This window comes from Chrysemys picta, chromosome 6 (genome assembly GCF_011386835.1).
Source record: "Chrysemys picta bellii isolate R12L10 chromosome 6, ASM1138683v2, whole genome shotgun sequence".
NCBI lineage: Eukaryota > Metazoa > Chordata > Testudines > Emydidae > Chrysemys > Chrysemys picta.
In genome coordinates this window covers 132,882,290-132,953,935 of record NC_088796.1, presented here as the reverse complement: position 1 = coordinate 132,953,935, position 71,646 = coordinate 132,882,290, and the positions used below count along the sequence as shown (strand labels likewise).

The window sequence follows — 71,646 nt, the reverse complement described above, 5'->3', positions numbered from 1 at the left end:
TTGCATTGGGCTCTGCTCAAACTTGTTTTCTTTGAATGGGTCCAGCTGGCCGAATGAGCCAGATCGCTGTGTATCACTGCCCTCTCGCCATCAGGAATTACCACTCTGCCTGTATTTTGTCACCCCCCAATCTTATCCGCAGTGATTGTATGTTTTCTCCCAATTCATTGATAACAATTATTTTAAAAAATTAGTCCTTGAGAGCTTCTTCAGACCCTTAGTACCCAGGACCTGCTCCCCACAGCACAGTGAGAAAGGCCATCCAGCCCTGCTGGTACATACGGGATAAGCACAGAACAAACACACTTTAGGAGCTGTGTTGTCCATAGGCTCTGAACAACATGTGGGGGTCAGCAGATTACAAATGCACGACAGACCTGTAGTGTAGACAGGTCCCAACTGTGTCTCGGTTTCCCACCCTGCTCTAAGTTTAGTCACAGCTTCCGCCATGTCCCTTAACCCCACGTCACTGCAGAAGAGAGATTTTCTGGTAGCCAGCTGGCTCTCCTGCATGTGGATGTCGTTCCAAAAGACGTGCTCTGGCTCAGTCCCATGCTATGGTTGGCTGAAGGAACCACTTGGTCACATTCTAGCCCTGAGTTATACAGGAGGGGCGACTAGATGCACATAATGGTCCTTTCTGACCTGAACCTCTATCAATCGCTACATTTTCTGCTGCTAGGAAGAGAACTCTGAACCTATTTTCTCTCATTCACTTTCAGTCGGAATAATTTCAATCCAGGCCAAAGGATTTCCTCTTCCATTGTGTCTTCAGCACCTTTGGGAGCAACCAGTTACTGTTACCCACAGGTTTCCAGTTTCAACCTGTCCCAGGGTGAGACGGCCAGGAAAGGGGTTGGAGCTCAACTGCACCTGGCCCAGGTGATGCAGCTCCCTAGGGTGAAGGGAATAAGTGTGGGGGTCACGTGACAAGACGCAGCCTGTGACTAGGACCCAGGCCTGCTGAGAGATAGAAGGGCAGCCTGTGCTCAGCCAGGAGAGAGACCCCAAGGGAAGCAGGCATGGGAGGGGCTTGGAGAGTCCTTTAAAGGTCAGGGACAAGCTGGGAAGGGGCCAGGCTGAGCACTAAGGAAAAGGCGCTAGGAGGGAAAGACAGGGCAGTTTAGGAGATGGGGCAGATAGTCCAGTTGGTTTCGGCTCCCAGGACCAGACACCCAGAGGTGAAGGTGATTGTCGGGGCTTCTGTCCTTCTTCCCCAGTGTAGATTTGATAGTGGAGAAGACTGATGCTGTAAGGGGGAAGTGAGTTACCCCAAGGTCACCCAGTGAGTTTAGATCACAAATGCATTTCTCGGAAGGATCCAATAGAAACAGCTCCAGCTACCGAAGGGAGCACGAACCAGAGGCCTTCCTGCTCCTGGGACAGAGGAGTAGGTTGATGATCTACCTGGATGTGAGCGTTGGCCTTCCCCATGCGCAGGATCTAGACTCCATTCAGGGCAGCGCATAGGAACTGCGATTCCTATTCTGGATCTAGTGGCAGCTTCAGTTTGCTGGCAGGGGACTGTACATGAGACCTTGCAGTTGCAGGGGTGACACAGGCACTAACATGTGCATGGGAGTTTGAGCAACAGGGCTGACGCCTGTGTGGGGCAAGGAGGGCAGGGATTTGGGAAGCAAGAGCAGAGGATCAAACCCTTTCTTAATGTGGGTCGGGATGATCCCCATTTCAATGATGGAGAAAGTGAGGCACCAGGTGGGAGAGTGACGTGGCCAGGATCACGTTACCGCTCAGTGGCAGGACTGCAAACAACCCGTTCCCTGATCTCCTCACTGGACGCTGCTGCCCCTCCTGTATGACCCCTCCAGCCATCCTCTCCCACAGGCCATCCCCACCACTCTCCAATACCAGGCTGTTTTCACAATGGAAGCAGGCTTGTAACAGAGTTCACTCACCGATAGGTGCCCCTTCCTTCAAGGCCTGGGGTCACAGATTTCTTGGGCTAGCACGCCCGCCAGCAGGTTTTTGCCTGGGAACTCAGCCCTTCGGCCAGGCGACCATCTTTTAGTCCCACTCCTTCCTGGGTCGCGCTCATCCCAAACTAAAAGTCAAAAAATGTCTTTAACTGAAACAAGATCCTCTGTCCCTTGGGGGCTTTTCCTCAGCCTGACTTTGGCTCGGCCTGCCCTTGCTGGCCTTGGTAGCCCTTTCTATGGCCCTGTACATCCCCTTCCTTAGAGACCGTGGGAGAACCAGTCCTACCCTGGATTCTAGGGTCTGCCCCAAGGCCCTGTACCGAACAGCTAGGCCTGCTCCTGTACCTTTGTTGCGGTTTCCCCTGGTTTCCCCTCAGCTGGAGCTCACTCTGTAATCCATTTGGCCTAGCTCCAGGCTTTATAGCCCACAGGCAAAGCCCCCCGTTATATACCCTCCTCCTTAGAACCTGGCCCACGTGGGGGCAAGTTCTATTCTTCTCCAAGCTTCATCCCTCGTCATCTCATCGCTGTCACCGGCTGCGCGCTTGTACAGCCTGTGCGCAGTGTCTGCAGCTCCACTGCCAGCTCGCTCGGGGCCAAACCTTCTCTTCTGCAGTATCCCCATGCTCTTCCTGCAGCCACTCAGTCTCATGAACAGCTGCTTGCAGAGCCTCTTCTGAAGCCTTTAGCGTCTTCTGTTGCCTTTTTGCTACTGCCGCTGCATATGCCAAAACCTTTTCGTTCAGGGTCTGAGAACCCACCATGGACTGCTCCACCCTTGTGTTTGTCCCTCCTCCAGTCTGCTTCATCTCTGGGCCAATCATTTCGTCCTTCATCTCCCTGCAGCACCCGACAGGGTGTGTTGGTGGAGGGTCTGCAAGGTCCATGGCCACCCCAGCCACCTCCACCTTGTCTGCCTCATGGGGGTTTGTGTCAGAGGACACCTTCTCCTTTCTTTCTAACTTCTTAGGGCCTTGGCCCCTCGTTCAGCCACTCAGCAATTTCCTAAGCAGGCCGTGTCTTTTGATATGGCCTGCTTCTCTGCCCCCAAAACAAAGAACTCTTGCTCCCATCTTGGCATTAGGCCACGCTTGTACACTTTCTCATGCCCTTCAGCCTGGGCTAACCTTCTCAGCACAGCCCAGGCATGCTCTCCTTCTCTGCTCTTTTTGTCCATGGGCGTAGCAGACCCTGGGTTGATTTCCCTTTGCAGGATCTCTCACAGGTATTGCTGCTGCTGTGTCTGTAGCTCCACCTGCACTTCCTTCTGCTTCTGTTGGTTTTCTAGGAGCTGCTGGAGAAACCCCTAGATCTCCTTAGCCAGTCCCTGGAACTGAAGTGGGAAATCCAGCGACCAGCTTGGTCCCTTGATACACCTGCTGGGGGGAGGGATAGATCAGTGGTTTGACCATTGGCCTGCTAAACCCGGGGTTGTGAGCTCAATCCTTGAGGGGGCCACTTAGGGATCGGGGCAAAAAACTGTCTGGGGATTGGTCCTGCTTTGAGCAGGGGGTTGGACTAGATGACCTCCGGAGGTCCCTTCCAACCCTGATATTCTATGATTCCTTCAGCAACCAAGACTTCCCCCACGGATCACAGGGGGAACTCAATCCTGCCAACTATGCCAATCATAAATGAATCTACTCATCGTTAGGTGCCCCCCGGCGGCCAGGCATGGCATCACAGCCCTCTCGCTGGGCTAGCGTCCCCCATCCATGGTCGCTCCAGCACCACGGCAGTTTCTCTGCCTGGTAACTCCGGCCAGGTCACCACCTTTAGTCCACCCTTCTGGGGCCCAGCTTGCCTCACACTAAAAGTCCAAAGAGGTCTTTCCACAGACAGAAGTCCTTCTGCCATCGCTGGGGCACTTGCTCAGCCTCTAGCCCCCTTGCTGGGCTTGAGAACCCTCTCCAGGTGCGTGTACGCCGCCTCCTCTGGGGCCGGTAGGGGAACCCAGTCCCACCCTGATAGCAGCCCAGGGCCTTGGACCCAACAGCTAGGTCTGCACCTTTCTCTTTGCTGCACTTTTCCAACCTCTCTTCTCAAGTTCCCCTCCAGGCTTTCCTTGCTGCTCTGAACTTCCTACCTCATTCTCAATCCTGTTGCTGCCCCAGCTGGGGTGTATCACCACTGAAGTCTGGCTCTTTACGGGGGCGGATATGGTGCCTCTCAGTTCAGGCTCATTCTGTAATCAGCTTGGCTAAGCCCCAGGCTGTGCAGCCCAGGGGAAAGCACCCTGTTACAGGTCTGCTCTGCCCACTCCTCCTGTTACTGGGCTGGGGTCCTTGCTCCCCATTTCACACCTGGATTCCAGAGGGGCTGAGTACGAACAGGCTCCTCTGCCTGGAACTGGAGTTTGCTCGTTCTGGTGACTCTGACATTCAGGCCCTTCATCATCAGAGGCTGACAGGTGTGGTGAGGGAGCTGGAGAAACCCCACTGCTGAGCGGAAGGGGGTCAAAGAGTTGGGATTCTGGGAGCTGATGGCTTCGTTTGCCCTGCTGCGGGAAGTGGGGCTGGAGACCGGAGATGCCATGTGAACGAGACTACCTGATGCTCTCTTTATGCCCGAGGGGCCGGAGCCTCCTACTGGAAACGCTCTCAGGAGTCCAGGTTCCAGGACGTCTCTGGGGAGCCTCTTCTTAGGAACAAAACCAGGGTGGCACGATGATGGAGGCGTCGCTCTCCCAGAGCTGGGAGCCAGGGACAGGGGAAGCTCCCAGCCAGGCTGTGCATCGAGGATCCCATTTCTCCCCCAAGAGACCCACACGCCCCAAGGAGTAAGTGGCTCTTACCTCCATGAGAGAGCAGGGTCTCCCATCTAAGCCTCTCTGACCCCCAGCATTGCTTGCTTGGATGGGACGAGGTGACCTGTCCCCACTGCTCCCTGACGGGGCTCAGCTGCAGGCTGCGCCCGTCTGGGAGGCTGTGCCAGATCCCAGGGCCTGGCAGACAGCTGGGAATGAGGCTCCGATTCATTTCACACCCAGAGACCCCATAGAAGGGCCAAGGGGAGAATAAAGGACAGGAGGTAAAGCTAGCCCTGTCCCACCCCCACCTCCTCAAAAGTGGAGCTTTCCGAGCTTCAGTGGGGCTAGGGGTGGGGCCCTGACACAACGGCCTTTCTGCACCATATGGGGCAGGCAGAGCTCTGCCTAGGCGCAGGGGGAATGGGATGGGGGGTAGATCAAGGAAAGGGGGGAGGGGAATGAGTGTGAGGGAAAGAGCTCCTGTCCCAGATGAAGGAATTTGGGGGCAGAGGAAAGGACCCTGCTCCACAGAGAGGGGAGAGGGTTTCTGTGAGTGCCAGGGGGCTCCATTTCCCCTTCCACTAGCTCCCCATTTACAGAGAGCCAGAGCAGTACCTGCAGCAGGGAGCGGGAGTTGCTGGTGGCCTCAGAGGCACAGGACCTGCAGCGCCTCGGGCACCTGGCGCAAGTGCCGCATGATACGGAGCTGGTGCATCACATTGGCCGTGACGTCCTCATGCTGCAAGGGAACGAGAACCTGTCTGAGACTCAGACGCCTCCGAGGAATCAGGGGGGATTAACGGCCCCTGGAACCAGCAGCATTTCCACCCAGCCCCTGCCCACCTCTGAGGGATGGATTCCCCCTCCTGACCCCCAGGAAGGAGTCTTGTTGTCCTTCCTAGTGACCTCCAGTGGCAACCCCCCTCCTTGTACGGCGAGCTCCTGCCACTTCCCCCTCAGTGCCCCTGACAGCTGTTCCACCTCCAATCCACAGCTCAAGTTCTCAGACCCCTCTCCTCCAGCCCCACCCAGGTTGGGTAGGGAGGGGACTGTAGCGGGGGGGCAGGAGGGATTCTGGCAGCAGTGAAGTGGGATGTGGGGAGGTTGAGACCTTTCCCCAAGTCACCCCAGCCACTAATGCTGAAGCCGCAGGATGGCAGCCCTGGTGAATGGGACGGATCGGCAGCCCCTGCTGACTGAATCCTCCCGTTCTCTCCAGCAGGGCTGGCTTTAGGAAGGGCGGGGCCCAATTCGAACATTTTTGGCGGGGCCCCGGCAGGGATGACTAACAAAAAAAAATGTAAAAAAAAGCCTTTCATTTCTTCCATGTATTATTTACTTTCCATAACTATATAAATAATAAAATTATATATTATGTACATTGCATCATATATGCTGTTGATCGGTTATTAATGAGCTCCGTTTCATGTGTGTGGGTCGCCGCCACTCCCTGGGGGTGTGCTAGGGTGACCAGATGTCCTGATTTTATAGGGACAGTCCCGATTTTTGGGTCTTTTTCTTATAGGATCCTATTATCCCCCACCCCCTGTCCCGATTTTTCACACTTGCTGTCTGGTCAACCTAGTGGTGTACACATGTGTGGGTCCCAGCTGCTCCCTGCCCCCCTCATTGAAGCAGGTGTGCAGGGTTACTGCCCTGGGAACTGCAGGGCACCAGTGGACATGGGGCTGGCTGGAGGCAGGACAGGATCTCACTGGAGGTAGGGTCTGGCTGCAGGCAGGGCAAGGGGCGCGGGGCTGGCTGGAGACAGGGGTGTGTGGGGCTGGCTGGCTTTCGGCAGGGCCACAGGGGGGTGCGGCAGGGGTTGCCTGGAGACAGGGCAGAGGGTGCGGCAGAGGCTGGCTGTGGGCAGGGGGTGCAGGGCTGGCTGCATGCAGGGCAGGGGGCGGGCTCCAGCAGTGGGGGTCTGGTAGCAATTTAAAGGGCCTGGGGCTCCGGCCCCTGATGGGAGCCCTAGGTCCTTTAAATTGCCCCCTGGGGAAGCCGGGCCACCCTGGTACAGCGCACCGGCTCTTGCCGGTACACCGTACCGGGGCTTGGGCCCGGGGCCCGATTCAGGGGAATTGGTTGAATTGGCCTAAAGCCGGCCCTGGTCGGGGTATGGCCACAGAGCCGCAGGGAGGGGAACCCTGAGGTGTGGGGGCTGGGTGGGTACTGGGAGTTCCTCCTGAAGGGACGGGGGTTGGCCAAGGTCACTCAGCACCGGAGTATGGGAGGGGGACTGACTGAGGGCACTCAGAGCCCCAGGAAGTGCGGGGGGCTGAGGGGAGGGACTGGCCAGGGGCACTCAGAGCTCGGGGGGGGGGCTGTCCGGGGGGGCACTCACAGCCCCAGGACGTTGGTGGGGGAGGGGCACACAGGATTTCAGGAATTCCCTGGCAGTGAAGAGCTGCTGGTGGCAGGGAGGAGCCAGCCGTGACAATCCCCACTTGGGATCCCTGGCTGGGCTAGTGGCTATGGGGGCCCGTGGCCAAGCTGCAGCGGAAGGTGACCTGAAGAAAATGCCTCGGCCTCCTGCTAGGAAGGGCCTGGGCCAGACAATGACCCACTGCGCAGTGTCCCAGCTCCCTGCCCCACACCTGCGGGGCACGGCCCCTCCTCTGTAGGGAGGTTGGCATGTACCTTAGTGCTGCTTCCTCAATCCCCAAAGGCCTCTCCTAGCCAGTCTCTGGCAACCCCTGCCGTTCAGTACGCACATTACCCTGCTGTGACATACGGGGGGGGGGAACCCCTCGGGGATGGGGGGGTTGTCACACAGCTGGGCAATTTAACCCGGCTGGGCAGGTGTGACTGTCTCCCTGGAGCTGGGGTCTCAGCCCAGGTGTCTCTCTGCCCTTCCCCCCAGTCACCCCCGGGCGAGGTGGGAGCGCCCCACATTGCGTTCCAGCCCCACATTCGCACCCACAAGTGCTGGTGGGTTCCAATCCCAGCTGAACACGCCCACCCGGCCCTAGTGCGGAGCAGAAGGGCCCAGCGCTGCCCCACAGACCCTCTGGCTCTCCGAGCCCGCTCTTACCCATCATCGCAGCACGTCTGGCCCAGGATGAACGCTGCTGCTCTGTGCAGAGAGGCTGGCACTTCTCGCTCCTGCCGTACGAGGGGCAGGTGCTGCTACCGACTGCTCCCCCTAACCCCCGCCCTGCTGCGCTCTGGAGATGCTGCCCTGCTGTGGAGCTCTCAGGTGTCTTGAACTGGAATTTGTTTGGAGAGAAACTGCTAAGGAGCCTTATCAGCCCCGAGCAGAGAGTACCTGGGAGCCTGCCTGGGTCGGGCGGGTCTGGTACAGCCTCCCCCCAGATAAGGCTCTTCCCTGGACCTGCCACCCATTGGAATCTGGAACGATTCCCTCCGAGGTAACACCCGGGGCAGCCAGGGCAGGGCAGGGCACCGCCTGCTCCCCTGGAGCATTAGGGCTTTCAGGAGTCAGAGGTGTCAGCGGAGCAGGTTGTGATTGTACGTTAAAGCAGCGAAGAAAGTTGGGGGGGCAGAGGAATTGGGTGCTGTGGCCCCCCCATGCCTGGGGCCTATTTGAAAGGCAGCTGTCACACTGTCCCCTTTATCGGGAGTGCCCACTACACCCATCTCATGTAGTCCTCGGCACGAGAAGGGGGAGCATGTTCCCAGCTGAACGGCATTCGTCCAGGACTCACCGACCCCTATTCCAGGATGGGGGAGTGACCTGAGAGAGAGGTCACCATGTAGCCTGCCATTATCAGTGGCTTCTGGATTCCTCTGGGAAAGGATTAACCAGGGGCTTAGTTTAGTCCACACTTGGCTTTCTCGGCAGTGCTGGACTCTGGTGGCAGGGAGGGGTCCAGCTCGCACCCTTTCACCTGGCAGGGAGAGTGACCTAAAGGTTAGGATGTTCTCACAGGCTATCGTAGTTACTGGGACCTTGGCAGGGAGGATTGGTGGCTTGTGGGGCATCGGATACCTCCCCTCCTCCTAGAGCTGTGCAGTAACCAGAACATTACCCCCGCGAGGAGAGGGTTTCGGGGACCCTGGGATCTTGGGAGCCAGGGCTTCTCTCGGCAGCCTGGAAGCCCAGGCCCCCCATCAGCCTGTCAAGCAGGTGTGCAGGCAGGCGAGCTGGCAGGGAGCCAAGCAGCTTTCCATGCGAAACCTGCCTGCTTTCTGTCTGAAGGTTTGTCCAAATCGACGTGTTCCCACGAAACGTTTGGATTTTGACAAGCTGGCAATTTCTGATGGAAAAACAGTTCCACTGGCAAATTCTGACCAGCGCCTCTCCTGACCGCACAGCTCCCTGCATGTTTGCTGAGCGTGGAATCCGAATGGACTTGACACAGGTGGTTGTGCCCTGGGATGCCATCTCAGCCCAGCTCCCCCAGTGCTCCGGCGCTCACATTCTCCTAGTGGTGACGTCTGACCCTGGGGAGATGAAAGGCCTCTGCAGGTTGTTTCCTGCAGTGTGAGCTTTGGCTGCAGGCTTCTGTCCCCAGCCATGGCACGAAGGAATCTGTCTAGCCAGGCTGGGCGTCCTCCCTCATCTGTGGTCAGAGGTCACATGGGCCCTTCCAGTGACCAGGTGGCAGCATCTGGCCCTGGGAAAACAGACATTTGCTGTGTGCTCACCCCAGAGATTTCTTTCTTTCTGCAAACTGAAGAGACCTCTCTCCTGTAGCCTCAGCAGAGGCTGCGAGGAGGCCAGCAGGCCCTGTGGCCCCCCGCAGACTGGGGGAGGCCCTGACCAGTAGCTCTAAAGGCCAGAAGACCCCACAGGACAGGTGGGGAACGGGACTGTGACATTATGTTGCTGTTCCATGGTTCCTTTCTCCTCAGCTGAAGAAGAAACTGAGCCCTGAAGCAAGGCAGCAGACTGGCTTGTCCGTGCGGCTGACCCAGTATTCACCAGAGGGGGGAGAAGGAACAGTGAGGCTGGTGGGTTCCTTCTTCTAAAAAGAAAACAAATCAGAGCATGTTTTTACATCCGGCTTTTGACTCCCCGGCCAACGGGTGTGATCGTCCCAGGTAGAAAAGTCAGCCTGTAATGCCCGGCTCCTGCTGGCTGCCCCGATGGAGACTCCACTTCCCCTCTCCTCCCCGTAAGGCAGGGGAACTGCCAGCCACTGCCTGGTACTGTCTGCACCCAGCAGCAACACTCCTCTGCCTCCCGCCGCCCTCTCCTCTGCTGAGGTCCCCCGTGCCCTGCCCTGGCACCCTCTCTGCTATGGGGTCAGACACGCGGGGAGAGCAGGGCAGGTCTGTGCCCTCAGCCCCGGGGCTCTCGCACAGAGCTCTGCCCGCAGGCCCAGCCCTGAACATCACGGCGTCAGAGGAGCTTCTCCCACTATCACGGCAGCTCCTCCTGTTGGTGCCCAAAGCCCAGGACTCGCACTCAGCCCCTGAAAGCAGGGCCGGCTCCAGGCACCAGCCGACCAAGCACGTGGTTGGGGCGGCATCTGGTAAGGGGCGGCCAATCTTGGCGTGGTGTGGTTTTTTTGGATGGGGGGAGTTTGGTCGCTGGGGGTGGGGTGGGTTGTTTTTGTTTCATAGGCTGGGCGCATGGGGGACACTGGGGGGTGGGATTTGGCAGCAGTGCTCCGGGGGGGGGGGGGTGTGGCGGCACGGCGGGGCGCTCCACGGGGCAGGGGCGCTGTTTGGCAGCGTGGCTCGGCGGTGGGGTGTTTGGCGGCGCGGCGCTCGGCGGGAGATGTGTGTGGCGGTGGGAGGGTTTAGCAGCACGGCGCGGGGCTCCGTGGTGGGGGGGTGTTCGGCGGCGCTCGTTTGGGGGGTTCGACGGCACGGCATTTGGCGGCACTCCGCGGGGGTGTGTGTTCGGCTACACGGCGCTCCGCGGGGGGCTACGGGGGTCGGCGGCGCTCCGCGGGGGGTGTGTGTTTGGCGGCGCTCTGCGGGGGGGTGTTTGGATATGCGGCGCTCCGCGGGGGGTGGGGGATTCGGCGGTGTGGCATTCCGCGGGAGGGGGTTGTGTTCGGCGGCGCTTCGTGGGGGGGCGGGGTGTTCGGCTACACAGCACTCCGCGGGGGTAGGGTGGCGTCGCGGTGCTGAGGGCGTGTTTTATGGCGGCACTATGGAGGGCGGCACTCTTTTTTTTTCCTTGGGGCGGCAAAAAAATTAGAGCCAGCCCTGCCTGAGAGTTGGGATCGTTGCAGCACGGCCCAGCCCCGGCTGCTGGGAGAGGAAAGTCACCCCACCTCCCTGGCTGGGAGAGCTGCCATGATCCCCCCATCTGCCAGCCCCAGCACTGTCCTCTGCGCACAAACCCTAGCCTCTCCCCTGCCCCCCACATCTCCCTGAGCCTCCCTCCTGCCTCCCTTAGCCTCCTTCCTGTCCCCATCCCCCTGTACCCCCCTCAGCCTCCCTCGGCTCCCCACACCCCGGCCCCCTTAACCTTCCCCCACATTCTTCTACCCCCTGCCCCCACATGCCCCTGCACCTCCCTCAGCCGCTCTTATATCCCACATGATCACCTCCAACCCCCTCAGCCTCCCCTCAGCCCCATCCCCATGCCCCCCTCAGCCTTCCCCCTGCCTCCCACACTCCCTGGCCCCCTCAGCCTTCTCCCTGCCCCCCACACCCACTACCCCTGTCAGCGTTCCCCCTGCACACTCTGTCTCCCTCATGCCCATATCCCTCTGTCCCCCTCAGCCTGCCCCCTATCCCTGCCCCCACATCCCCCTGCAACCCGCTCAGCCTTCCCCCCACATCCCCTCACAGTCCCCATGCGCTGTCCAGGCCCTGAACCATGGCCTCAGCCAGTCTGCCTGTGGGCTCGGCTTCAGCCTCCGGGAGCCCAGCGGGAGGTGGCAGCCAGCGTCAGGAGGGCAGCCTGCCTGCCACATGCAGACAGAGCGTGGGGACGGGGCGGCCCTCACGCAGGCCTCAGCCCCACTGGCAGCAGTGGGAGATGGCGCCATTTTGATGAAGGGACAATTGGCGCCTTTGGCCACGTTTCCATGGGACAGGTGAGAAGCTCCCACAATCCCGAGTCACAATCAGAGCGTGAGGGCGGCCGCGCTGCTGCCCCTGTTGTGTAGGGTTACCATACGTCCTCTTTTTCCCAGACATGTCCGGCTTTTCGGCAGTCAAACCCCCATCCGGGGGGAATTGCCAAAAAGCCGAACATGTCCGGGAAAATGGCGGCTCTGTTTAAGAGCCGGGCTGCCTGAACGCTACCGGCTTCGGGCAGCCCCGTGCCTCCAGACCCTGCGCTGCCGGAGCCCGGGAGGGGAAGTGCCCGGCTGGGGGCGCAGGGTCTGGAGGCAGGGGGGCTGCCCGAAGCCGGTAGCACTCGGGCAGCCCGGTTCTTAAACAGAGCCTCCAGCGGCTGCGGCTCTGTGTAACTGACACTATGTCAGTTACACACAGCCCCGGCGGCTGGAGGCTCCAGCCGCCCCCGCTCTGTTTAAGAGCCGGGCTGCCGGAGCGCTACCGGCTTCGGGCAGCCCCGTGCCTCCAGATCCTGCGCCCCCAGCCGGGCACTTCCCCTCCCGGGCTCCGGCGGCGCAGGGTCTCCAGGCACGGGGCTGCCCGAAGCTGGTAGCGCTCGGGCAGCCCGGCTCCTAAATAGAGCGGGGGCGGCTGGAGCCTCCAGCCGCCGGGGCTGTGTGTAACTGACACAGTGTCAGTTACACAGAGCCAGCCCCAGCCGCTGGAGGCTCTGTTTAAGAGCCGGGCTGCCCCAGAGCTACCTGTGGGACAGATGCAGCAGCAGCGCAGTCTCGATCCAGCCCATCCCACTCAGGGATCTCCTTACCCGGCCCTGACCTGTCGGGACAATGGCGGGAGGAGGGGGGGTTCAGTCTCTGTAACCCCACGTGCTAAGCAGAGGTTAGTGATACCAAATGGAACTGAAAGTCCGAGGGTGGTGGGGAGAGGGGTTCCCACCGGTGTGTGGGTTTGGTGAAAGGCGCCTACAAAACGTTGGGTCTGCCCAGTGCTTAAAGACAGAGCTGACTGGACTCAGCTGGAAGTCCTGGTTTCTTCTCAGTGATCCCTAGAGCTGAAAACACTGTGAAGCCGGTTTGCCTGGGCACCATAGAGCCGGTGCTGTGGTGAAAGACAGTACAGGGGGGAGCAGCAGCGAGGTTCCCCCTAGCCAGGGAAGTCACTAAGAGCTGGACTCACTCCGGGCTGGAGGCCCCTCACAGCATGGCATCGCAGCTCCAGGCAGAGACGGCAGCATGGAGCAGCAGCGGTGCAGAGCAGAGGCAAAGGCATCCCTGGCCCACCCCTTCTCTCCCTGGGGCAGGAGGCGAAACCCCCCCCCCCCCGAATACCCTCTGAACTCTCAAACTCTGCTGAGCTGGGCCCATAAACCGGGTGAGGGGATAGCAGAGGAGGGTGTGCCAAAGGGACATTTGTCCATTGGACTCTCTCACCCCAAGCTGGGAAACTGAGGCAAGGGGCTGCTGCCCAATGGATTGTAGGGCGGGCGTTTCACTCTCAGTTCATATACTGCTGAGTCACTCTTGTGGTGGTTTCCCCAGTTCATGCTGCGTTTCTTTCTCCTCTAAATAAAAGTTCTCGTGTGTTAGACACAGACTCAGCACTCGCGACGGGGGAACAGCTGCCTGTTAGGGGCGTGCTGGTCAGTTTCCCAGATTTCTGGGAGGGACGCTCCAGCTGGTTCTGCTTTGCAATGCTAAGAGGAACCCTGAGATCCTGATTCTCGTCCTTGTCGCTGCCAATACCACCTGGCACAAGCGTTACACCCCCATCACGTTCTGCACAACCCCCGTTCCTGCCATCTCCTCTGGCTTGATCCTCTCCATTTAGTGCGTCCTTCGTCTGGAAGGCCGATGATACGGTAATGCCGCAGAGTTCCACTGAGAAATTAAATCCCTGGCTCACACCTGCCCGGCTTCAGAAACGTTGGCATTCTCGGGGAGGAGGGAGGGAGCCCAAGAAATCTGGTATCTGCGGTAAATAAAGGCTGGGCAGACGTTCCGGAGGGGGCTCCCTCCCTGCCCACAGGCCAGGCTTGAGGCCAGCGGTTGAAAAAGCAAGATAAGCTGGGTGTGGAGTGGCGCTTTCCCCATAAAGGCATGGAGTCCCGGCTCTGGTTTCTGATGTGGAAGTGGGACGCTTCAGGTTGCTAACTTGCCCGCTAAGCTGCAGCCTCGGGATGGGTGAGTTTTATTGAAATGCCCAGTATTTCACACAGCCTGGAGATGTAGGGCCAGAGCCTGGTGGTGGGCACCAGAGCCCCAGGTGGTGTGGGCACGTGCGGGAGGTGCAGTGGCAGGGCATGCTATGTGGCCCCTGTGGGACACCATGTGCCCTGAGTGCCCGGGCACAGGAAGGAACGTGCCCAGACAGACTCAGTAACTACCGCATAGAGAGGGGCAGCCTGCACTGCTCTCAGTGCCGTCCCTCAGCCCGGGCAGGTGCACAAGGGGGAGGGGAGCCCTGGTGCATCCTCTGCTTTCCCGACCCTGCCTGGCCGAGGCACAAGGGCCGGGGGCGCATTGAGGTACATGCTGCTTTTCCTTTGAAACGGAGCAGCATTTCCCCCAGCAAGTGCATGCTGCAGCATGAGCCTGCCTAGCTAGGAGTCTGGCAGTGTCTCCTGGTGGGTAAAGAGTGCCCCCGGGGCCATGGGGTACCAGGAGCCTGGCGGGGATCCCCTGCCCAGCGCTCTGCTGGACCCTAGGCAGGAATCCTCCCGCCCTGCCCCAGGTACCTTTGGGCATTGGGGCCAAAGTACTTTAGAACACAAAGGGACTAGCATAAACCATGTTTTAAAAATGGGGAAACTGAGGTATGGTGCAGTGTAATGAGTTTTCCAAGGTCACAGGTCGAACTCAGGCCCTCTGTGTCTTAGACTATTAGAGTGTGTGAACGGCTGCTAGCTGGCAGCGTCCCCGCTCCTCTGGGGCGTCAGGAGAAGGGGAGGCGTGTTTTCAAGGATGAGTGACTCCAGATTGTTATTTCACTTCAGTTCCAAACATGGTAGTTCTGGCTTGTCAGACTCACTGAAATCCTTCTCCTTTAAAGCTTTAACCCTTTGCCTGCCATGGGGTTACGCCTCTCTCCTCCCTCTCACAAGGATACCTGAGATTGCTGGCAGCGTGTCACAGTTACTTGGGCTGTGACATTGTCTGAAGAATTTGGGGTCCAGGCAGCTCCAAAAAGAAGGTGTTTCCAATGAAATCTGTCTGGGGATCATGTCTGGGCAAAGTGTTTCCATTGCAACAGTGTGTTTCGGTGTGTCGTTTACACGGTGTTCTCTCTCTCTCTCTCTCCAATTCATTTGCACGTTTGTATCACGGTCACTTTTGGGGTTAGTTGTGGACTTTCTAACTTTGCAACACCACATGGATACAATGATGGCTGACAGAAAGCATGGTGCCAGACTCCAGTGTGGCTTTAGCCTGTTCTAGTTTGACACACACACACACACACACCCTGCCCACCCCACCCCACCCCGCCTCACCCCACAAAAAGCTGCCATTTTGCAACTGTCATGGGCCGGCAGCAGCTATAATCAAACTTGGGACCTCTGGAGCTTCACACGTGAGCCTCTGCTGTAGGGTTCTCAACCTATTTACCATTGGGGGCTGCATATGCCGCGCTCTGCGTTATGTGGGCTGTAGCTACACAAGATGTAATACCAGGGCCGGGATAGATATACCTGCGGGGGGGCGGGGGTGAATGAGCCGGTTTCTGTCCAAGAATCTGGATTGCTCTGGGCTGCTGATCCCGGCAAGGTCATTGTGAATCCCTGCGCTGAGTGCTGAAGGTGGCCTGGGAAAAGCATGTGTGGGGAGGGGTGTCTATGTTAATCCCGGCCGAAATAAATGGCCATGCTCTTGCTAGGGCAGCGCTTACAGTGCACCCCTCAGGGACCCGGCTCCATTTTGAACTCTTTTTGGCCAAGACTGTGGCCCCTGGCGACTCTGCCCACTTTAAGCCTGGCCTGAGCTGGGCCCACAGAACAGCTGCAGTGTCAGCAGCGTGTCCCCCTCTGGGCTGCAGTGCAGGGGGCAGCATGCCTGGCGTGGGGCACACAGCAGCTCTGTGCCCTGGGCCCCTCTCACCTGGCACTCATCTGAGGGGGGCAGAGCCCTGCCGGAGGCTGCCCAGCTGCTGTCTCTGTGTGGGTGAGCGGGCACTGCCCTCCGGCTGGTGGTAGTGACTGTGGACGGGGGGAGCTGGGACAGAGGGGGTTGCTCCGAGCAGCACTCCCCTTGCAGCGGTGCAGCGCGGGGAGAGAGGCAGCAGCTCCTTCCCCACCACAGGGAGCGCTCCAGCCGGCCCTGACCCGCCCGGGACCCGGGAGCCAGGCAATCGGAGCCGCAATCTTTGAATGGTTTTTACCATGCAGCTGGGTCCCAGCTGTGTGCTAATGGGGCCGGCTGTAGAGACGGAGACAGTGGCCGGGCCGGGGGAGAGGTGAATGGTGGGCTTCACCCCGTCTCCAGAGACTTGGGCCCACCCCCCCATGCTGAGCCCCTTTGAACATCCAGCCATGTCCTGCGGTGCCTACCTGGGAGCTGAGCTCTTCTGAAAATCTGGCCCAGTAGTTGAGCCCTCTGAAAACTCTGGCCCCTCTGGCTTGGGTAACAAATGAAGTAGCAGCCCATTGGTTCTCAGACAACCAATCAGAAAGTATGTTTTCTCTGTCTGCACTGAGCTTATAAAAGGCTGCAGGCTGAGACAGGGTCAGCATACCACTGCGGTGATTTCAAGAGGTGGCTTAGCCAAGCCACACTTTGTCAGGCCAGTCATAGTCAGGCCAGAACAGGAAGAAATCAAAGAAGGCAAAATAAGAGAGAAAACCAAGTGAGCAGAGCCAGGAACAGAAGGAAAGAGAGTCAGGCAAGCCAAGCAAAGAAAGACACAGGCAAGTGGAGCCAAGCAAGGAAACATCCACTGAAGCCAAGCAAGTCAAGAAAAAAGCTAGGCAGGCCCATTCCTGAGTAAACTCTCAGGTAAACCAAGCAAAGAAAACAAAAGAAAGCCAAGAAAGTCAAGCCAAGTGTTGCTGGAACACTAGAAGTCTGCAACATGTCTGAGACTGAGTCTGAGCACTCTGGTGAGACCTCAACTGCAAAAGACCCTAAGGCCAAAATCACCCGTTCTTCCTGGGCTGGGCTGCAGTTCTCTGTCAGTCGCATAGACAGATTGCTCCGCAAAGGACAATTTGCAGACCGTATTGGAGCTGGAGCCCCAGTATATATGGCCGCGGTGCTTCAATAAGTGACTCACGAGATTGTGGATATTGCTGGGGAAGTCGCTGCACGCAGCAAGAAGCGTCGGATTTCCCCACGGCACTTGCAGCTGGCCATTCACAGCGACTCAGAGCCCAAGAAACTGCTGGGAGGTGTCAGCATCTCTCAGGGCGGAGTCCTGCCCTTAAATCAGCCTGTGGTTTTACCTTCCAAGAAGAGGAATGGCAGGAGAGCCATCAAGAGAAGGATTGCCCCTGCTCCTGTCCCTGTTAAGTGAGAACAGAGCAAAGGGGAGCCTGCCACCCCAGATTTGGGAGAAATGACATTCCCGTGATTGCAAGGCTCTTTTCACATGCATCAGTCTGGTCTAATAAAAGCAGTTAAAATGCCTGGTCTTCTTTTGTGAATTAATTTCCTCTTTTACTATCCTACAATTTTAAGGGATCATTCAGTTGGTCAGGTAGCTGCATTGATAATATGGTATAAAAGCCTAGAAAGATAGAACTCAATCATTTCATTAAGAAATTTACATCAGAAATTGTCTAAATGGTGTCAAGTATCAGAGGGGTAGCCGTCTTAGTCTGGATCTGTAAAAAGCGAGAGCACAGATCACAGCCCTCTAGGGGGCAGGGAACCCCCAAAAGGGAGCTGGATTTTCTGTATATACACGGTCCTGGGGTTGGGAGACTGCTCCCCAAAGGGCCAGTCAATGTGCAGGCTCCCCCTGGACCCTTACCTTGCCAGACCCTGCGATATCAAAATGCCAGAAATATGAATAAATGAAGAGCCCACACAGAAGGGAACATTGGAGGGAAAGAAAAGCCAGTGACTGGTTACATGGGAAAGTATTGAAGGACACCCTGGGTAATGAACAAAATAGCCTCAAACTACATTATCTGAACAGAGGGCGTGGCATCATAAAGATGATTGTAAATACCCATCTGTGATAAAAATTTTGGTATTAATGTTAAGTTCTGGGGATAAGAATTTTGACATGGATGTTAAACCTTATGCTAATGCTACTTTTCAATTAATATCTGTAAACAGGCTTAAAGCTTATCACAGCAGAGAAACCATTAAAAATCTGACTTGCTGTGTGTGAATGGGGAAACTGAGGCATGCTGTCTCATGGCCTTGATGGCTGGGTGCCAAGAGAACTGTAACATAAACTGCCTTCAAGCTAGTCAGTGACTAACCCTCTTGCAGTAAACAAAGTGGGGAGGTCTGACACTCTGTACCTCAGGGGAAAACCCGACACCCCCATGTTCATCCTTGTAAAATGATTGTGTGGTATCCAATGCAAAGTGTGTCATGTCAGGTGTCTTTGGAAGACTCATGATGCACTGAGCATTGTTGTTACAGTGATGTTACAGGTTGTAATTTCATATATATAGTTATGAGGCTGAAAATGTGTCTTCATGGCTTAAAATCAGCCCAGGTAAAAACTCTCCAAGAGCAGAGGGGCAGTTCACACCTCATCAGGGCAAGCATGGGACAAACCCAGCCCAGCCTCACAGGAACAAAGGATGCTGGCCTAGGCAGCAACAAAAGGATCTGTTGGACTCTCAAGTGAGTCACCCCCCTTCTTTTGGTCAGTCAGGGACTGCAATGAGGTAATGCTCACCTGACCCTGAAGGGGCGGGGAGGGGGGTGCAAAGCCAAGAGGGAAGAAAGGACACGGTAAAAGGGAGGGATGTTTGCCATGCTCTCTCTCTCCCACCTACATCTACAGACACCCCCACCCAGGACCGGCTCCAGGGTTTTGGCCGCCCCAAGCAGCCAAAAAAAAAAAAAAGCTGCGATCGCGATCTGCGGCGGCAATTCAGCGGGAGGTCCTTTGCTCCCAGCGGGAGTGAGGGACCGTCCGCCGAATTGCTGCCGAATACCTGGACGTGCCGCCCCTCTCCGGAGCAGCCGCCCCAAGCACCTGCTTGCCAGGCTGGTGCCTGGAGCCGGCCCTGCCCCCACCAAGAGCTGATCAATGGGGGTCTCCCAGCTGCAGAGCAACCAGCCAGCCTGGGGTGAGAAGCAGCTAAGTTTGTAAGGGCATTGAAAGTATTAAGAGCAGCTTAGAAAGTGGTTTGCTTTTATTTCAGTTGACCAAATCCAACTTCTTGTACTTTGACTTATAATCACTTAAAATCTCTTTATAGCTAATAAATCTGTTTGTTCTACCTGAAGCAGTGCGTTTGGTTTAAAGCGTGTCAGAGACTCCCCTTGGGATAACAAGCCTGGTACATATACATTTCTTTGGTAAATTGATGAACTCCTATAAGCTTGCAGTGTCCAGCAGGGATAACTGGACACTGCAAGACGGAGGTTCCTAGGGTTGTGTCTGGGACCGGAGATATTGGCTGGTGTCATTCGGTTGCACAATCCAAGGAGCAGTTACATGCCAGAGGCTGTGTGTGACCAGCCCAGGAGTGGGGTTCTCACAGCAGAGCAGGGTAAGGCTGGCTCCCAGAGTCAAGGAGTGGAGTGACCTAGCAGATCACTGGATAACACCAGAGGGGAACGTCACCCTTCTATGGATCTTTCACCTGCAGCCTGAATTTCCTTTCCAGCACTCATTGCAAAGCACCCCTCCAACTGCTTGTCAGCTACTGCAGTAATCCAAAGGGGCTGTGGCAGTAGCTGGCACAAGATTCAGCTACAGGCACAGCCAGTAAAGGCAGGACCACTGAGCCACTTGGAGATCAAGCATCCGTCTGTACCAAAGAACTCAATGACTTCTTCAAGTTGATGGTTTCACAAACCCAGATTTTTCTTATTACATGGCCATCAAGACAAGCTCTGGGGAGAACCACTATCCTGATCATTCTTGCCTCCTCTCTCATCACTCCTCTAATTCTGCAATACCCTTTTTGACAGGTGGTGACCAGATGCACTTTGGACTTCTGCTGTCTGCGTGACAAGAACCAGGGGAGGGGTGAAGAGAAAGAGCACTTTACACTTCTCCAAAAAGAAGGCTAAGGGCTTGCAGGTCCCTGTGTTAAAGCATAGTAAGGACACATGAGGTACAGATGATCCTTCTTAAATATTTTCATTTTCAGCTCCATGACTGGCTGATGTAAAAGAGCATAAATATCCCCAGAAACGTCTAAATTACCAATTATAGAGGTAGGAAAGTAACCACTCTGCTCTCTAAAATATTGCTATGTCTGATGAAGTAAAAACTATACAACCATACAAACTAACAGGAACTGAACACTACAGTTTTAATGAACAGGGCCTATTCCAACTGGGATAGTTTCTTTATGATGAAGTACTTCTGGTGCATCTTCTCGTAGCTCAGTATGAACCAAAAGACAAAGCTGCTGGGGATGTAACAACTCAAAGGGGTCCATCACAAGTTGATAATTCAGTTGCCTTCTTAAGAATACCACCTAGCAGATGACAGTCTGAACTGGACCTACTGTCTATTAGTTATAGGGAAGTTATCGTGGTTCCAAAGACTCCTTTAGGAATAAAGCATTCAATACAAAGATGAAGACAGGAAATAGTGCACTAGAGATCCAAGCAAATGTTTTTGTGTGAAAACAAAATTAAATCTGTATTTTGGAACAAGTGCATAGAAATAAGACTGTACCATGAAAACAAAGAACTGTAGACAGCTTTTAAAGACATTGGTGATTGTTTGCGGGAAACTGCGTTATCTCAAATGAAAACAGCGCACAGTTTGTTACATTGGCCTGGTCTACACTGGGTGGCGGGGGGGAGCGTCGATGTAAGATACACAAATTCAGCTACGGGAATAATGTAGCTGAAGTCAACTTATCTTATTTTGACTTCCCTCCTGTCCTCATGGCGCGGGATCGACGGCTGCGGCTCCCCCGTCGACTCCGCTACTGCCGCTCGCCCTGGTGGAGTTCCAGAGTCGATGGGAGCGTGTTCGGGGATCAATATATCACATCGACGAGACGCGATATATCGATCGCTACCCGCCAATCCAGCGGATAGTCTGGACGTACCCATTGACAGGTCTAAAGGCTTGTTTTCACTGCAGTGTTAGCTTGAAGTAGATCTTGAATGTTGCCCCAACCTGAATCCTATCCCATACACAAATATCTAGTTTGAATTAAGTGGTGCTTTAAGCTCAAACTAGCTAGCTTGGGGAGGTAGGAGGGTGAGAGAAGAGAAAAGGAGGGGGGTGTGAAGCTGGAGTGCTGCTGCTGCTAGACCTAGTAATACAGAGGGGGGACAGCTGGAAGTAATTTATTAAAGATGCACACAGAAGCCTGTATTGATCCTTTCTTCAGGGTGGCTTCAACCTGTTTTCTAAGGTAGTCAGAATGCAGTTATGCACCTCTCTGCTGGGAGCAAAACCCACATGTGCAGCTTCTTGTCATGTAAGCTGTCTGTGGGTGGTTCTGCTGCATAGAAGCCAGAAGGATACTTTGTTAAATGAGGATCAAAGTTAGATAGTTAGTATAATATAAAGGCAGCAGAAAACCCCACTGTATTAGATCAATAGAATCCATCTTTGCTAAGGTGGAGACTCTCTCCTCCTGTTTATTCCATTCTCATTCCCTGAAAGAAAGAAATGAGCCATCTGCTACACATTTTAGAAAGTCAATCATTTATAAATTGATGGTTGTTTTTCCATCTATAAAACAGCACAAAGGAAAGGTACAGACTTCACAAGACAGAATAATCACTTCTACAGCAATTAAACTGCTTTAACTACCCAGATACAGGGTTAATGAAAGTGTTCTATCCACTGACATTGTACTGCTAATTTAGACCAAGTACTGAAAAACAGTTCTGGGCTCCTGAACTGAAAATTATACTCAGCATATTTGGACTCATAAAATCACGAACAAACACATTCAGCCCTTCATTTAAGAAGCATGCTCCAAAGCTAGTTAAAAACAGTTATGGTTTCCAAAGTTTCAAGAGGCCGTCTTCACTGTAGGTAGCGATCAAGTTCTGATGGGGATGGTGAGCGATGCCAATTACATCCTTTTCATGAACCTACAGGATAAACAGAAAAAAAATTGATGCAAGTCTTCTCTACACATCACCTCAAACCAAATAATATTCTCAGGCAAAAGCAACAGTAAGATGAGTAAAGGTTCAGAGTGCATGTCAGTAATTTAGGGCCAAGCGACGCAGGAAGTGTGGCTATGCCAACGAGACCTCACCCCACATCTTGTGTAGCTGCAGCCCCATTCCAGACCGATGACAGGCAGCTGTGACAACGCCATCCAAGACTGCCTAGTTAGAGTCATCCCACCACCTCTGGGGAAGGTGGCTGTGAACTCAGCCATCCCTGGAATGGACAGCCAACTGCGACCAGATCGTCATGGTGTGAACATCACCGTGGCCATTGAGAACAGGACCCTGGCCTTCTGCAACGCCCGAGCTCGAAAGGTGGAGAAATACACCACTCTTGCCAACATCTTTAGAGCTAGGGGTTACAAGGTTCAAACACACACAATGACTGTCGCAGCCCTGGGCGCATGGGACCCCAGTAATGAGCGAGTGTTGCGGAAATGCAGAATCTGTCAGCGCTACGCTTGGCTGATGTGGCAACTCATGGTATTGGATGCCATCAGGTAGTCGAGGGACATGTATTTAGAACACATCACTGGACATTGGCAATACCAGGAGAGAGGAGCTGGAGTGTCGTGGAGAAGCAAAGTCAGGAAAGTAACTGGAATACTTCTCTAAATGCTCGATTACTGAGGGACAATCTACTATATTTGCTTTCCACAACCAACTCCTAGTATAAACATTTATGAGTGATGTACCTGAACATTTGGATATTAATATCTAAACTGTATCATTAAATTTATTAGCCTAAATTTGGGTTATTGCAGATTATGTACAACATGTATTTTATGAGTTTTAAACCAAACTTTGTACTTTTGGATAATTTATGCACTATACCCAGATGTACAGACACTCTTTCCTTAACCTGTGTATTATATGATTTAACCGTTAGCTTTAATAATAATCTTTAAATCTGTTCTTCTGTTGGTGTGCTTATAACTATTCATAGCTGTAATGTGCTTATAGCAACTATCATTTATTAATCCTTTATAAACTATTTATAAATTGAACCTTAATATAAATTGTAACCTCTGGGTTTATAAGGCTTGTCTGGAGACCATTACACCATTCGTATAATGTATTTTACACTACATTACATGTACTCTCAACCTTAAGTCCATTTTACTGTATTTGTCTGGAAATTAAAAAAAAAAAAGTTACTATTCATCCAAAAATAGTTTCTTAAAATGCACAATATTTCAGTGTCTCTGGAAAGTCTGAGGAGTCCAAATCATTCCATTATTAAGATCAAGATCATTCTGGGCAAAAATGGTCTGACATTTAAGTAGCTCAATTTCTTTCGCTCATCCAACAGAAGGTTATGAGATAACTTGATCATGGTAGAGAACAGGGTGGGTAAACTTTCTGACAGTAGAGGAATAACACTGCAGACGGGAAGCTGAAGCAGGACACATTCAAACAGGAAGTGAAGCACAATTTGTTTTGGAGGGTAACTAACCAGTGGAGCAGTTTAGCTGGGTGTGAGGGACTCTCCAAATCAAGACTGGATCTTTTTAAGAGAGCTACTCTAGATCGACCAGCAATGAAAGGCTTGGTACAGGAATCACTTGGTACAATTCTCTGGCCTATGTTATGCAGGTGAGCAAACTGGCGGATCTTAATGGCCCCTTCTGACTTTAGACTCTGACTGATTGTTTTTCCAGAGCTATCCCAAACTACTCTTAGGGTATGGTGGGGAAGGGTCCTGCTCTGTTCTGCCACAGCTTGTGCCCTGTGCCTAGTCTCCAGCCCAGTCAAGGACCTTGTTTGGCCCGATTCCCCTCTCCACTCCAGGTGTGGCTCTAGAGCAGCTAGCGCTCTCCGGGTTACATCTGAGTGCCCACCCACAACAAGAGCCATTCTATGGAACCCAGCCACTAAGAATACAAAGTGGAAGAGTCACACCCCTAATGTGGGTGCAAACACAAACTGTAATAGAAGTGTGTGCACTTTCACTCCCACTAGCTTGTGGAAAGCGCAGGGTTAAATCACAGTATATAATCACAACTACTTCAAAAATCTTTTAAGGAGTTTGTGGCTACATTCTAGCTAAAACTATCTATTTTTATTTTTAAACGCATTTTTCTCTATGGAGCAGGGAGACACCCTGACATTAGCACCCCTCTTCCCCGCCCTCTGCACAGCAAGCAGGAGGCTCCCGGGAGCACCTCCAAGGCAGAGGGCAGGAGCGACAGCTGAACTGCCCAGCAATTGATAGCCTGCTGGGTGTCTGCCACACAGGGAACTTAGGGGAGCTGATGGGGGGCTGCCGGTCCACCCTGGTTCCAAGCCCCCACCAGCTAGCTCCAACAGGCTGCTCTTTCTGCAAGCTGTGGACAAAGCAGGCGGCTGCCAAACGACGTTATAAGGGAGCATTGCGCAACTTTAAACAAGCATGTTCCCTAATTGATCAGCAACATAACGAAACAAAGTTAACCGGGATGACGTTAAGTGAGGAGTTACTGTAAGTGGTCACTATGGAATTTATGTTTGCATGAATATTCTAGAACTGATAAGAACACAGATTCTACTTCATGTTTACTTTCAAATAGCTTGTGCCAAGTACTCACTGTCAGAGTTCTCTCCAGCTTGCCAGTCACTGTGCTAAAACAGTACAGCACAAAGTCTTCACCCACACAGTAGATCCATTCGCCACGTGGTGAAAGAGCACAGCAAACAAAGTCACCTCCTTCTCTCTTACCAGAGCTGAAGCTTCTTACAATCTATAAAACCCAAAGAAAGGTTAACTGGATTCACATGTGACAGCAACAGCGCTACTCTAAAAAAGTTAGCTTCGATTAGATACTGGGGTCATGAATTTAGTTGCCTAAATAATCAGCCTGATTTTCAGAAGGGCAGAGTACCCAGCAGTTACCACTGAAAGGCGAGATCAGGATTTCACCCACTACACTCCTTGGAAGGGTCACAAATCTTTTCCTGATTCTAATACTTGTTAAGCTCTTTCCTAGCTGCTTCAAAGGGACATGCCTGGGGTCACATACTTGTCCTTGCATGTTCATGATGACCACTGTGTTTGATCTGTTGCAAACAACGAAGTGTTCTGGATTTTTAGGCAGCAGAACCACGCTATTCACGGTGATGTCTGTTCCTGCAGTGCTGCCAAGAGATTTGAAAGTGTTGGAGCACTCGGTTGTCTTCATATTCCAAATCTATTGAGCAGAATACAAAATGAAAGCACTTTATGATCAGGCACATTTCTGCATTTTAATTAAAACGACACCACGCTTTTGGAGGAGATACTATGGACGCAGCTTTCAGCATTTAAAAATTGTCTATTGAAACTAGAGGGAAAAGACGAACACCAAAAACAGTAATTCAATAGGTTCAAAGATTTTTAGGCCAGAAAAGACCATTATGCTCATCTAGGCCAATTGCCTGTATAGCACTGGCCTGAAAATTTTATCCAGCAATTCCTGAATCAAGCCTAGTAACTACGGGGTGAACAAGAACAGGTTTATTTAGAAAGATATCCAAATATGAAGGTTACTTACCTGTAGCTGAGGTTCTTTGAGATGGACTCTGAACAGTTCCACTCAGGGGGTGCTTTGACCAGTGCAGGCTGAATGGTAAAATTCTACTCATGGTAGCAGTTGGCACATCCACATACCTCCCTTCACTGAACTCCAGACATTCTAGGGCCAGGGTTTAAAAGGAGAGTGGCACTCTATTGCCTCAGTTCCAACCCCAAGCCCTTTGGTAAGCAGGACTAACTCCAAGGTAGTGGGGAAAGGGGGAGGGAAGTGTCAATATGCAGAGTCTATCTTGAAGAATATCAATTATAGGTAAGCAATCTTCATTTCTTCCTTTAAGCGTCCTCTGCATATTCCCTCTCACAAGCTAGATTAATAAGCAGTACTCTGACCAAGGATGGTGGGACTTGGAGTTCTTGTCACATAAGGAGGGCAGGACTGCCCTACCAAACTTTCCATCTGATCTTGATTTCAAATCTAAAGTCTAATGTTTAGTAAAGCTGTGGACAGAACTCCAGGTTGCTGCTCTACATATTTCTACCAGAGGCACATATCCAAATAAAGTCATGCAAGCTGCCTTCGATCTATTTGAAAGAGTTCTGATGCCTTGAGGAATGGATAATCTTTTCAACTTATAAATTTCATAAATACATAACTCATCTAGAAAGAGTCTGTTCAGAAACAGCTTTTCCCTTGTTTTTTGGTCCATAAGTTATAAACAGCCTTGAAGACTGTCTAAACTATTTAGTCTTGTCAAACTAAAAACATAACACTCTCCTCGCATCTAACATGTAATTTAGTTTCCCCATTATGAGTATGGGGTTTCGGGTAAAATTACAATTAATTTATGTGAAAATCAAGAGACTATTTTTGGTAAAAACTTAGGATGAATGTGAAGATTAACTTTATCCTTATGAAACATTGAATGGTGGATCAGCCATTAATGCATGCAAGTCACTTATGCATTTCACTGCAGTGACTGTATTGAAAACACTGTTTTTACAGATAGATGACATGAAGAACAGCTCCCCAAAGGGTCAAAGGGAGGTCTCATTAATTTTGCTAGTGCTACACTCAAATCCCAGGAGGACACAGGAGTTCTTACTTGAGGATATAAATTATTAGGGTCTTTTAAAAACTTCTTAACCATATCATTAGGAAAATGGATTTTCCCCTCTACAGGTACATGACATTCTGATAAGGCTAAGAGATGAAACTTAACTGAAGATAATGAAAGAGGTGTCTTCTTAACATACAATAAATACTCTAATATATAATTGGAGCTATATAAGAATCCACATTATACAAGAAAATCCACAATGAAAACCTTTTCCATTTAAGACTATAGCACATCCATGTGAATTCTTTTCTACAATACGACAGTACATTCTGTACTTCAAAAGTCTTTCTTCTACCAAAGCTAAAGGTCATGCAGCCCAGAAAAGGACCTAAGGTCCGGGTGACAGACCTTCCCTCTTTGCTGTGTCAACAAGTCCAGTCTCAGCAGTAGAGGTTCCACTAATCCTTGTGACATGTAATCAAATCTAGATTCCATTGCTGTCTGGGCCATGCTAGTGCTATTAAAATCACCCAGACTCGTCTTACTGTGTTTATCACTCTCTGAACGAGGGGAAATGAATACATTAGACCCTACACCACCTTGTAGCATCCAGGAATCTACATATCATGGGCCCAATGACAAAGCCTGAGCCCTGCCTATGATAAAAGTACCTTTAAGGGAAATTATCTCTAAGAATAAATGCCCCAGTTTGCTACAACACACAGAACAGAACACCACAATCCCATACATGGCTCGTAGAAGTGGTCATTTTACCTTCACTGTTCCGTCAGAGGACGCACTGATAATATAGTGACCATCCTGTGTAAAAGTAGCTTCATTAACAAATGAAGAATGACCACGGAATTCCTTCAGAGTTTTTCCCGATTTTAAGCCATGAATCCTGTTACAATATTTAAAAAAACATGGTAATACAATCATTAATCTAGAGAGGTACAATTCAGAGATTAAAATAAAGGAAGAATTTAGTTTGTTGTCTGATGTACAGAGCAAGTAATAAAACAGGCTAACACAGCTGCATCTAGAATAATACATTTGTCATCACAAACCTCTTTCCCCAAATATAATATCTGACCATGAAAAATGTAAAGGGACATCATCAACTTGAAATCTAATCAATTTAAAAAAATGGTTAGTTAAAGGTAGTTTCAGGTATACACAAAACCCTAAGAATGGGCAGGGGAACACAGATTTTTGTTTTAGTTTTAAGGTGAATTTAGCGATCACGAAAAGCACCAGTCTGAGAACCCTGGAGTCTTGTTTATCCTAGGCAGCAGAAGCAGTACAATGTGCTAGAACTCTGTTCTGAAGGGAGTAATCTGAGCATGAAAAGGACAGTTCATGCCTAACCTCTCAGCTAACACGGCCAAGAGAATTCCACTGATGCTTAAGGTTTTTGGTAACATGGACACCAGCCCCTAATCTAGGTACTTACATGGCCCCAGTCACATTAGCATCTAAGCAACCACCAACTACTTAAAAAATCAAAACTCTTTTCATTCCCAGGCTCTAGAAAAACTAGGTTGACTAATTTACAGAGCAGTTATAAGGTGTGAAAGCACGCACGTGTGGTAGAAGCTTTGAGAGAAGGCTAAGCTGAAGGAGGGAATTTGCCATTTACTTTTGAAAAAGGTTGGTTTTGTGGTCACTTCTTCCTTACGAGGGTGAGTTCCCATAATCTAGTAGGCCCAACTCCTGCATGCACAAGCCTTCTCCGAGGAGGACAGTTTCACTGCTCCAAGAACAAGAGCAGTCATGGGGGCATTGGGCTGTCTGGGACTGGGTAAGAGAGGTGCAGCCCTTCCTGCAGTAGGGGAAGGTCTCCACTCCACTTATTCCTAGAAGGTGCAAGTAAGGAGCTGCTTCTTGGGCCAGGGTGTTAAAGTCTGAGCTGCTTCCTGGAGGTGTCTGTGGGGGTCTCACAACGCTTCCTGCTGGAAGCAGAGAGGATGGAACTCTGTTGGCAAGGCGCTTCTCACTGATTGAGGGAGGTTATAGAAAGTTGTGGCAGGTGTGATGTCACACGTTCGCGATGGCCACAGCCTTTCTTCTGTGCAGTTGCTGCTGGGAGCACAGACACAAGTGACCCTACAGAACCTTTTAAACTCTCCTCAGGCTGCAGCTGCCTGGAGCCCTCTTTTGTGAAGAAGGAACATAAGAAAGGCTGTACCGGGTCAGACCAAAGGTCCATCTAGCCCAGTATCCTGTCTACCGACAGTGGTCAATGCCAGGTGCCCCAGAGGGAGTGAACCTAACAGGCAATGATCAAGTGATCTCTCTCCTGCATCCATCTCCACCCTCTGACAGACAGAGGCTAGGGACACCATTCCTTACCCGTCCTGGCTAATAGCTACTAATGGACTTAACCACCATGAATTTATCCAGTTCTCTTTTAAACTCTGTTATAGTCTAGCCTTCACAACCTCCTCAGGTAAGAAGTTCCACAAGTTGACTTTGTGCTGCATGAAGAAGAACTTCCTTTTATTTGTTTTAAACCTGCTGCCTATTAATTTCATTTGATGACCCCTAGTTCTTGTATTATGGGAATAAGTAAATAACTTTTCCTTATCCACTTTCTCCACATCACTCATGATTTTATATACCTCTATCATATCCCCCCTTAGTCTCCTCTTTTCCAACCTGAAGAGTCCTAGCCTCTTTAATCTCTCCTCATATGGGACCCGTTCCAAACCCTTAATCATTTTAGTTGCCCTTTTCTGAATCTTTTCTAGTGCCAGTATATCTTTTTTGAGATGAGGAGACCACATCTGTACGCAGTATTCGAGATGAGGGCGTACCATCGATTTATATAAGGGCAATAATATAGTCTCAGTCTTATTCTCTATCCCCTTTTTAATGATTCCTAATATCCTGTTTGCTTTTTTGACCGCCTCTGCACACTGCGTGGACATTTTCAGAGAACTATCCACGATGACTCCAAGATCTTTTTCCTGACTTGTTGTAGCTAAATTAGCCCCCATCATATTGTATGTATAGTTGGGGTTATTTTTTCCAATGTGCATTACTTTACATTTATCCACAAGGAAAATGAACTGAGATGACCACTGTTACATATAACCCACCGGCAGCTGTCAAATGGTAGTGACTGGGTTCAATCAGAACTGGTGCTCAAGAACGGCCCCATATCCCATTATCTGCAGGGACCATCAGGTCGCAGTACTGGCCTTGGAGCCAGTTTCAGAAACAGTTGTTCTAAAGTTTGAATGTAAGCCAATGGGCGCTGCTCAGCCGGCCTCTCTTGCTGGGATATATGACAGGTGTAAAAGTACTGAAATGGCTGCTGTTGAATCTGAGGACAGAAATGCTTTTAAACAAACATAAAACAATACATCATGGCTAGCACCTGCTGCGAACACTGGAATGAAAATAGGTTAACACAAAAATAAGTTACAAAAATTGAAAGGGCAAAAATTTAAACTATTTGTTCAAGAGGAAAGAGCCAAGTAATTTTATTAATGTTAAAAACATTAAGGACTAGCTTTCATGTAAGCTAAAAACATCCAAGAGTTTAAGGCAAGTGGACTGAAGAAACAATACTTGGAACTTCTATTAGAGCTTCTTGTACATTACAGCCCTCAAATGTATAACTTACCTGATTGTCTGATCAAAAGAAGCACTAAGAATCTGACTGCTGTCTTTAGAGAAACTGAGGCAGGTGACACCTTTACTGTGTGCTCGTTCAAATCTCCTCAGACACTGCCCACTCTGAATCTTCCACACCTGAGGGACATCCAAAATACTAGTTAGAAAAAGTACTCCCCTTAAATCAAGTGAAATTAACAGGATAGCCAGGACTAAGTTGAGTATCCAGGATCAAAAGCTAAACTAGAATAGCACTGGAGGTGGTGTTTTTACCCCCATGAAATATTTAACGCTGTGGGACATGTATCTAAGAGGCACCTGCATGACTCTACTCAGTTTGCATTCAAACAAGACTTTGGCAAATGGAGTGCTGAAGTTTCTAGCTGATGTGGGAGAGGGGAAGGGCTTGATTTGAGGGGTCCACCGTATGGATGCTACACATAAGAATAGTTATGTTGTGTGGTATGCCTGCTTTCTCCCTTCTCTGTTACTGGGCACAAAAAGCAGCTTCAAGTTTGGCTACATCCGAAGGTTAATATAAAACCAGAACAAACCCCATATAGTGAGCCTGTCACTGTGGCATTACACCACTGCACCAGTCTGAGTCAGGAAGATGATGTTTCTGTTGAAATTTCAGATTAATTTCGTATTTGTGAATAACTATTACAATTTCAGGTTCAGATTCAGAATCGTCCCAGTGCAGTAGCTGCCATTAGAACTTTTTCTCCTTGCACTCTGCTGTGACAGATCTATCATGAAACAGGCTGCATTTCCCTCCCCATTCCAGGGCTGACCAATTCTGTCAAATTTTCGATATTATTTCATACCCTAAAATACACAAATTCTGGAATTACCTGAGAGCACTCCACAGTTAGGAATGGGTTTAAAATGGAGCATAAATTCCTTGTTTTCTGCAAGTAGATTACCAGGCAGTGTGCAGTGTCACTGAATTAATCTGATTTCTGAAATTCTCTTCATAGGATTTCTTTAAATTTGGGCTCTGGGTAAGGTTTTCCTTTCCTGTCCTACTTTTAGCTGCTGACCACTCTCTCTTACACACGGCATCTACTCCATATTTGGCAAAGGCAGTGGATTCTGACTAGAACTTGTGCAACAAGTAGGGTGGTGGGGTTTTTTTTTCCAATAAAAATGTTTAGCTTTTATTCTTGTTCTAATTGGAAGTTTATGCACTGCAGACACAAGCCCGATTGGAGGCAGCCAGCATGGGCACACAAGGCCTTCTCTGTTAGGAGTTACACTTCTGTCAGATGTGATCCTACAGCAGGGCTGGTGCCCAGCTGTTGGCATGTGAGACACAAGAAATGACAGATAAACAGGCTATCTGTAGTTGCACTTGCCTCACCCCGCTGATCCTACCTCTAGTCCAACCCTCCTCCCTAATTAACTATTTAAAAAACCTAGGAAACATACAAAAAACTTTGCTGTGTAGCAGCCATGCTTGCAACATACACACCCACCAACCCCATGCCAGACACAAACCTACAAAAGTAAGACAATGAAAAGTTAAGCCACCTAGCAGTACATACCCTCTGCTCTTCCTGCCACACGCCCACACCTTACCATACCACAGCTACTGTACACCATGCATGTAGCTCTATCTCCTAGTAACGCCAGCCTTCCAGCACTCCCTTCAACCATCCTTCTGCACACAGCCCTTTAGTAAACTACCCTCTCCCAACACTATTACACCAAACATCCAAGTACTAGTGTTTTGGGGAGGGTTAAAACTAATCAGGTAAAGGGGTTTGTGCACAAGAGCAAAGGGGGCAGAGCTACGGTTGCAGTAGGCAGTTGTTGTGGTATGGTAAGGTGTGTGCCTCTCAGGGTGGATAAAAATCAGTGATTAAAAAAAAAAATCTGCTTTTTTATAAAGTGCTTTTTGAGGAAAAAACCTATCTAAATCAAGATACATTATAGCTCAAAGATATCTCATCATGGAATAGGGATTATAAATTCTAATTCTATAGTATGAGACAATATATTCAGGTAATGTTTAAGAAAAGTTATATAAAATGAGTTCCAACAGTTCATGGATTAGGGACCCAATTTTATGGAGTTCCACAGGCTTCTGTATAGATTATTTAGGTTAATCTTTCTATCTACCCAATGGGACTCAGTGCTGAGTCTAGAAGATACCATCAGAGATGCTTAGTTTTACAGTTCTCAAACTGTGGATTTGTGTCTCCAAAGGTAACATGCTTGTTAACAGCAAAAATGTTTTAAACAAATAAATAATATATAGAGGTGAGAAATAACAGACCTCAACTCTATTGTCCCTCTGCAAATTTGTGTACACAGAGTCAATCCCTTACCTCTCTCTAAAAGCGCAAAGTTTCAAAAAATTCAGTGAATAGAATTGGGGGCGGAATGGATCTGGACAAGGAGAAGTCTGGAGATAAATTTGAAAAGCGAAGGACATATGCTTGTTTTGTTAAAATATTATATGTTTGCTGTTGAAGAAAAAAATCCAGAATACTTAACATTGTTGTTTTAGTTAAATAAAACAATTTAAATGTTTGTCCGGTGATGTTCTCCTCCTAATACAGCATGGCAAGAAAATCCTCCAAATATTAATGATTAACCTGTTGAACTGGAGATAGTTCACCTCCCAATGACTTCATAAATATCTGCTTCAATTACCTTTGGTAAATGAAATAACCAAACAATCATTCATTTCCGGATATAGCTGTAAAACTAATCTAAAAAGTTTTTAAAATAAATCACTGTTTAAAAATGTATAGTGTGTACCTTCTAAAAATGAAACCTACATCTATCTCTGAGTTGTGAAGAATATGTATTAAGGTTATAACAGCCAACAAGAATGTACTTTTATGTAGAAAACCCCAATTAAATAGAGTCTTCCTGACTAGTGATTTAAATCAAATCCACCCTGGTGCCTGTGAGTGGAGGAATAGAGGGTCTAGACCAGGGGTCAGCAATCTACGGCACGCGTGCCAAACACAGCACGCTGCTGCCTACCTCGGTCCTGGCCCCCAGCCCCACTCAACGCCCCCGCCCACCGCTCTCCCTTGTGGGGGCAGGAGGCAGAAGCTTGGTCCTGCGGCAGCCAAGCTTCCCCCCTCCCCCACTTCTTCCCCCAGCATGGTGCTTTCCTGCCCCTCCTCCTCCCTCCCCCCTCCCTGCGCCGATCAGCTGATGGCCCTTGCAGGGGGAGCGGAGCAGAGCCGCGCTCCATAGAGGAGGCAGAGAAGAGGTAGGGACGGGATCTTGGGGAAGGGGGTGGAACAGGGCATATCCCTTCCAGCCCCCTGCCATGAGCCACTCAGGGCAGGGGGCTGGGAGCACCCCCATGAGCCGAGCACCCCAGCCCTCTGCCCTGACCCCTGAACCCCCCCCCACACCCAGCCTTCTGCCCTGCAGCCCCCATCCCTCTGCCATCACCCCTGAACCCCCCACACACCCAGCCTTCTGCCCTGCACCCCCCCCACACACCCCTAGCCCTCTGCCCTGCACCCCCCCACACACACCCCTAGCCCTCTGCCCTGACCCCTGAACACCCACCTCCCCCCAGGTCTGGGGTCCTGGCTGCCGGCCCCTTGCCAGCCGGCATCCCGGCCACAGGCCCCGCTCAGCCCGCTGCCAACCTAGGTGAACAGAACCCCAGGCTGGAAGCGGGCTGAGCAGGCTGGAGGCGTAAGATCAGCATTTTAATTTAATTTTAAATGAAGCTTCTTAAACATTTTGAAAATATTGTTTACTTTACATACAACAATAGTTTAGTTATATAATATAGACTTATAGAGAGACCCTCTAAAAAACGTTAAAATGTATTACCGGCACGCAAAACTTTAATTTAAAGTGAATAAATGAAGACTCGGCACACCACTTCCAAAAGGTTGCCTACCCCTGGTCTAGACTGTTAGGTGGTTGAACTTTTCACTGCCTTGTTTTTGTGGGTTTGTATCAGGTACACCAACAGCAGCCCTAATTGCTTCATAACACAGTTTATGTATTATTCAACATGCATCCTAATGGGGAAAGCCAGCCTACATGCAATCTGCTTGTTCCAGTCCTGCTCAGCAACAGAAGGGAGGGTGGAGTTTCGGCTGTGCTAGACAAAGCAAAGGATTTCAAAAAAGCTAAAAGCTTTTGGGGAGTATTTAGTCTTGAGGCTGATTTGGCAGATTATGTAAGTAACAGATTCTCACCTGAACCCACACAGGGGGTTCAGTTAGCCCCAAATTACCATCTTCAGTTCTGCTGCTCCTACATATGGTAGCATTTAGGGTAATCAAAGTGCTGGACAGAGAACCCTGTATAGCGACAGGCCAGACTAAGGACAGCAGGTGAACTACATGTGGTTCAGGAGATAGTTTAGCCACCCACTTCTGCCCTCCCCTTCCTTCCCCCCCCAGTGTCAAGCCTTAAATTTCAATGTCTTTGGCTTTATGTGTTTAAGTCAAACCCTTCCAATACCCCAACTTTATTTTAATTTAAAGCCATGTTAAAACAGAACTATGGGGGGTCACTGACAATAGAAATGGGGACATTAATTTGCAAGCTCATCACATAGGTAGCTACTGTCCACTGCAGTGATTCAACCCAAATTACAAATATCTTCAACATACCTCTCCTTTGAAAGTGATTGGCGGATCTGAAAGATTCCAATCAACCCAGCAACTAGGACTTTCCCCTACAAACATCTAACTGTGGTATGTAATCTATCATTGAAATAAGCTTCTGTACCAGATGACTGGACAATAGTTAATGTGATGCCAATTTTTTAAAAAGGCTCCACAGGTGATCCCAGCAATTACAGGCCTGTAAGTCTGACTTCAGTACCAGGCAAATTGGTTGAAACTATAGTAAGAACAGAATTGTCAGACACAGATGAACATGATTTGTTGGGGAAGAGACAACATGGTTTTTGTAAAGGGAAATAATGCCTCACCAATCTACTAGAATTGGTAGAGGTGGTCAACAAGCATGTGGACAAGAGGGATCCAGTGGCTATAGTGTACTTAGATTTTCAGAAAGCCTTTGACAAGGTCCCTCACCAAAGGCTCTTAAGCAAAGTAAGCCATCACGGGATAAGAGGGAAGGTTCTCTCATGGATCAGTAACTGGTTAAAAGATAGAAAACAAAGGGTAGGAATAAATGGTCAGTTTTCAGACTGGAGAGAGGTAAATAGTGGTGTCCCTCAGGAGTCTATACTAGGGCCAGTGCTATTCAACATATTCATAAATGATCTGGAAAAAGGGTAAACAGTGACATCGCAAAATTTGCAGATGACACAAGACTATTCAAGACAGTTAAGTCCAAAGCAGATGGTGATGAGTTAAAAGGATCTGACAGAATTGGGTGACTGGGCAACCAAATGGCAGATGAAATTCAATGTTGATAAATGCAGTGTAATGCACATTGGAAAACATTATCTGAACTATACATATAAAATGATGGGGTCTAAATTACCTGTTACTACTCAAGAAAGAGATCTTGGAGTCATTGTGGATAGTGCAGCGACAGTCAAAAAAGGGAACAGAATGTTGGGAATCATTAAGAAAAGGATAGATGAGAAGACAGAAAATATCATATTACCTCTATATAAACCCATGGTACGCCCATATCTTGAATACTGTGTGCAGATGTAGTCGCCCCATCTCAACAAAGATATATTGGAATTGGAAAAGGGTCAGGAAAGGGCAACAAAAATGATTAAGGATATGGAACAGCTTCCATGTGAGGAGAGATTAATAAGACTGGGACTTTTTAGCTTGGAAAAGAGACGACTAAGGGGGGATATGATAGAGATCTATAAAAATCATGACTGGTGTGGAGAAAGTAAATAAGTAAGTGTTATTTACTCCTTCTCATAATGCAAGAACTAGGGGTCACCCAATGAAATTAATAGGCAGCATGTTAAAAACAAATAAAAATGAAGTATTTCTTCACACAACACCAAGTCAACCTGTGGAACTCTTTGCCAGAGGATGTTGTGAAGGCCAAGACTACAGCAGGTTTCAAAAAAGAACTAAATAAAGTAATGAAGGATAGGTCCATCAATGGCTACTAGGCAGGATGGGCAGTGATGGTGTCCCTGGCCTGTTTGCCCAAAGCTGGGAATGGGCAACAGGGGATAATTGATAATTATCTGTTCTGTTCATTCCCTCTGAAGCACCTCGCATTGGCCACTGTCGGAAGACAGGATACTGGGCTAGATGGATCTTTGGTCTGACCCAGTATGGCTGTTCTTATGTTCTTATCTATTCCACATCAGTTTCCCCTTTCCTTGTATAAGTGACTTGCCCTCAAGCTGATCTCCAACTTAGGAGCTGTTTACTACTTGAGACTGCAGAACTCTAGGTTATCTGGGTTTGGTTTTACGGATGCCTGAACTCATCTGTCCTGGCAGCTCTTCCTGGTGCGGAACACTGATGGCCATAGCACTCCTATCAGCCATACGAGCCTAGCTCTACGAGAAGGATTGTCAGCAATGGGGCTGCTACTAGTGCGGAGGGCTGCCTGGCCTAAAGCTGTAAGAGACTTTCCACTCCCTCCTCCTCCAGAAAGGAACAAAAGGCCACTGATTTGGAACAAAAAATAAAATTTCGCCTTGGAGCTATCCTTTCCTTTCCCTTTAGAGGGTAAATGTCACTCATAATGCAAGAACTAGGGGTCACCCAATGAAATTAACACCGATTAACAGATGAGTTATGTTTTCCATCATTTATGCTGTTTACATTTCGGACTATTCATATTAAGACATTGAAGACAGGCTAATTTCATTTGTGTTTCTAGTCACTTTTGGGTACTCATGCATTAACAGTATGCTCTGCCATGGCAGGGCTTCAAATGCTGCAGGGCACACAACCAATCATCTGCTTTCCCCGCCATTTAACAAACGTCATGAAAACATTCCCATTAGGTTTTGTCGTTTTTCTAAGTTAACACACAATCTAAATGTTAGATCCCAACTACTTATGATGCTCTAAACTGTTTTGCTAATTAGCACATTGAGAGGCAGAGTCCGGGGGTGGGAGGAAACTCATGAAATAAACTAAAGAAAGACTAGAGTACAAGTTGTGATAGACACTGCCATATCCTGCACAACCCTCACTGAATTAAGTTAAACCATTTTGAATTAAGTTTAAAGTATCACAGGAGTTCATTGTATTCAAAATGCAGATGTTCATGTATTATTGTGGGATTGTATGGAACCTCTCTGTGGGCAGACATGACTAATGTAAACACTGGGAAGTGGTATCAGCTTCAAAGGACTTGTTTAAAGAATGTGCCACATGCGAATGAACTTTTGGTTAAGTGGGTTTCCTAGCAAACATCTAGGAGGAGGTGAATGCAAATGTACCCCTCCAAACCAGTTATGCAAAGCCTCAGCCTTTTCCATTGGCTACTGATTACCTGCTCCCAGAATCTCTAGATCAAAGACCCCAGCCAAAGAAGGATGGGCTGATTTATTCATGAGCGTGCTTGTTCTGAGCCAAGACAATTACGAACTGGTAACCACAGTAAAACCCCTTGGTGGGTAGTGAAGGACTGACTCCTACCAGAGACCTTGTTGGAGTTGTGGTGACTTTTACTGTTTTAGTATGTTTTCCCAGTAATGCTTTCACCTTTGGAAGTGTGCTTGCTTAGGAAGAGCTGTGTGGTACTTTATAACTATGGGCAATTACACTGTTATAGCCTATGAGGAGAAAGAAAAGTAGGCCTGCTTAGGCAGTCTGACTTGCTGGAAAATTCAGTGTAGACAGAAACCTGTGCAGCCTGGAAATACCCCGCTCAGGAAGGAGCGAGACACAGATCTTCACCCAAAAGAGTGACAGCTGGGGAGCCAGAACCCTGACAGTGGGTGCCCTTGGTGAACCACAGAGAGCAAACAGAGGTGCAGTTGACCTGAAACATGACAAAAGTCTTCCAGTAGTGAGCTTGCAACTCCAGATGGCAACTCCCCAGAGGTGTCAGATTGAGAACCACTGTTCTAGAGGGTCATAGTGGGAGCATCTCAAAACCAGAGTGTTAGATACACAAATAGAGACATTATACTTGTTCATATCTGAGGCTACCATACAGAATGCACTGCACATACTAAACGCCTTAAGCAAGTCTAAAGGACAGTAGTTATTGAACATGCATACTCATCTCCTTTTCTAGAGGATATGATTTGAAAAATTTCCCAAACTAGCAAGACAAGTGGACCTTTACAGACCACTAGCTTGTATAATTATATATTTAGCAGCCTTGTGTAACAAGATCACAGGGCATGAAACCCACAATACCCTGAGTGTAAAATCAATTCCTTTCTCAAGACAGGCACAATACTATAATTCAAAAGTGTGTTAAAAAGTGCCTTTGTAGGCCAACTTTAAGACTGGAGAGTATGAAATTATAGCAAGAAATTTGTTTTCAGTGTCTGGGGAAATTATCCATAGGAACTGAGTATTAGACCCTCTTCCACCTCACGCTCCTCAAATTTAAAGGGTGCAACGCATACATTTGATTTAGCCTAATCTTTCTGCACTTCCTAACAGTTTCTATGTCTAAAACTTGTACCTTGATCTTCCCATCTTGTGCTCCAGTTGCTAACATTTCTGTGTCTCTACTGAAACACATGCACAGAACTGCATCATCCATCATCATAAAGTTATCTTGTGCTTGGTATTTCAGATCCTAAATGAAACAGCAAGAAGATCTGTCAGTCACAGCAATGGAGGATAAAAGAGAACTAAAACTAAACAGCAATAGCTAATTGCCATCGGTTCATGGAAGAATTCAGCTCACAACTGTAAGTGGCATATTATGTTCATGAAAATTGAACAGGCCACATTCCATCTGGCACCTGCAATTTGAATAACAAACCTGTGCCACATATGTGGGGAATGGAGAATACTGTGTGGTCACATAATAACTAAAATACAATTATGGAGGGAAAGAATCCCCAATTAATCAGTCCAACAGATGTTTTATTTCTAAATTCAAAACTATGATTGAATCAGTCAAAATCATACCTATACCCAAATTTGTTGAACCAGTAGTAATAACAAGTCAACCAAGCTTTGGTTCTGAGGCTGCTTCCTAACTTTATAGTACCCATTGCTAAATTAAATATATACCTAAATTCTTCATCACTGCAAAATATAAAGCATTTAGTTCATATAAAAAAATTAAATACAGCAAATAATCACATAAAACAAATATTAAAACCAATCAGATGATGGGATCAAACACATACATTTGGGTACCACCTGGTTGTAGCATTTAGTTTTAAAATATTGTTATGTACACAAGTGTTAATAAGTATCAGAGGGGTAGCCGTGTTAGTCTGCATCCACAAAAACAACGAGGAGTCTGGTGACACCTTAAAGACTAACAGATTTATTTGGGCATAAGCTTTCGTGGGTCAAAAACCCACTTCTTCAGATGAAAGTGTTAATAATTACCTCGTTGCTTATAATGTGTTATAAAATACAGCATATATTAAAGATTGGCAAAAAAGACCCTGCACTGGAATGTGCACTCTACCCCATCATGTAAAATAAGTCACATCCTTGAGAATACTGCATTTCGAAGAGTGCCGGAGAGAGGAGTATTGAGGACCAAACACAAACCTAGGCCCTACACTGAATAAAGCACCTCAAAATGCAACAGGCAAAATTACTGACAAGGTTTTTTAACGATTTACAAGTGTGGTGCTAAACTTTGAGCAAAAAGTACCCTGAAAATCCAAGTTGAAAAAGATAAGAATATTCGGATAGCAGGGCATGTCGTTCTCCATAGCTATCCTAATCAAATAACAAAAATAAAGGTTATGTTAATGAATAATTTAGGATGATACACATGTTGTGAACTATGATATCCAAAGATGAAAAATTGTTAAATGGCAAAAATAAGGGCTATATTGTATTAATCCTAAATTATTAACATTAAACTATGTATAGTGAATGAGTTTGGATAGGCCACAGTAATAGTTATGCTAAGGCTTTTGCTAGTCTTTACTTGACAAGAGTGTTGTCTTCCAATTTCTCTCTTATGTAGATTTGCTTAAATGAGGCTTACAGCTGATAAGACAAAGGTGATATTCTGTTCATGGAATGTATCATATTAGAGGATGTACATAAGGGAAAGTTAATCGATACAATAAAATATACAAAACGTAATGCTAAAAAGTCCCTATTTTGGGAAAAACATGGGTAAGGTGACATGAAGACACGAAAAAAGAGGGGACAGCAAACATTAGATAAATTGAAGCTCACCCATATGTATTGTATGGGTTATATAAGCATTATCTTAATGTTGATTGGATGAAAGCTAATGAATATGTATTATGGGAAGGTATCAAAAACCGAATGAACAAGGGCCCAAGTCCAGAAACTCAGAAGGGAAGAAAAGCTTCCTGGTACCCCAGAACTTGATAACTTGGACCCCTATCTGTTCAATCTTATCGGTTTTATTATGTCATATGTATATGACCAGAAACTATAAGTGAAAATAATTTTTTTTAAATTCATAAATAAAAGCAAGAATTGGGTTGACTCATGCCTCAGTTTTCCACCTTACATGCTCAGCTCTGTTCAATCAATGGCACCAGCCTACAGGACTGATCACTCTGGCAACTGGTTAGTCTTCTTACCAGCTCAACCCCAAGTATTTCTCCAGATGAGACTGCTAACTACAACAAACCATGTAGTGGTTTTGCAATAATTATTTCTGTGTGTCTATTAAGGGTACGTTATATGGCCCCCTTTACCATAGTATCTGAGCACTTCATAATTTAATATTCTCATCCTCAAATACCTCTGTGAAGTAGGGCAGTGCTTTTATTCCCATTTTGCAGATGGGGAACTAAGGCACAGAGAGATTGAGTGACTTGTCCAAGGTCACACAGGGTGTCTGTGGCAGAGCACAGAACTGATCCTGTATCTGCACCTCCCAGGTCAGCACTGGGACTAGCCTTCCTCTCCAAACTCATTTTAGCTAGATTCATCTGGATTTGAAACCTGGTTTCAGAGTTGAAAAATGTACTCTCTAACCACCAATCAAGCCACATCCCAGTCAAATTAATCCAGAACTAATTTACCTTCCTGATCTTTCCAGTAGTGAAATTCCACACTTCAATGAATCCATCCACAGAGCCTGTTACCAGATATTGACCATCTGGAGAAAACCTAGCACATTCCACGTGTGACTTCTGGCCAAACTGTTTTCAAATGAAATAAAAATAGGATTTTAATATGAGGTCAGTTTCATTTTAAATCAAGTTAACTCTTTGGTGCCAGTATATGATATATTCTAGGGCTAAAGGTTAATTTATTTTAAGTTAGTGGTGGAAAACAGCAGCCAGCTTTACTGGGCTGCCTACTTAAAAATCAAAAAACAAAACAAAACAAAAAAACACACACTCCCTTTTGATCAAGAATTATTTATGCAGCTGCTTTACTTCTATGCCTGCCAGTCTATGCTTTCAAAATTAGTCGTTAGTTTTCATTAATTTTTGCAATCATGGATGTCAATTGAGACCTTTACAATGTCTATTTAACAAACATAAGTAACCTTAATTAATACAGCTGAAAAAAACAAAAGAAATAAAAATTGTTTTGTTTGAAATGCTATTTGTTACATGAAAAAAATTCAGAGAGAAAAAGCCACTTTTCACTTCCTCTCCCACCCCCATACTAGAAAAAAGGGGGTAGGTAAAGTACAAGAGTGAGAAAGTTTTTCTCCTCCTCAGAAGTGTAACAAAATTTTTCATTTCAAAATTTGTCCTAATACAAAATTTGAACCAAAATTATTTTTTTCCACAACAATAATCATTATGATTGAAAATGCAGTTTTTGTCAAAAAAATTTGATGAAAATTGTGATTCATTCTAGCAATTACAAATAAGTGAATTTAGTGACTGGTAGAAATATACCAACACAAGCAAGCAGCAGAGCCAGTTTCTAGGCAACCTAACGAGCACAGCTTGCCTATAGTAGGCTGCCTGATTTCCTACCAACCAGGTGGTGTAGCCAAAGTCAGCAGACTGGCTCTTAAGCACAGCAGCAGTAGCAGTTCACCAGCTGCTCAAAGCATTTGCCCAGGGCTGCAATAGCTCCTGCACCTGCTTATTCTTAATCCTGCTCCTGCCTCACTGCAGGTAACCTGGTTCTGATCCTCAGCTCAGCTTCTGACCCTTGGCTCTGGCCTCTAGCTCTGACCCTGGGTTCCGATTTCTGGGTATCGATACCTGCTCCAACCACTAGACCTGACTGCTCACGTCCAGGTCACTGACACACAGACGCCTGTAAACCACATTTTCTGTTTATTATCAGAACAGGCAGCTTGCAGAGAAAACTGGCAGAGCGAATGAGCATGAACAGGAACTACTGGGCTTATGGAGTTCACCTATAAACCCTGGAAACTCCACAACAGAAAAGTCGTCTGCTGTAAATCAAGCTTTGCAGGAGCACAGACATTTCAGAGCAGAATCTGTTTCTGTATTGAAATCTGTCTGAAAAGCTTTTTGTTCTTGTTGCTGAAAGCTTTCTACAAAGATATTAGTTACAACAATATTAACTTAGTGCTGCACTTAGTATCAAAGTTCCCATGATTAATGGAAGTTACTAACATGCATGCACAAAACCAAATTTTTAAGAATCATTTTTTTCCTGTAGATAATGAGAACCTTAATCAACCAGAACACAACAGCTTTTAAAATTCAAAATTCAAAACCAGCTGAAATTGGAAAAACATCTATATTTTCCTGAAATGTAATTAGCATTCCCCCACCCTTAACTGGAGTTTTCATCAAACCTTCCACAGATGTACTTCTGGGCCAAGACCAGGCATGGAAAAATTTAAGTAAAAAGGATAAATTTTCAAAAAGCTATGAGCATGTGAAAACGGAGTTAAAATGAAAGACTTGGCTTAAGGTAACTACAGCAAGTACTACCAAGCATTATACAGAAAAAAGTTAGTACAATTCTACCTTAATATGTCTGCTCAGCTGTGTGGGGAACTTTTCTTCTTCTACATCTTTCACGGCTGCTTTACCTCTGAACAAATCAATTGTCATCCCCGGAGGAAGCAGTCCCTGGTGCTGTTGCCATTTCAGTGCCTTATGAGAAGCCAAAATGATTATAGAGATCCCTTTCATGAAGTAAATTCAGTCAGTGTAATCCTCTCAGGAGGGGCTGTGTTACACCAAATTCCTTAGTATAGCAAGCTTTTCCTAGAAATCTTCAATAAACTTAGCACTTCTACTTCTGAACTGAGTGGCCACTCTAAGATTTTTCAGATTAGTTACTCAAAGCAATGCTGTTGCCAGAACTCTGGAAACCAATGCAAAGGTTTGAGCATATCTTTGTTATTTCCAAGTGTTCCTACAAGTGAGAATAGCTGCAGGCCCTCCCTAATTGTTTTCCTTTCAGTACTTTATTTACAAAGGATGAAATAAATATGAAGTTGTACACATTTAGTAGTTAGTTCTGAATGAGCTGGCAAAGAACTATTTACATATAAAATACTCCTTTTGTGAACAGATAGAAGAATAAAATTTACTTTATTCTGAAGTCCTACACAGCCACTACAGTAGAATAATCATTTTCCCAACACAGGACATAATATTTATTTCAAATCAATATATATGAGAACATAAGAATGCTCACATGGGTCTGACCAGTGGTCCATCTAACCCACTATTCTGTCTTCCAACACTGGCCAATGCCAGGTACTTCAGAGGGAATGAACAGAACAGGCAATCATTGAGTGTGATCCATCCCCTGTAATCCACTCCCAGTTACTGGCAAACAGAGGCTAGGGACACTCAGAGCATGGTGTTGCATCCCTGACCATCCTGGCTAGTAGCCATTGATGGACCAATCCTCCATGCACTTACCTAGTTCTTTTTTGAACCCTGTTATAGTTTTGGCCTTCACAACATCCTCTGGCAAGGAGTTCCACAGGATGACTGGGCATTGTGTGAAGAAGTACTGTAACTCCTCGCTTAACGGTGTAGTTATGTTCCTGAAAAATGCTACTTTAAGCGAAGCGATGTTACCCGAATCCAATTTCCCCATAAGAATTAATGTAAAAGGGGGGGGGGGGGGGGGAGTTTAGATTCCAGGGAAAAAAATTTATCCAGACAAAAGACATTCTCTTTCTCTCTATATATACATATATACACACACACAATAAGTTTTAAACAAACAACTTAAAGAAATGATGCTTGTGAGGTTTGGTTGAGGTGGTGGAGTCAGCGGTGGGATATTTCCCAGGGAATGCCTCACTGCTAAATGATGAACTAGCACTCGGCTGAGCCCTCAAGGGTTAACACATTAGACTCATAGACTTTAAGGTCAGAAGGGACCATACATTGTTGCTAATGTAGCCTCACACTCTACAAGCCAGCAGGAATGGAGGGAGGAGACACAGCATGGCAGTGGCTGCGAACATTCCCCTGTGGAAACTGAATGTAATGATGAACCCATGCTATCCCACTGGAGTGCACCACTCCCTCCACTTTCCAAAGTGCAAGGTGTGTGTGTGTATGTGTGTGTGTGCATATATGTGAGAGACAGCGAGAGAGATTGCGTGTGTGTGTGAGAGAGAGACACCCATTTTCCCTTTAAGTACGCTGACCCCACTCTGAGTACACTGCCTTTTTAAGCAAGTTGAGACAGCAGCTGCTGCCAGCAAGCTCCCTCCGTCCTGATCCCTGTCCTGTCCCCCCCCCACTCTATGGAGATTGGGTACAGGGAGCAGGGGGAGCGGGACACCCTGACATTAGCACTGCTCTTCCCCCCGACCCCCTGCACAGCAAGCAGGAGGCTTCCGGGAGCAGCTCCAAGGCAGAGGACAGGAGCAGCACACCGCAGTGGGGAGAAGGATATCTGAACTGCCTAGGGATAGCCTGCAGGGCAGCTGCCACGCAGGGAACTTAGGGGAGCTGATGTGGGGGCTGCCGGTCCACCCTGGTTCCAATCCCCCACCAGCTAGCTCCAACGGGCAAGCAGTGGACAAAGCAGGCAGCCGCCAAACAACGTTATAAGGGAACATTGGCACAACTTCAAACAAACAAGTTCTCTAACTGATCAGCAATGTAACAATGAAACAAGGTTAACCGGGGCGACGTTAAGTGAGGAGTTACTGTACTTCCTTTTGTTTGTTTTAAACCTGCTTCCTATTAATTTCATTGGATGACCCCTAGTTTTTGTGTTATGTGAAGTAAATAACACTTCCTTATTCACTTTCTCCACACCAGTTAAGATTTTATAGACCTCTATCATATCCCCTCTTAGTTGTCTCTTTTCCAAGCTGAAAAATCCCAGTCTTATTAATCTCTCTTCATACAGAAACTGTTCCATACCCCAATCACTTTTTTGCTCTTCTCTGTACCTTTTCCATTTCCAATATATCTTTTTTGAGATGGGGTGACCAGATCTGCATGCAGTAATCAAGATGTGGGCATACCATGGATTTATAGAGGCATTGTGATATTTTCAGTCTTATTATCAATCCCTTTCCTAATGATGCCTAAGGCCTTGGCTACACTTACCCGCTAGTTCGGCGGCTGGCAATCGAACTTCTGGGTTTGACTTATCGCGTCTAGTCTGGACGCAATAAGTCGAACCCAGAAGTGCTCGCCGTCGACTGTGGTACTCCAGCTCGGCGAGAGGAGTACCGCGGAGTCGACGGGGGAGCCTGCCTGCCGAGTGTGGACCAAGGTAAGTTCGAACTAAGGTACTTCGAACTTCAGCTACGTTATTCACGTAGCTGAAGTTGCGTACCTTAGTTCGAATTATGGGGGTAGTGTAGACCTGGCCTAACATTGTTAGCTTTATTGACTGCCGCTGCACATTGAGTGGATATTTTCAGAGAACTATTTACAATGATTCCAAGATCTCTTTCTTTAATTTACTTTAAATAAAATTTAAGCAATGAAAAAAGTTACAGTAGAACTTTATTAGTTCACATTCACCAGGAAGTCCATTGCAAGTCACTGAGTTTTGAAAAGGAATAATCAATTTAAAAAGCAGGGACAAAATCTCATGAAATACAATTTATTTGAATAGTTTATTTTAGCTTTATTTATTATCATCTATTAATACCAGTAAGTATTTGCAACCTATTTTATAAAAGAAACAAACAAAAAAAAACCCTAAACATCAATTTTAGGAACATGACCTTTACTATAGCTATTAAATAGAATCATAGAATCTCAGGGTTGAAAGGGATCTCAGGAGGTCATCTAGTCCAACCCCCTGCTCAAAGCAGGACCAATCCCCAACTAAATCATCCCAGTCAGGGCTTTGTCAAAAAACCTTAAAAAACCTCTAAGGAAGGAGATTCCACCACCTCCCTAGGTAACCCATTCCAGTGCTTCACCACCCTCCTTGTGAAAAATTTTGATGTTAAGAGGGAAGAGACTTATCTGCGTGTGCTATTTATAAAGTGTAAGATTAATGTGGATCTACTGTGGCAAAGGCCTGGTCCCCACTAAGCCCCCACTTCGGACTAAGGTACGCAAATTCAGCTACGTTAATAACGTAGCTGAATTCGAAGTACCTTAGTCCGAACTTACCGCGGGTCCAGACGCGGCAGGGAGGCTCCCCCGTCGATGCTGCGTACTCCTCTCGCCGGCATCGACGGCGAGCACTTCCAGGATCGATCCCAGAACATCGATTGCCTGCCGCCGGACCCTCCGGTAAGTGTAGACGTACCCAAAGCTTAGGAATAGGCCACCCAAATTTCAGTCTCATACATTACAAGTCTAGAAACAAAAAGGTATAGTTAGTAAATATATTTTCTTCAAAAATTACCTGCCCCAACAATGCCATAAGACGTGATGGAGGTACTACACTGACTTCTCCAGCTAAAGCTTGTGCAATAGCAGCTCTCCGTTTCTCTTTGCTACTGCCATCTGGGTATGCCTAGGAAGAAGATACATGTGAAATTATCATTTCCTGCAAGAATTTTGTCATAGACCAATGTCACTTTGACCAAAAATAAGATACAAGTGTTTAAGGGGCCAAGGAGCGAAGCGAATTAAAAAAAAAAAAAAAAGACAAAAGCATTTTGAGGGCCAAAGAAAATTCTAGATGCAAAACACACCTGAATAAAGGGATTAAGTTTATATTTAAACAAACCCACTCTAAAACAAATATATTATAGTCAATACCTAGCAATTTTATAACTTTTTTATATATAAAGCATCTTCAGATCTAAAGGAGTGGACAAATATTGTTTCCAGCTTTTTAAAGATGGGAAAATGAGGCACCGAGGGGTTAGGTGACTTGCCCAAGATCACACAAGAACGATGTGGCAGAAATAAGAACTGGACCATGATTGCCTGAGTCTCAATCCAGTGTTTTAACCACTTGTGAATCTTAAAAAAGGATGTATTCATGAAGTGCTTAACAAAAATTGCAAAAAACATTAAAAAATGCAGTATCATTTCAGTATTGTTTTTATTCTGTTACCACAAATACAGAATTTGAGAGATGGGGATGGCTTACACAGAAAAAAATACTAAACAGAGTAAGCTTTTCATTAATAAGTGTGCCGTGCAAAACAGTTACACTAGTTACAAATTCTCCAAGTCATATAACTAACTTTTTTTAAAAAATTCCAAAAATACAACTTACCTCACGAGGGTCAAAGTAGGACCTAGCCAGGAGATTCTCAAGGTGAATGTATCTCTCTGGCTGAGTCTGTTTTAACATGATCATAGGGTCAGTTTGCCTTAGGAGGGATCTGGCAGCACCCAGCTCACGGAGCTCTATTAATTCAAGAACAACCTGGAGTAACAAAGAAACATGGTTAGTATCCACAATATAAAATACAACTCTTATGTTAACAGTTAAACAATGGGATAGTATTTACTATTGCAAAGTGTGAATATGATCTAAAAAATAAATTCTTCACAAATTATTTCTCCTTGTTTTGAATAAATTTGTTTTTTAAAATGGAGATAAGATTTTATATATAGATGCAAAAAATATTTTCCACCTCAAACTTCAAGGATCATTTGTTCACTATTGATGCTCAAGGTATGTATTTGACACACGTCCAAAGATGAACTTCCTATCTATAAAGTAATTCTACAAACCAAAGCTTTTAATATTTGAGCAGTACATCACAGGGGGGGAAAAAAGATCATGACAATTAGATGTTGCAATTTGTTTCTTCTCCACAACCCTAGTTTTTCACTTAGTGGCACTCATCCAATGGTGCAGAGCACGCATTCTGGCCCAGGACACCCAAAACCAGCTCATGATTTTTCCTTGTGACATTCTGATAGATTGGATTTTGTGGTTAACGGCAGCAGAATGGTGTTCATAAATGCACAATGGGATGTGTGGCTGGTACTGTGTTGGTGACACATCCACCTGTTCATAGAGGTCGATCAGGGTCTTGTCCGGCAGCTTGAGGGACTGTATGGCCTGCAGCACTGTGTCCCAGTGCCCACTGTTGATATCAGCCACGAAGCTCTCAATGCTGTCCACAGTGTTGAGGGACACAGTGGTCTCCTCCTGGAGGGTGGCCAGGGCACGGTGAAGGCTGTTCTCCTTCAGGTACTGCATAATGAGCCGGATCACACTGCGGGGGGAGGCACAGGAACAGACAGGGGTCAGGATCAAACCTCCCTCAGGGAACAGCCCCAGGGTCACCCCCCAACCCGATACCTCCCAGGAACGGGCCCAGAATCACACCCCCTGCCCGGGAACGGGGCCGGAGCCACCCCTCGCCCCAACCCAGGAACGAACGGGGCCGGAGCCACCCCCCAACTCGGGAACCCCCGGGAACCCCCCGCTCCGCGCTCACTCCGAGGACTCGATTTCTATCGACATCTTGGACCGCCCAAGGATCCCCTCAGCTCCCACCGGACAGAACAACTGGCGCCACTTCCGGCCTCGCGCATACCCACTTCCGTGGGTGGGCCAAGACCGAGTCACTCACTGCTCAGCACGCATGCGCAAAACAGAGGCCGGGGGTAGAGAAGCGGAGCGCGCTGTCTCCAGCTCCGTGCGCAGCACGCATGCGCAAAAGACAGGCGCAGTCAGTGCAGTGCAATGTGCATCCGCCCCGGCCGGCGGTCTCCTCACTGCTCATGCGCACAGTGAGAGCGTCAACCAATCACGGCCGGCGACGGGAAATTTAAAAAAAAAAAAAATCCCAAACCTGCAACCAGCGACTATTAAACATTTAAATCTGATGTAAGGAAAAAAAGAAGCCTAATGGAGACCCTCACGTGACCGGCTGAGCGTGTCCCGAGCCCACGTGAGCCGCCAGGCAAAGGGGCGTGGTAAGGCGAGGGGCGGGGCTTCGCGTCTAGCTCCCGTGCGGGGCCCTCGGCTCGTGGGGGGCAGAGCCGGCGTCTCCTCGCCCCGTGTCGAGCTGCTGTGCAGGACTAGCCTGGGGCTGCGGGGGTAGGGTGACCAGATCGCAAGAGTGCAATGTCGGGCGCGTTGGGCGAGCGGGGCGGGGAGGAGAGACGATGCAGACAGACAGGGGCACAGAGCCCTGAGAGGGGGCCCTAGGAACCTGCGCGAGGGGTTGTACGGCCCCTGCTGCAGCCCGCACCACAAACCACAGGTCGAGGACTCATGGCCCCAGCTCCACCCCCAGTAGAAGCCACAGGGCCAGGGGCACAGGACTCCGGCTCCAGCCCCCGGCTAGGGTGACCAGACGTCCCGATTTTATCGGGACTGTCCCGATATTTGCTTCTTTGTCCCGCGTCCTGACCAGTGTTTGGTCGGGACACTGGACAAAAAAGAAATTTTGCCCTCCGCTCTGGCGCTCGCGCCCCCCCGCCCCGGCTTCACCCTCTCCTTCCCCCATTGGCTCCCTCCCCAAATCCCTGCCCTGGCCCCGCCTCTTCCCCAACCACACAGCGTTCCTCCTCCCTCCCAGGCTTGCAGCATGGCAGCACAAGCCTGGAGGGAGGGGGTGGTGGCGGTGCCTGGATCCTGGAGCTGGTGAGTCAGCTCCAGCACCCGAGCACCGGGCGGGCAAAGGGGGGCTGGCAAGGGAGGGAGACGGGGGGGCTCAGCTGTGAACCCCACCGCCACGCCAGAGGGCTTCTGCCTGGGCTGCTGCACCCGGGGCCGGGAGCGCAGCCTGCTGCTGCAGCCCGCCAGGCAGCGCGGTGGGTCCAGTCGGGGGCAGCACGGAGCGGGCAGGGGCTGGGTGGGTGGCGCGGGGGCGTGGGCCAAATCCCCGCTGCTGCTGGGGAGCCCTGCGCCTCTCCCTCCCACTCGCGGCTGCAGCTCCTTCCCGGTGGGACACGCCCCCCGGCCTGCCCTGCGGACATGGAGCGCCCGTCCAGCTGCTCCTTCCCGGCGGGAGGGAGACTAGGCGTGGGGGACGCGCGCTGCATGTGCCCGGGGCAGCGGGAGGCGCGTCCCACCGGGAAGGACCCACAGCCGCAACCGGGAGGGAGAGACGTGGGGCTCCCTGGCAGCAGCGGGGATTCGGCCCCTGCCGCCCACCCAGCTCCTGCCCGCTCAGCACTGCCCCTGCCCGGACCCACCGCGCCCCGCATATGCCCGTGGTGGGCCAAGGGGCAGGAGGCTCCGCGGGGAGGGCAGCGCGCGGGGCCTGCTAATGCCCCAGGCCCCTTTAAAACTTTTTTTTTTTTGCTCTGCCCCCCCCTTTTTTTTGCTCTGCCCCCGTCCCGATATTTTATACTACTAATCTGGTCACCCTACCCCCAGCTGAAGCTGCAGGACAGGGGCGCAAGATCCTGGTTGCAAAGTCAGATCCAGTTGCAGGGCAGGGGAGTGACGGGTCCCGGTTCTAGCCGCAGTCACAGAGGGGAGGCCCCCAGTTCTGCCTTCAGCCCCAGCTTCAGCCACTGACAGCTGAAGCAAACTACATCACAGAGGCCTGGAATCAGTGAGTCTAAATGATAGACTTAGTCGTAATACGTATTTAAACAAACAGATTTATTTGTACACTAAACAAAGAACAGGGGTAAAGGGCCGGGTTTTTTATTCAGTCAATAAATCAACTTCCCAATTTGCATCTCTCTCAGATATGCCAGAAGTCTAGTACTTTTTGGCTGACTTTGCCATAGCCATAACTTGCTTCTGGGCAATCACAAAGCTGTAGAAGTCCTTGCAACTCATCTGGAAATTCATTTTGACCAGGGTTTCACTCTGCACCAAGTCTATGCTGCTTCGATTCCGGACATCAGTTCATGCACCTTTCATGATTGAAAATGCACGCTCAGAGTATGCATTGCTTATGGGTATACTGAGCACGTATGACACCAGCTTTGCCATGTTCGGGAATTCAGTGCTACTGTCCTTGTTTCTCAGCACTTGAGACCAGAGTTCCCCAACTGAATAGTTTCCAGGCTCCAACTGGGAGTTGATGTCTTTGATGTTACAGTATTCATCATAGAGCTGATCAAGATCCACTCTTTTTTGAAGGTTTACAGCTGTCACGGCTGCAGACAGCTCCTTGAATTCGAATACCCTATTAACTTTGATGTTCAAGCACTGGGTATTGAACAAGTAGCCAGCTGTTGAAAAATCAAACCATTTCTCCAAATATAGGATCGACACATCGTAAAAGTTCAGGAAGTCTTTCTGGAGACATGTAGCAGTGACAGGCAACATCTCAGTTAATGCACTTTCAACTTTGGAGCCAAAGAATATGTCATTTTTCCATTGCTAAAGTTTAATTCTCAGAGTACTCACTATGGCATACACTTCACATGCTGTCATACTCTCATTTTCCAAACAGAGCACAGTATCGTTGAAGATTTTCAGGACATTCAGGAGGAAAAACAGATGAACCTCAACTTTTCTAGGCCCCTCACCTGGTTCACTGTTTTCCCTGTCCGAGAACAGCATCCACAGAGATTTTGGGCACTTCTCACTGCCCAGAGAAACAAAGTAGCACTTCACAGCCTGCCACCTATTTACAAGCCTGTTTACAGCTGGGAAAAGACTCAACCAGCGCGTCGAAACATGGCGCAGTAAAGTGGCATACTCCATATCCACAAAGTCAAACATATCCTTCAATGCTGCTACTCTCTTAGCAGAACTGCTGAAATGATTGAACATCTCAATCACCAGAGTCTCAATGTCAACTTGTAGGGTATTGCTACCATGTTTCACGGCGTTGTGCACAACATGGGCAGGGCAGTTTGCTGGCAAAATATTTTCATTTTGTTTTTTTAAATTCTGGTACACTGTCGCTTTCCATCATTCACGTTTGCATTATCAGCACAGTAGGAAGACACTTCGTTTAGGTCTAGTTTGTGTGTCACAAGTTTTTCAAGTAATGTTTTACTTATTGCCTCTGCAGTCTCTTCGCTTTGCTCATAGAATCTAACAGTTTATCTTGGATCCCATGTTCAGGTGTCCAGTATCTCAGTGATAAGGGGAAAGTTTTCACATTGCCCTTGTTAGATGCATCTGTGGCAACTGAGAAATAGGGACCATCTGGCTTGCTGAGGTCTTTTAAAAATTCTGTTGAGAGCAGTGACAGCACATTTTTGATCAATGCCTCCGCTTTAGTCCTGCCACAGCTGACGTGCTTTACAATCGTTGAATCTGGATAGAAGGTAGGTGCCAGTTTAAGTTCACAGTCACATGAGTGATAGGAGTGTTGATGGACTACTGTGTGGTAAACTTGAGTTAGCTCAGTAGCGATAACCTTGTTATTGAAGGATTCATTTGGCTTGCTGAAAAAATGTGAGACCAGGATATTGCTCTTGTGAGTCTGGGTGTTTTGTCCATGATTTTTTCATTCAGCATGATGCTTAACATCACACTCACTGCCATGGCAAATGGTAAATTCCTTCCTGCATGCTTTACAAAAGGCTTTTGAATCACACTCATAGGATTTCCAAATACAGGTGTAAGTGGCTTCCCATTCTTTCCTATATCTGCACTGTCTTTTTTGTTTTTTTGGTAGTTGGCTCCTCCCTTGCCGTTGCCATTTCAGGTGGGGTTTTCGGCTGAAGACCGTTAGCTAAATAGCTAGCCACTGAAAAGAACTGCACAGTCTCTGTTTCTCTTATGTGTTATTATGTGCCCACTGTAGTTTGTCCTACAGTATGCACTGTGGTTCAGAACTGTAAACTACTGTAAATTTGCGTTACACCGGAAAACAACCTGAAAAAACAAAAATGCCAGTAGATAACCAATCACAGTCGGGTTTAATGGGACATTCCCAATCAACTAATTTTCTATTTCACTACCAAATGCAAAATTTTACCTAACTATCGGGACAATGGTGTCCCGATTGTACATTAAGCAGATGTATGCTGCCAGGTGCAATCCCTGCTTGCTAAGGTGGGTAAGTGAACTGGGCAGCAGCCTAGCAGTGCTCAGCCCCAGCCTACCCTGCATAGAATCAGCATGTGCAGAGGCAGGTGCCTCCTTTCCTTGGCTCTGCCATGAGCAAGGTGGACTGGTCTGCACACACTGTGCTGGGGAGGAGGATGCAGCCTCTGACACTTACCTCAGGGACCTGCCAGCCGCTTCCTGGGAGCCACCTCAAGTAAGCACTGCCGGGAGTGGTGCTACAGCTACAGAGCTGCAGCTCTGCTGCTGCTGCAGTACCATAATGTAGACACTTTCTACATCAATGGAAGGGGGCTTTCCATCACTCTAGTAAACCACCTCCCAGTGTGGTGGCAGCTAGGTTACTGGAAGAATTCTTCTGTCGACCTAGCTGTGTTTACACCAGGGTCTAGGTTGGCTTAATTACAGTGCTATGTGGTGTGAAAAATTCCTCGGTGTCCTCGGTGACTTGTGCAAAGTGCTGGAGAATGGTACCAGAGCAAGATGAAACAACGAGGAGTCCTTGTGGCACCTTAGAGACAAACACGTTTATGTGGCCCTAAGCTTTCGTGGGCTAAAACCAACTTCATCAGATGCATGGAGTGGAACATACAGTAGGGTGGTATAAATACACAGCACATGAAAAGACGGGAGTTATCTTATCAAGTGAGGGGGTCAGTGCTAATGAGGCCAATTCAATCAAGGTGGAAGTGGCCCATTCCCAACAGTTGACAAGAAGATGTGACTATCAACAGAGGGAAAATTACTTTTTGTAATGACCCAGCCACTCCCAGTCTTTATTTGGGCCTAATTTGATTAATTTGCAAATTAATTCCAGTTCTGCAGTTTCTCGTTGGAGTCAATCCCTGCAACAGACCCCATTGCCAACTCTCTCTGCAAATCTATTCAAGGGACACTACCATAGGACCTGTATCAGAGGGGTAGCCGTGACCAGACTCCAAAGAGAAACTGCTGAGCTTCAGTGCATTTGCAAATTTGACACCATCAGATCAGGATTAAACAAAGACTGTGAATGTAGCCAACTACAAAAGCAGTTTCTCCTCCCTTGGTGTTCACACCTCAGCTGCTAGCAGAGGACCTCACCCTCCCTGATTGAACTAACCTCATTATCCCCAGACTGATCCTTGCCAGCATATTTATACCTGCCTCTGAAAATTTCCATTACATGCATCCGAAGAACGGGCATTCACCCACAAAAGTTTATGCTCCAATACATCTGTTAGTCTTAAAGGTGCCACAGGAGTCTCTGTTGCTTATCATAGGACCTAACCACATCAGCCACACCATCAGGGGCTCGTTCACCTGCACATCTACCAACGTGATATATGCCATCATGTGCCAGCAACGCCCCTCTGCCATGGACATTGGCCAAACCGGACAGTCTCTATGCAGAAGAATAAATGAACACAAGTCAGATATCAAGAATAGTAACATTCAAAAATCAGTAGAACACTTCAATCTCCCTGGACACTCAACAATAGACTTAAAAGTGGCAATTCTTCAACAAAAAAACTTCAGAAATAGACTCCAATGAGAAACTGCAGAACTGGAATTAATTTGCAAACTGGACACCATCAAATTAGGCCTGAATAAAGGGTATGTCTACACTACGGGATTAATCCGAATTTACATAATTTGAATTTTGGAAACAGATTGTATAAAGTCGAATGTATGCGGCCACACTAAGCACATTAATTCGGCAGTGTGCATCCATGTACCAGGGCTAGCGTCGATTTTCGGAGCGTTGCACTGTGGGTAGTTATCCCATAGCTATCCCATAGTTCCCGCAGTCTCCCCCGCCCATTGGAATTCTGGGTTGAGATCCCAGTGCCTGATGGGGCAAAAAACATTGTCGCAGGTGTTTCTGGGTACAGCCTCACCCCTCCCTCCATGAAAGCAACGGCAGACAACCATTTCGCGCCTTTTTTCCTGGGTGAACACTGCAGACTCCATACCACGGCAAGCATGGAGCCCACTCAGCTCAAGACAGCAGTCATGAACATTTTAAACACCTCGCATGTTCTCGTGCAGTTTATGCTGAGCCAGGACCAGAAAAATGAGGAGAGGAGGAGGCGGCGACGGCAGCGCAGCGACAAGAGTGATGAGGACATGGACCTGGACCTGGACACAGAATTCTCTCAAACCGCGGGCCCCGGTGCTTTGGAGATCATGTTGTTAATGGGGCAGGTTCTATCCGTGGAACGCCGATTCTGGGCCTGGGAAACAAGCACAGACTGGTGGGACCGCATAGTGTTGCAGGTGCGGGACGATTCCCAGTAGCTGCGAAACTTTCGCATGCGTAAGGGCACTTTCATGGAACTTTGTGACTTGCTTTCCCCTGCCCTGAAGTGCCATTATACCAAGATGAGAGCAGCCCTCACAGTTGAGAAGCAAGTGGCGATAGCCCTGTGGAAGCTTGCAACGCCAGACAGCTACCGGTCAGTCGGGAATCAATTTGGAATGGGCAAATCTACTGTGGGGGGCTGCTGTGATGCAAGTAGCCAAAGCAATCACTGAGCTGCTGCTACGAAAGGTAGTGACTCTTGGAAATGTGCAGGTCATAGTGGATGGCTTTGCTGCAATGGGATTCCCTAACTGTGGTGGGGCGATAGATGGAACCATATCCCTATCTTGGCACCGGAGTACCAGGGTACCCAGTACATAAATCGCAAGGGGTACTTTTCAATGGTGCTGCAAGCACTTGTGGATCACAAGGGACGTTTCACCAACATCAATGTGGGCTGGCCGGAAAGGGTTCATGACGCTCGCGTCTTCAGGAACACTACTGTGTTTAAACGGCTGCAGCAAGGGACTTACTTCCCGGACCAGAAAATAACCATTGGAGATGTTGAAATGCCTATAGTTATTCTTGGGGACCCAGCCTACCCCTTAATGCCATGGCTCATGAAGCCATACACAGGCAGCCTGGACAGGAGTCAGGAGCTGTTCAACTACAGGCTGAGCAAGTGCAGAATGGTGGTAGAATGTGCATTTGTCCGTTTAAAAGGTCGCTGGTGATCGTTACTGACTCGCTAAGACCTCAGCCAAACCAATATCCCCATTGTTATTGCTGCTTGCTGTGTGCTCCACAATCTCTGTGAAAATAAGGGGGAGACCTTTATGGCGGGTGGGAGGCTGAGGCAAATCGCCTGGCTGCTCATTACGCGCAGCCAGACACCAGAGCGATTAGAAGAACACACCAGGAAGCGCTGCGCATCAGAGAAGCTTTGAAAACCAGTTTCATGACTGGCCAGGCTACAGTGTGAAATTTCTGTTTGTTTCTCCTTCATGAAAACCTGCCCCCTTTATTGACTCATTCTCTGTAAGGAACCACCCTCCCCCTTCCCTCAGCTTGCTTTCAAAGGAAATAGTCACTATAGTTTAAAAATCATTTATTCTTTATTAATTGATTATAAAAAGAGGGAGAGAACCCAGGTGGGGTTTGGGAGGAGGATCGGCGGGAAGGAAAAGGCTACTAAAAAAAGGTTAAAAAAATGACAGCCTTTTGCTTGGGCTGTCCACTGGGGTGGAATGGGAGGGTGTACGGAGCCTCCCCCCCCCCAGTGTTCTTACACGTCTGGGTGAGAAGGCTATGGAACATGGGGAGGGGGTTATACAGGGGCTGTAGCGGCACTCTGTTATCCTGCTGCCGTTCCTGAAGCTCCACCAGATGCTGGAGCATGTCTGTTTGCTCATGCAGCAGCCCCAGCGTTGCATCCTGCCTCCTCTGATCTTCCTGCTGCCACCTCTTATCTCGAGCGTCTCCTGTCCTCACGTTGGTCCCTCCTGTCCTCACGTTGGTCCCTCCTGTCCTCACATTCACTGGCTTCTTTCCTATACTTTGAAACCATGTCCTTCCACTCATTCAGATGAGCTCTTTCACTGCGAGTGGATTCCATGATTTCCGCGAACATCTCATCTCGCATCTTCTTTTTCCGACGCCTTATCTGAGATAGCCTTTGGGACGGAGGAGGGAGGCTTGAAAAATTTGCAGCTACTGGAGGGAAGGAAAAAAGGAGAGAATTTTTTAAAAAGATAAATTTTGCAAAACAATTCTTATACTCTTTCACGGTGACCAACACTATTCACATTACATAGCACATGTGATTTCTGTGCCAGGTCGCATTTTGCCTCTTAATATTGAGTGGCTGTGGCTTTGCTGCTAGAGATCACAGACGCAGGTCCGGGCAACAGAATTCGGCTTGCATGCGGCCATGGTAAGCCATTATCTTTCGGCTTCTGCGCCCTCCTTTCCCACAAACCAAGCAAAGCCCGTTGAGTGCTGCGGTTTTCCTGTTAACCTTCAGCAGCAGAAAACAAACTAACCGCCGCCCCCATCCAATTCTCTGGATGATCGCTTTATCCCTCCCCCCACTGCGTGGTTGGTATCAGGGAAGATCCCTGCAGGAACCAAACTAACAACCCCCACCCCGCCATGAATTCTCTGGGATGATCGCTTTATCCCTCCCCCCACCGTGTGGCTGGTATCAGGGAAGATCCCTGCTAGCCAAATGCGAAAAGCTCAGGGCCAATTCCCCCCCCTCCCCCTCCCGTGCTTGGCTAACTGCAGGGGAGGACTTCTTTTCAGCCACAGGCAAACAGCCCAGTAGGAACGGCCACCTCTGTCCCCTTAATTAAATTCCCATATTTCATCCAGGTTACCATGAGCGATATCACTCTCCTGAGGATTACACAGCGAGATAAAGAAAAAACGGTTACTTACCTTCTGTAACTGTTGTTCTTCGAGATGTGTTGTTTACGTCCATTACACATTAGGTGTGCGCGCGCCGCGTGCACGGACGTCGGAAACTTTTTCCCTCAGTGGCTCCCATCGGGCCGGCAAGGCCCCCCTCCCGCCAGAGCGGTGCCCCGCTCTAGGGTATATATATTCCTGCAGGCCCGACCCTCCCTCGGTTCCTTCTTGCCGGTGACTCTGACAGAGGGGAAGGAGGGTGGGAAGTGTAATGGACGTGAACAACACATCTCGAAGAACAACAGTTACAGAAAGGTAACCGTTTTTTCTTCTTCGAGTGATTGTTCACGTCCATTACACATTAGGTGACTCACAAGCTTACCATTGGAGGAGGGTAGGAGTCAAGGAACAATTGATTGAAGCACAGTCCTGCCGACCACCGCGTCCTCTCTGGTCTGATGATGGATCGCGTAGTGGGCTGTGAACATATGCACCGACGGCCAGGTGGCCGCTTTACAGATTTCCTGGAGTGGAACCTGCGCCAAGAAAGCCGCCGAGGACGCTTGGGCCCTAGTCGAGTGAGCCCGGATCTCCGGGGCTGGTATGTTGGCGAGCTCATAGCACGTGCGTATGCAAAGCACAATCTATGCTGACAAGTGTTGCGTCGAGATAGGCTGGCCTCTCATTCGCTCCGCAATGGCAATGAACAGTTGAGTTGATTTGCGGAATGGCCTGGTCCGTTCTAGATAAAATGCCAAGGTCCTACGGACATTGAGGGTATGCAGGCTGTGGTGGCTTGGGTCTGTATGGGGCTTAGGGAAGAACACCGGTAAGCAAATGTCTTGGCCCATGTGAAAATGCGTGACCACCTTTGGAAGGAATTTAGGGTGTGGCCTCAGTTGCACCTTATCCTTATGAAAAACTGTAAAAGGAGGTTCCGAAGTGAGGGCTCTCAATTCTGATACCCTCCTGGCCAATGTGATGGCCACGAGAAACGCTACCTTCCATGAGAGGTGCATGAGGGAGCAAGAGGCTAGGAGTTCAAAGGGTAGCCCCATGAGTTTAGTTAGGACCAGGTTGAGATTCCACGCAGAGACCGGCGGGCGCGAATAGGGAAACACCCTTTCCAGTCCCTTGAGGAATCGGGCTACTGTGGGGTTGGAGAACACGGAAACTCCCAACTCCCCAGGATGGAACGCCGATATGGTAGCCAGATGCACTTTAATTGAGGTGCAGCAAGTAGTCCAGAATTGATGGGACTGAGGCTGTATGTGATGAGGCTCACACCAGTGGGAGAACCTCCTCCATTTGGCAAGGTAGGTTGCTCTTGTGGAGGGCTTCCTACTACCAAGGAGAATTTGCTGGACCTGTGCTCCGTATCGTTTAGCCAGAGAGATACCAAGCCATGAGATGTAGCAACGGTAGGTTCGGGTGGAATAGGTGACCCCGGTCCTGTGTGATGAGGTCGCGATGGAGGGGGAGGGCAATCGGGGCGGTTATGGACAGTTCCAGCAGGGTCGTGAACCAATGCTGGCATGGCCACGTTGGGGCGATGAGGATGACTACCGCCTTGTCCCTGCGGGTCTTGAGGATGACCTTGTGGATGAGCGGGAATGGAGAGAAGACATACCTCAGGCTCCCGCCCCACGGAATTGCGAAGGCATCTGCCAACGAGCCCGGGCTGAGGTTCTGGAAAGAACAAAACTGAGGGCATTGGCTGTTGCCCTTGGTGGCGAAGAGATCCACCAGGGGAAACCCCCACCTCTGGAAGATTGAATGCAGGACGTCCCGTCTCAACGCCCATTCGTGCATGTGGTAGGACCGGCTGAGGCGGTCTGCTAACCTGTTTTGGACCCCTGGGAGATATGTTGTGATTAGGTGGACTGAATGGGCTATACAGAAGGAACTGAGGGAGAGTCGGGCCGGCAGGGATATATATACCCTAGAGCGGGGCGCCGCTATGGCGGGAGGGCGCCCTGCCAGCCCGATGGGAGCCGCTGAGGGAAAAAGTTTCCGACGTCCGTGCACGTGGCACGCGCACACCTAATGTGTAATGGATGTGAACAATCACTCGAAGAAGAACAGATGTTGCTTGAATGCCAGCAAACACCGGGACCATACGCTGCCAGGCTTTGTCATGCAATGATACCAGATTACTTGCTGCAAGCATGGCGTGGTCAAGTGTCATACCATGGAGGACGGAATAAGGCTGCACTGCCCAGAAACCTTGTGGCAAGGCTTTTGGAGTACCTCCAGGAGAGCTTCATGGAGATGTCCCTGGAGGATTTCCGCTCCATCCCCAGACACGTTAACAGACTTTTCCAGTAGTTGTACTGGCCGCGAATGCATCCCAAGTCCTCAGGGCAAAGTAATCATTAAACGCTTGCTTTTAAAACAAGTTTTATATTTTAAAAGGTAAACTCACCTGAGGTCCCTTCCATGGGGTCATGGTCTTGGATACTGGCTTGGGAGGGTTGGGAGGGTATGTCAGTCAGGCTGAGAAAAGGATCCTGGCTGTTGGGGAGAACGGAGTGCTATGTGCTCTCCGCAAGCTCGTCATCCTCCTCCTCCTCCTCCTCTTCCCCGTCCGCAGAATCCTCAGGTGTAGCTGATGAGATTACCACCGCCTCGGAATCCACGGTCAGAGGTGGCGGCCCCCCCTAGAACTGCATGCAGCTCGGCATAGAAGCAGCATGTCCGCGGCTCTGACCTGGAGCGACCGTTTGCCTCCTTTGATTTTTGATAGGCTTGTCTGAGCATCTTGACTTTCACGCAGCACTGATCTGAGTCCCTATTGTGGCCTCTCTCCATCATGCCCTTGGAGATTTTTTCAAAAGTTTTGGCATTTCGTCTTTTCGAACGAAGTTCTGCTAGCACTGAATCCTCTCCCCATATAGCGATCAGATCCAGTACCTCCCGTACAGTCCATGCTGGTGCTCTTTTTCGATTATCAGACTGCATGGTCACCTGTGCTCTCCACGCTGGGCAAACAGGAAATAAAATTCAAATGTTCGCGGGGCTTTTCCTGTCTACCTGGTCAGTGCATCCGAGTTCAGATTGCTGTCCAGAGCGGTCACAATGGTGCACTGTGGGATAGCTCCCGGAGGCCAATACCATCGAATTGCGGCCACACTAACCCTAATTTGAAATGACAATATCGATTTTGGCGCTACTCCGCTCGTCGGGATGGAGTACAGAAATCGATTTTAAGAGACCTTTATTTCGAAATAAATGGCTTCGTTGTGTGGACGGGTGCAGGATTAATTTGATTTAACGCTGCTAAATCCGAATTAAAGTCATAGTGTAGACCAGGCCAAAGACTGTGAGTGGATGGGTCACTACAAAAACTAATTTCCCCCTGCTGATACTCACACCTTCTTGTCAGCTGTTTGAAATGGGCCACCTTTATTACACTGGCCTCATTAGCACTACAAAAGTGATTTTTCCTCCTTGGTATTCACCCCTTCTTGTCAACTGTTGAGAATAGCCCACTTCCACCTTAATTGAATTGGCTCATTAGCACTGACCCCCCCCACTTGGTCAGGCAACTCCCATCTTTTCATGTGCTGTGTATATACCTGCCTCTGTATTTTCCACTCCATGCATCTGATGAAGTGAGTTTTAGCCCACGAAAGCTTATGCCCAAATAAATGTGTTAGTCTCTAAGGTGCCACAAGGACTCCTCGTTGTTTTTGCTGATACAGATTAACACTGCTACCCCTCTGAAACAGATCAAGATGGTAACTCCTACTTTGCGGTGGGGTGTCAAGGAGCCACAGGATCTGTGCTACACACCAGCTTTTAAACAGTTTCTTGAAGGGGCCCCTTTCGTGTGCCCAGCCCCCAAGGGGTCTTACTCTTCCTTCAGAGCAGGCCACACCAGCTCACCACCTCTGGGATTCTGCACTTCTGCTTCACATCATGAGCTGTGTTCAGTGAATGCAACTGAGATGGATTCCCAGTGGAGACTTGTACACTCTTCAGGGACTAATGCAGCCCAGCCAGTGCTTGCAGTGACTCCCAAACAGCGTTTTCAAAACAGAGTCAGATTTATTATTCAAGTGGAGAAACACAGCATTGGAAGTCCTTAGGGTAGCACAGAGCAGTGGTTCTCAACCTGCGGCCCATGGGCCACATGCAGCCCAATCAGCACACAGCTGCTGCCCATGTGACATCCTCAGGGCCATACAATTAGAATTTGATGCGGCCCACAATGGTAAAAAAGTTGGGAACCACTGGCATAGAGAAATAAGGTTAAAGCATAGTCTGTTCTGGTCAAGCCACAATTCGCCAGCCAAGCTGCAGCAAACTCCATTTTCAGGCTCAGTTGCCCTTGGGCTTCCTTAGTCAGTTCCCAGGTGGGGGCTCCAAGTTTCTACCAGAGCCCACACTTTATTTCCTGCTGGTCACATCTGTCCTTTGTTCTACAGGCAGGGGCATGCTGAGTTCACAAGCCACTGGCTGGAGTTTTCCTCTGAGTGTCAATTCATGAGTCATTGGCGCTTGCATTATCTTTCTAAACCTCTTGTTTCTTTGGGTTAGTTTCAGCCAGTTCCTTAACGACTCTGTTCATCCCAGACAGTGATGTGCCACACACATCTGTGACTCTTAGTCTGCAAACAATCCTTTCCCCCCCACTGGTAGCAATGCAAAATATGGGAGAAACTGAGGCACACACAGGACTCAGAAAAATATTACATAAAATTCCCACTTTGTCACATGGGATTGAGGCTTTATCTAGACTAGGATTTAAGGTGTGATGTTAGCTAAGACATTTTAGAAGTCTAGTGTAGATATAGCATACTGTTTTTAACGTGTTAAACTTTGAATTAAAACCTGTGGGTAGCTGACATGTTAGTAAGGCTAGAAGGGACCACTGTGATAATCTAGTACAGTGGTTTTTAAACTTTTTGTACTGGTGACCCCTTTCAGACAGCAAGCCTCCAAGTGTGATCCCCCCTTATAAATTAAAAACAGGGGGGTTAATTTAATTTAATGGGGACAGGGCTGCTAGTGGTTCCAAGTAATAACAGACAGAACAAAGTGAATTACCAAGTAAAATAAAATAAAACATGCAAGTCTATGGCTAAAACAGTAAGAAAGTGATTACAGATGAAAATAGCCTCAGAGATGTTCCAGTAAGTTTCTTTTACAGACTAGCCTCCTTCTAGTCTGGGTCCAGCAATCACTCACACCCCTGTGGTTACTGTTCTTTGTTCCAGTTTCTTTCAGGTATCATTTGGGGGTGGAGAGGCTATCTCTTGAGCCAGCTGAAGACAAAATGGAGGGGTCTCCCATGGGCTTAAATAGACTTTCTCTTGTGGGTGGAGACCCCTTCCTCTCTCAGGCTACTTAAAATTAAACAAGTACATAACCAATATTCATAATTTCGAATACAAACATTATACATGTGTACAAATAGGATGAATCTATCCAGTAGATCATAACCTTTGCAGAGATATGTTACATGGCATATCTAGCTGTCATAACTATAAAGGGAAGGGTAACAGCTGCCCTGTGTACAGTACTATATAATCCCTCCTGGCCAGAGACTCCAAAATCCTTTTCCCTGTAAAGGGTTAAGAAGCTCAGGTAACCTGGCTGGCATCTGACCCAAAGGACCAATAAGGGGACAAGATACTTTCAAATCTTGGGCGGGGGGGGAAGGCTTTTGTTTGTGCTCTTTGTTTGGGAGTTCGTTCACTCTTGGGACTGAGAGGGACCAGACATCAATCCAGGTTCTCCACATCTTTCTAAACAAGTCTCTCCTATTTCAAACTTGTAAGTAAATAGCCAGGCAAGGCGTCTTAGTTTTACTTTGTTTTCTCAACTTGTAAATGTACCTTTTACTAGAGTGTTTATCTTTGTTTGCTGTACTTTGAACCTAAGTCTAGAGGGGAATCCTCTGAGCTCTTTAAGTTTGATTACCCTGTAAAGTTATTTTCCATACTGATTTTACAGAGATGATTTTTACCTTTTTCTTTAATTAAAAACCTTCTTTTTAAGAACCTGATTGATTTTTTTCCTTGTTTTAGATCCAAGGGGGTTGGATCTGTATTCACCAGGAGTTGGTGGGAGAAAGAAAGGGGGATGGTTAATTTCTCCTTGTTTTAAGATCCCAGGGGGGTTGGAACTGTATTCACCAGGAGTTGGTGGGAGGAAGGAGGGGAATGGTTAATTTCTCCTTGTTTTAAGATCCAAGGGGTTTGGATCTGTATTCACCAGGGAATTGGTGAAAGGTTTCTCAAGGCTTCCCAGGGGAGGGAATCCATTGGGATGGTGGCAGCGGACCAGACCTAAGCTGATAGTTAAGCTTAGAAGTTTTCATGCAGGCCCCTACATTTGTACCCTAAAGTTCAAAGTGGGGATACAGCCTTGACATGGTGGCATAGCGGTGGGATTCATTTTAAACCCAAAAGCCAGTAAGATTTTTTTTTCCTTGTAGCTGCTTGGAAAGCAGAGCTGAAGGTAGATGCATATCTTATCTCTCCTTGCCTGAGGGCAGAGGTGTTAAGTTTTTTTAACAAGGGCCTTTGTTAAGAGAAGGGTTCAATTAATGAGCAAACGACTGGTAAAAGGAATTTACAAGCTGAATTGGTTTTTTTTGTTTTTTTTTACATCCTCGGGAGTAGCTAGTTAGAAAGTCTCTGTTAACTCAGCAGCAGCCAGAGCTGAGTACATCCCAGTTTCAGTCAACTACAGAAGGGGTGACCCAGCACAAGAAAACAGGAAAATGACTACCAAAGAAGTAGCTAAAAAAATAGAACTGGCCAAACTAGAAGCAGAAGAAAATGAAAGAAAACATCAGAGACTGCTTCAATTAACAAAACTCGAGACAGAGCAGAGAGAAAGAGAAGAGAAAGCCAAAAAGGAGGCCCATGAAAGAGAGATGGAGCTGGAAAAAGCCAAAGAGGAGGCTCACAAGAGAACTATGGAGCTGGAAAAAGCCAAAGAGGAGGTGAGAGAAAAAGAGATGGAGGAGAGAGAAAAAAAAAGGAAGCATGAACTGGAAGTAGCAAGGGCTAGGCAGGATGCACCAGCCCATCCTAGCAATTCCTCTCCAGGTACCCCTTCCCATCCCAGAAAATTCCCCACCTACAAGGCAGGCGATGATACTGAGGCCTTCTTAGAAAATTTTGAAAGGGCTTGTCTTGGATACAGCATCCCTATAGACCAGTACATGGTAGAGCTGAGGCCGCAGCTCAGTGGACCCTTAGCAGAGGTGGCGGCTGAAATGCCTAAGGAGCACATAAACAGTTATGAACTTTTTAAAAACAAGGCCAGACTCCGAATGGGGCTAACACCCGAGCATGCCCGTCGGCAGTTCAGAGCCCTAAGGTGGAAACCAGACGTGTCATTTACCCGGCATGCCTACCACATTGACAAAAATTGTGATGCCTGGGTATCAGGAGCAAATGTTAAATCTCCGAAAGATCTGGTTTCCCTAGTAAAAATGGAGCAGTTTTTAGAGGGTGTTCCAGAGGAAATAGAAAGGTACATCCTAGATAGGAAGCCCAAAACTGTAACCGAGGCGGGGGAGATTGGAGCCAAATGGGTGGAGGTGGCAGAAAAGAAAAAAACTAGTAGCAGTTGGAGCGAATATCAGAAGGGGCACCCCGAAACCAAACCTTACCACCGGGGACAACCCAAGGCCCCACCCACATCCCAAGGGAAACCCCAGACGCCGTCTCACCCCACCACACCAGTCTCCACCAACCAACATCGCCCCGGTGATACCTTAGCAGGGCGATGTTTTAAATGTAATGAACTGGGATATATAAAGGCTCACTGCCCCAAGAACCCCAACCGATTACAGTTCATTACACCACAATCACACCAAAGATCCCCAGACCCAGATGCCTCTCTCATACCCTCGGAGCGAAGGGAAACCTTGAGAGTGGGCGGAAAGAAGGTTATCGCTTGGAGGGACACTGGGGCACAAGTGTCAACTATCCACCAATCCCTAGTGGACTCCAAACTCATCAACCCGGAGGCTACAGTGACAATTCAACCCTTCGTGTCACAGTCTGTAACCTTGCCTACAGCGAAGTTGCATGTCCAGTACAAAGGCTGGTCAGGAATGTGGACTTTTGCAGTCTATGACAATTATCCCATTCCCATGCTGCTGGGGGAAGACTTGGCCAACCATGTGAAGCTAGCCAAGAGGGTAGGAATAGTCACCCGCAGCCAGGCTAAGCAAGCTTTCACCCCCATCCCTGTTCCTGAGCCGTCCACCAGGGCCCCGTCTGTGTTACCAGAGACCCAAACAAAGGTGGTGGAACTGGATCCCCTGCCAACAACTGCAACAGCCGTAGTGGATCCAATCCCAAAGACCCAGCCAAAACCAGTCCCAGAACCAGAACTGGCAACGCAACCAGCACCAGAACCATTGCCAGCACGGAGTCCAGCGCTTGCAAACCCGTCTACAACTTCAACGCCAGAGGGCACCAGCGAGTCTGACCTGGTGGAAGCAGCAGATAACCCCACCCAAGAGGCTCAGCCAGAGCCTGAGATACCACATAGTGCACCAGCGGACAGCGGTTCACAGTCAGTGGAAACAGCCCCAGCACCTGCATCGCTTCCAGAGGGACCAAGCCCCAGTCCACAGTCCAAGGAGGAACTGATTTCTCCAGCATCAAGGGAACAGTTCCAGGCCGAGCAGGAAGCAGATGACAGCCTTCAGAAAGCTTGGGCGGCGGCGCGGAGCACTCCACCGCCTCTCAGCTCTTCTTACCGATCCCGGTTTGTTGTAGAACAAGGACTTTTATACAAGGAGACTCTTTCTGGTGGGCACCAGGAAGACTGGCATCCTCAAAGACAGTTGGTAGTTCCCACTAAGTATCGGGTAAAGCTCTTGAGCTTAGCCCATGATCATCCCAGTGGCCATTCTGGGGTGAACAGAACCAAAGACTGGTTGGGGAAGTCCTTCCACTGGGAGGGAATGGGCAAGGACGTTGCTAATTATGTCCGGTCTTGTGAGGTGTGCCAACGAGTGGGAAAGCCCCAAGACCAGGTTAAAGCCCCTCTCCAGCCACTACCCATAATTGAAGTCCCATTTCAGCGAGTAGCTGGGTCCCATTTCTGGGTCCTTTCCCAAAGAAGACACCCAGAGGAAAGCAGTACATACTGACTTCCATGGATTTTGCTACCCGATGGCTGGAAGCAGTACCCTTAAGCAACACCAGGGCTAAAAGTGTGTGCCAGGCATTAGCAGACATTTTTGCCAGGGTAGGTTGGCCCTCCGACATCCTTACCGATTCGGGAACTAAATTCCTGGCAGGGATCATGAAAAACCTGTGGGAAGCTCATGGGGTGAATCACTTGGTTGCCACCCCTTACCACCATGAAACCAATGGCCTGGTGGAGAGGTTTAATGGAACTTTGGGGGCCATGATACGTAAATTCATAAATGAACACTCCAATGATTGGGACCTAGTGTTGCAGCAGTTGCTTTTCGCCTACAGGGCTGTACCACATCCCAGTTTAGGGTTTTCACCATTTGAACTTGTGTATGGCCGCAAGGTTAAGGGGCCATTACAGTTGGTGAAGCTGCAATGGGAGGGGTTTACGCCTTCTCCAGGAACTAACATTCTAGACTTTGTAAGCAACCTACAAAGCACCCTCCGACACTCTTTAGCCCTTGCTAAAGAAAACCTAAAGAATGCTCAGGAAGAGCGAAAGGCCTGGTATGATAAACATTCCAGAGAACGGTCCTTCAAAGTAGGAGACCAAGTCATGGTCTTAAAGGCGCTCCAGGCCCATAAAATGGAAGTGTCGTGGGAAGGACCATTCACGGTCCAGGAGCGCCTAGGAGCTGTTAACTATCTCATAGCCTCCCCCACCTCCAACATAAAGCCTAAGGTATACCATGTTAATTCTCTTAAGCCCTTTTATTCCAGAGAATTAAATGTTTGCCAGTTTACAGCCCAGGAAACAGATGGCGCCGAGTGGCCTGAAGGTGTCTACTACGAAGGAAAAAGGAATGGTGGCGTGGAAGAGGTGAACCTCTCCATGACCCTTGGACGTCTGCAGCGACAGCAGATCAAGGAGCTGTGCACAAGCTTTGCACCAATTTTCTCAGCCACTCCAGGACGGACCGAACGGGCATACCACTCCATTGACACAGGTAATGCTCACCCAATTAGAACCCCACCCTACCGGGAGTCACCTCATGCCAAAACTGCTATACAAAGGGAGATCCAGGACATGCTACAGATGGGTATAATCTGCCCCTCTAATAGTGCATGGGCATCTCCAGTGGTTCTAGTTCCCAAACCAGATGGGGAAATACGCTTTTGCGTGGACTACCGTAAGCTAAATGCTGTAACTTGTCCTGACAACTATCCAATGCCACGCACATATGAGCTGTTGGAGAAATTGGGACATGCCCAATTCATCTCTACTTTAGACTTAACCAAGGGGTACTGGCAAGTACCACTAGATGAACCCGCTAAGGAAAGGTCAGCCTTCGTCACCCAGGCAGGAGTGTATGAATTCAATGTACTCCCTTTCGGGTTGCGAAATGCACCCGCCACCTTCCAAAGACTTGTAGATGGTCTCCTAGCGGGATTGAGAGAATCTGCAGTTGCCTACCTCGATGATGTGGCCATTTTTTCTGATTCATGGGCAGAGCATCTGGAAAAAGTTTTCGAGCACATCCAGCAGGCAGGACTAACTGTTAAGGCTAAAAAGTGTCAAATAGGCCAAAACAGAGTGACTTACCTGGGGCACCAGGTGGGTCGAGGAACTATAAATCCCCTACAGGCCAAAGTGGATGCTATCCAAAAGTGGCCGGTTCCAAAGTCTAAGAAACAGGTCCAATCCTTCTTAGGCTTGGCTGGATATTATAGGCGATTTGTACCCCACTACAGCCAAATCGCCGCCCCGCTGACAGACCTAACCAGAAAGAAACAGCCAAATGCAGTTCAGTGGACTGATGAGTGTCAAAAGGCCTTTAACCAGCTTAAGGCAACACTCATGTCTGACCCTGTGCTAAGGGCCCCAGACTTTGACAAACCGTTCCTAGTAACCACAGATGCGTCCGAGCGAGGCGTGGGAGCAGTTTTAATGCCGGAAGGACCGGATCAAGAATTCCATCCTGTCGTGTTTCTCAGCAAGAAACTGTCTGAGAGGGAAAGCCACTGGTCAATCAGCGAAAAGGAATGCTACGCCATTGTGTACGCGCTGGAAAAGTTACGCCCATATGTTTGGGGACGGCGTTTCCAACTACAAACAGACCATGCTGTGCTACAGTGGCTTCATACCGCCAAGGGAAATAACAAAAAACTTCTTCGGTGGAGTTTAGCTCTCTAAGATTTTGATTTTGAAATAGAACACATTTCGGGAGCTTCTAACAAAGTGGCTGATGCACTCTCCCGGGAAAGTTTCCCAGAGTTAACTGGTTAACAATTGTTCTTGGAATGAAACATATTGTTAGTTTTTATATAATCAGTAGTATGTCTAAAGGTACATGTGTCTTATTAACTCTGTTTTCTCCTAGAACTCCAGGAAGAAATCACAGCCAATGTAGAACCGAATGTCCAACACTATCTGTGATTTGGGGGGGGTGTCATAACTATAAAGGGAAGGGTAAGAGCTGTCCTGTGTACAGTACTATAAAATCCCTCCTGGCCAGAGACTCCAAAATCCTTTTCCCTGTAAAGGGTTAAGAAGCTCAGGTAACCTGGCTGGCATCTGACCCAAAGGACCAATAAGGGGACAAGATACTTTCAAATCTTGGGGGGGGGGGGGGGAAAGGCTTTTGTTTGTGCTCTTTGTTTGGGAGTTCATTCGCTCTTGGGACTGAGAGGGACCAGACATCAATCCAGGTTCTCCACATCTTTCTAAACAAGTCTCTCCTATTTCAAACTTGTAAGTAAATAGCCAGGCAAGGCGTCTTAGTTTTACTTTGTTTTCTCAACTTGTAAATGTACCTTTTACTAGAGTGTTTATCTTTGTTTGCTGTACTTTGAACCTAAGACTAGAGGGGAGTCCTCTGAGCTCTTTAAGTTTGATTACCCTGTAAAGTTATTTTCCATACTGATTTTACAGAGATGATTTTTACCTTTTTCTTTAATTAAAAGCCTTCTTTTTAAGAACCTGATTGATTTTTTTCCTTGTTTTAGATCCAAGGGGGTTGGATCTGTATTCACCAGGAGTTGGTGGGAGAAAGAAAGGGGGGTGGTTAATTTCTCCTTGTTTTAAGATCCAAGGGGTTTGGATCTGTATTCACCAGGGAATTGGTGAAAGGTTTCTCAAGGCTTCCCAGGGGAGGGAATCCATTGGGATGGTGGCAGCAGACCAGACCTAAGCTGATAGTTAAGCTTAGAAGTTTTCATGCAGGCCCCTACATTTGTACCCTAAAGTTCAAAGTGGGGATACAGCCTTGACATATCCAGTAGATCATAACCTTTGCAGAGATATTTTACATGGCATATCTAGCATAAAATATATTCCAGTTATGTCATATTTACTTTCATAAGCATATTTCCATAAAGCATTATGGGGTGCAACGTCACTGCAATATTTTGTGTATTTTACATTCTGCTGTTCATGCTTGTTCATTTATTTTGAAAGTGTGTCACAGTGGAAGACACATGACAGTAAAAAAAACTTTACTTAGCATTATAGTGTCTAAAATACAAGTTCCAATATGATTAAGTCTTTGCATTTGCTGCATATGTTGCTTTTGGCTTCAGAAACTTTTGGATTTTTTCACACAACGCACAGTGAACCCGTGGAAGTCCTTGCCAGAGGATGTTGTTAAAGCCAAGACTATAACAGAGCTCAAAAAAGAACTAGATAAGTTCATGGAGGATAGGTCCATCAATGGCTATTAGCCAGGATGGACAGGGATGGTGTCCCTAGCCTCTGTTTGCCAGTAGCTGGCAATGGGCGACAGGGGATGGATCACTTGATGATTGCCTGTTCTGTTCATTCCCTCCGGGGCACCTGGCATTGGCCACTGTCGGTAGACAGGATACTGGGCTAGCTGGACCTTTGGTCTGATTCAGTATGGCCGTCCTTATGTTCTTAAACAATTGACAGCAACTGTATGTTGTATTTTTTAGCCAGGTCCCTAGGGTTTCATTCTTATCTTTTCTAAAACTCTTTTAAAATAACACTGACCTTCTCAAGTAGAGTTGGTAGGTATGAATTAAGTACTGTACATCTGTGTGCACGGGAGACGCATGACGGTCTGTGATCCATGTTTTTCTTCTTGGCAGTAATGGCAATTTGGTCTTATTGCAGTCAGAAAGAAAAATCCAAGCACAAGAAGCAGCTCTTGAGCTCTGCTGTGGGTCCAAGTTGTCTGAGTCCCTTCTATTCCAATGGAGCAGTAAAGATCCTTTGAGACTCTCCTGCTGCCAGTTCCTAGGATTGACCTTTCCAAGGCCAGGAGCAAAGATTTCTGCCATTTGAACTTGCTCTCCCAATGGATTGGGTTTGACAGTCTGCAAGGTGCACTTAATTGATCAGGGGGTTAGTTTTATAACCTATGACAGCAATCTGGCTGTTCAGGCTTCCTAGGCAGCAGTGGTGACAGTGGCTTTTCAGCCAC

At 48.4% G+C, this 71,646-nt stretch overlaps 1 protein-coding gene across 1 annotated transcript; it reads right to left on the bottom strand.

Annotated features, from left to right (window-relative positions):
• Nucleotides 1–21,427: 21,427 nt before the first annotated feature.
• Nucleotides 21,428–49,062, bottom strand: SMU1 (SMU1 DNA replication regulator and spliceosomal factor). The gene is made up of 12 exons (XM_005283508.4): nucleotides 48,894–49,062; nucleotides 48,458–48,668; nucleotides 47,714–47,866; nucleotides 46,889–46,999; nucleotides 43,057–43,185; nucleotides 41,167–41,286; nucleotides 38,643–38,759; nucleotides 30,103–30,230; nucleotides 27,246–27,372; nucleotides 24,923–25,090; nucleotides 24,491–24,643; nucleotides 21,428–21,839 (listed from the first exon to the last, which is right to left on the bottom strand). Exons 1-12 carry the CDS (start codon nucleotides 48,917–48,919, stop codon nucleotides 21,741–21,743), a joined length of 1,542 nt encoding a protein of 513 aa, XP_005283565.1. The 5' UTR covers nucleotides 48,920–49,062; the 3' UTR covers nucleotides 21,428–21,740.
• Between the last annotated feature and the right edge of the window lie 22,584 nt (nucleotides 49,063–71,646).

Excerpts from the sequence above, each read along its gene's own strand:
- SMU1 (XM_005283508.4), bottom strand. The coding sequence starts at position 48,919 with ATGTCGATAGAAATCGAGTCCTCGGA. Across the intron at positions 47,000-47,713 it reads CCTACTTTGACCCTCGTGAG|GCATACCCAGATGGCAGTAG; the intron begins GTAAGTTGTATT and ends TCTTCTTCCTAG. Across the intron at positions 30,231-38,642 it reads CACAAGATGGGAAGATCAAG|GTGTGGAAGATTCAGAGTGG; the intron begins GTACAAGTTTTA and ends GATGTCCCTCAG.